The 72,089-nt window shown below is 43.9% G+C and overlaps 1 long non-coding RNA gene and 1 other non-coding gene across 2 annotated transcripts; both read right to left on the bottom strand.

Moving 5' to 3' along the window:
• Positions 1-19,894: 19,894 nt before the first annotated feature.
• LOC126416732 (uncharacterized) lies at positions 19,895-33,962 on the bottom strand. The gene is made up of 2 exons (XR_007575508.1): positions 33,723-33,962; positions 19,895-20,237 (listed from the first exon to the last, which is right to left on the bottom strand). It is a non-coding gene; the product is annotated as an uncharacterized LOC126416732 (long non-coding RNA).
• Trnat-ugu (transfer RNA threonine (anticodon UGU)) lies at positions 22,069-22,143 on the bottom strand. The gene has a single exon. It is a non-coding gene; the product is annotated as a tRNA-Thr (tRNA).
• Positions 33,963-72,089: the final 38,127 nt, after the last annotated feature.

A 72,089-nucleotide genomic window follows, 5' to 3' on the forward strand; every position in this document is an offset into this window, starting at 1 on the left:
TTGAGCAGTATTTTCCCTATTGGTGGGGCCATTCACGGCAAGCGCGTTAGTGAGGTGATTGAGTTCGATAGGATGCCCAAACTTTTGGAGCGAAAGCAACCGTTTTTCTCATGCTGGCCAAATGGTGACAGACTGTCTCAGTCTCTGACGTCTGTGCGGTAGAGACAATAATGTCAGAGTCACGGATGGCGGTGATGGCATGGCACACAGCGACCACTGCACGTTCACAATAACACGAAGCATGCAGCTCCCTCAGTTCTGTGAAGACTGCTCATCTCCCTGCAGCGGCACCCCTCTCCTAATGAGACTCACTGGCTGCCTAGTGACGACAAAAAGAGCCTGAAACTACAGAGGTAGTGAAACGTACCATCGTGAGAAATACAAAGCTTTTGTCCCCAGAACACAGGTCCAGCACTCACAGAATAATAACTACAAAATAGTGACACAGAATTAAACAAGACTGCTTAGTGAAATGTGGTACCAAATTCACACAGGAACCAAACTTTGGAATGATCTTCCTCGAAACATTAGAATAATTAAACTATTTTCAAACTTCAAAATATAGCTAATGATCCATTTTCCATCAGAAAAGCTACCTCCTCCATAAACCTGTTTGCAGCTCACTCTTGTCAGTTTCACCACTTTTTCCTTTGACTTGTCACAGAGTCTTCTATTGAAAGTGTGTTGTTTCTTAATAACTGTTGTCAGTGTCATTTTCGGTCTTCTCCTCTTTCATTACAGCTTTTGCTTCTGGTGATGCTAAACACAGCTTCAGATGTGCTAAACAAATGAATAAGTAGTATCCGTATTAGTAATAACATTCATAATTATCGTTATTAGTATTATTAGCCCACTTATTGTTTTATTGTTATATGTGTTGGCATGTATACTAGTTCTCAGTCTGATTTGTCAGATGTATGTGACTGAACCAGAAGTATGAACAGAAATTGCGAACGTTGTTTGGAATATGTTGTTCCTGCTCCACTGTAAGAGTGTCTGGTCAGGTGAAAGAAACCATAAGTAAATTTAAACTTTTTCATTCCACACGTACACTGAGCTATTTCTTTCACAAAAAATGTCTATTAAGCGTGTATATTGCATGAAGGTGACTGGTCAGCGAAAGTGAAGTTTCAGTGTTGTTCATGACGAAAGGGAGAAGGGATGGGACACTGCGAGGAGCTTTGAATTTAATCCAGGATATTTGTTACCAGGAACCTTGCAACATGACTTCTGCTCACCTCGTCAGCCAGATAAGAGAGCTGAAAATCTCTTGCCCACCAGCATTCAAACAGATTTCCTCCGAGTCGAATGACGTCTGCATCACTATGTGTTAGGAATCTATGCTACACAGCCAAAAAAAGCATCTCCTATATATCTCCATCCTAGACGTACAGATGTTTACGATACGATCGTTTGATACATCAGAAATAAGATTGGTTTGAACACCGCGGTGCGTGTGCCCTGTGAATCTGTGGCAACGCAATTTTGAAACACGCCTACGAGTTTTTATTTTCCACTAATTGTTTTAACAATATACTGAACACAGATATCAGTGGTTAATGTAACTGTCGAACGGAAACGCAGCTCAACAAAATCTACTTAAATGACCGCACGCTGCATTGCGCTGCAGGACTGATTCTTACAAGAGAACCATCAGAACTGTGAATCACGGATTTTGATGAGTCTTGGTTATGTTGTGGAGGGGCATGTTCTGAGTGCCCCTAGTTTCCGAGATAATCGATGTTGCCCCTGTGCTGCAAAAAGATTTGCAAGCTTAGTTATTCTTCCACAGACCATTATACCTACCATAACTGCACCAGGAAAGATATTCCCTCACGCTTTCTTAATGTATACAGGCACCATCGGAGAAATTTGATGGAATTACTATGAAAAAAGCTGACGGCTTAAGTCACAAATTAACAATTTAGCTGTGAGCTGCAGGAAATCAAGGAAGTTCACAAAAATACTGCACGGAGAGAGTTTAAGACCTGTCATTCTTCCGCGCGTGGGACAAGAAAAATTTCTTTAGATTATTGATTCGTCGAGAGGAGAGACTCATCGGACACTTTACTGTCAAGTTTTTGTAGGTGAAAGAAAAGGATGCACCCGCACAGCAAAATCTGTCCCACGCACAGGTAGGTACTTTGTCAACCTTGTGACGTTTATTTATACAGACAGGTTAAAATTTTCACGAAAATATTCAAATGCACCCGATTTGCGAAGGATTAACTGAGAAATCGCTTCGAGTGACAGCTCCTTAAAAATAATACATTTAATTTTGCAGCTATTTTGTGTACCTGCTTTCACAGGAATGTGGGGTTCGCATCGAAGATGATCAAAGAAAGAACGATCTTTTTGAATTCAAACGAACTGTGTTTCCGGTTGTACTTTTAGAAATATCCTTGTGCCTGCAAGGCAGCAGCTCTCGCTATATGTGCGTGGTGCTGTACTAATTTGTGTTTCGGTTGTTTCTGCGATTAATACGAGGCGGCATTCTGTTCTAGCACAGCAAGCGATAGCGGAAAGATTATTCCGTGACAGACGGAATACGCATTTGAAGAAGGTGTGCCGTAATGGTTGCTTTATCAATTAGATTACTACGGCGAAAATGACATTTTTAGAAAATAACCTCTGTGTGACAGCGTATTACTGTATTTATCTTGTATACCATCTGGGTTTCAGCTTTTATGCCATTATCGAGTACAAAACTAAACGTTCTTAGACCATTAACACGTCATATCTGTTGACATAGTCCAAATAAGGTAAACGGGACTAACACTTGATTTTAAGATGTCTATCAAAGTTGAAACACAGTAGTTATGCTACTGTGCTACACCAAAGTTAAACCAAAGTAATTAAATTTAACGATAGAAATTTGAGATGAGTAAGTTGCCAAAGAGAAATTGTTGCAAGTAGAAAAAAATATTAAATTTCTTTTAAATAACAGTGTATCTGCATGTACTAAGGCCAGCATATTTCGTTTCTCATGAGCGGGAATTTCTGCAGTTGGTATTCCTGTCTGGAACTGTGACTGATGACCAGAGGTTTTACACCCTTGCAAATGCGAACACTGGGCAGATTCTCTGGGTCCCATTCAGAACAACAAGAAATCACAGTTGAATCTCAGATAGAGCAGGAAGGTGAACTGGGAACCTTTTCATGAAACTTTTCCTCCCACATTCCTTGGCGGTACTCCATTAACGCAAATTGGTTTATCCTACGGCACTATTTTTACAAAGATTACAAAGGTTAGCAGTGGTGCCAGTTGAGTCTATAAATGAATCGAGTTTCACTAGGCATGGCCTGCGTCTCAATAGGTATGGAGAGGGGAGGCTGGCAAAGCTTATAGGTGAAAATGTAGTGGGTGGTGGTATGATCACTCAGGAAAAAATTCCTGTAGTATTTGGTGTTTCCAGATTGAAGTGAGCTGATAAGTATCCCTGCTCACCTGCTTAAAGGAAGTCCTCCCAACAAAGGAATCACCTTCACAGAAGGAATTAGCATATTTCTAAAAATGTAAGATGTATTAGAGATAAAGTTAATGAACTGCTTATAGATCTTGACTTGACTTTGACATCGAAGCACCACTTTAATAATTTGACAATTCAGAGGCTTCCATTACCAGGATACAGGTTAGGTGGCTGTTTTCGAGGAGTTCCTTGTGGAGTGGGGGTGTGGCCACGTACGTAAAAATAGTATTCCATTTAAATCCGTAGACGTATCACGGTACTGCACTGAACCGGTATTTGAATGTCGTGCAGGGGCTGTTGAATTTAATGAAACTAAACTTCTAATTGTTGTTCTTTATATGTCCCCTAACTCTGACGTCAGAGCATTTCTGCTCAAGCTACAGAGGGTTCTTGGTTCACTTTACAGGAGGTACCAAAAATTAGTTATAAGTGATGACTTCAGTATTAATTTTGTGTATGATTGTGCAAGAAAATGGATGTTGTCACATCTCCTACACTCATATGAAGAAGTCTGCGCTTTTCCAGCCAGGGTGCAGGGGAACAGTAGCACAGACATGGACAATATTTTCATTCGATCTTCGTTATTAGATGGGCATTTGGTTAGTAAAAGGGTGAAAGACCATTCAGACCACGACACACAAATTTTAACACTAAAAGGCTTTTGTACTCAAACAGATGTTAATATAATTACAAACTACGTAAGAAAGCTAATCCTACGGCAATAGAGAGTTTTTTAAACCTTGTTAAGGAACAAGGGTGACAAGATGTTTATAGTGCCGATAACATAGATGACAAAGGTAATGCTTTTCTCAGCACATTTCTGAAGCTCCTTGAGAGTTGCTTTCTATTAGAACGTTACAAACAGGGTACTAGCAGTAAAAGGCAGCCTGGGTGGCTGACTAGTGGGATAAGGAATCATGTAGAAAAAAGCGGGAATCATATCAAAATGTCATAAGTAGTCACAATCAAGCTACAATAGCCCATTACAAACAGTATCGTAAGGTGCTTAAAATGGTTTTAGGAAGGCAAAGAGTATGTTCTATGCAAATAGAACAGTTAATTCACAGGATACAATTAAAACCATATGAGAACCTTCAACATCGCAGCGACGTCAGCAATCGTTGGTTAATATATTAAAAAACTAGAAACCCGCTTCGATTGCAAAAAAAAGCACCTAGTGTTAACCTAGGTTTCGGCGTAGATAACGACACCTTCTTCAGAACAATAAAACCCACAAGTGCCTATGAAGACCTTTCTCAACGATTAAAACAGCACCATAGCTATACATTTATAAACGAAAAAAAGGAAAACACAAACAGTACATATGTACAAAGTCTAAACTGTTACTTAACTTACACCATTACATGCCTGGCTGTGTCGAGGCTATGAAGTAGGTTATCCGCTATTTTCGGGCAACTGCTTTTCAGAAATTCATGATATTCTTTATTAACGCAAAGAAGAACGATTTATATCTCGACGAACTTCTGGGCGAGCTTCTTGATAAGGATGTACGAACTGCTATAGCGTGCAGAAAAACTGTCGTCCTTGAGCAATTAGATAATCATTGGACATATTGACTAAAACAGAACAAGAATTATTCCTATGACTATTCTTTCTCGACCTATATTGTTGTGACGAAGTTCAATTCAGTACAAACAGCGAAAACTATAACTGATTCAAACTAAATATCTTTGAGTGCATAAAATATATATGTAGTATTGGGCTGATTAGACATTTTCTTCCCTCTCACTTTCAGTTGAAGTGGATGCGACCAGATAAGTCTCATTGATTTCGATACCCTTTCTGTTGTACGTCGATTTCTTAGTCTCTGGATTACTCACTATGTCTACTGTAAAATATTTATCATTGGTTCATACCTGCCTTAAAAAATCTGACTCGCTTTGCGTTTTGGCAAACCAGTGCGGCAGTAACATATCGTTACCTATATACCTCCCAATAACAGCCATACATTTGTGGAACAATTCATGTAGTAACCTGTGTCTAATCCAAAACCACGTTGCACCTAACAAAGGATCAGAGTCAAGAAGAACTGTAATTATTATTATTTCATCAGGACTTGCAATATTGTGATATCTACATTTATTACTACAAATGTGTCCACTATTATTATTATTATTATTATTACTATTGTATTAGCTGTATTGTTTAAAGAAACTGACTTTAATTGCACAGTGCAATGTTAACCTCAAATAGATCCTGTAAGTACTTCAGTCTAGGTGAAAAGGAGGTAATTTTTCCAGCTTAAATAAAGCATTAATTACGTCCGAAAAAACTTTTCGCGATTACAGTATGCGAAGAAAAACTAAAATGAAGACCAAATCTGCGTTAACGGTTCAAAAGACTGATTTTCCGCTATTGTTCCATTTGTTTACATTCAAACATGCAACCTAAACGACAGTGGTACAAATACTAGAACGGCTGACAAATCAAGGGACCCCTTCAAACGTTTCAAGCTTACAGATTACTGGCGGTGAAAGAAGTGGTTCAAATGGTTGAAATGGTTCTGAGCACTATGGGACTTAACATCTATGGTCATCAGTCCCCTAGAACTTAGAACTACTTAAACCTAACTAACCTAATGACATCACACGACACCCAGTCATCACGAGGCAGAGAAAATCCCTGACCCCGCCGGGAATCGAACCCGGGAACCCAGGCGCGAGAAGCGAGAACGCTACCGCACGACCGGCGCTGAAAGAAAAAATGAGAGAAAAATCAGGGAAATATTAACAATTAATATCATTTCAGAAGTAGCAAAAAACAGGTGTAAGTGGGTACAATTACAATTACAGTGCCACCACCGTCTATCGTTCTTTTACATTATTTTACAGTGTTCATATATATGGGTGTGTGTATGTCCTTCAATGACCATAAAGACTAGTGAAGTCTGGTAGAGATCGCTAGACTGCGACTTCTAGCGAAAACTTAGCATTTATAAAAGCGTGTAGTAGGTGAGTTTCTAATCCGTGGAAGGTCGTAAAGTTACCAATACAAGCAATTCGCGTGTATCAGCCCAACATCTGATGACTACTGCCTTATTAGCAGGTGGTTATGAATTAATCGGTTACTTCCTAGAATAAAAACTCTCGTTTTCCTAGAAATTCAAGAGAACGATTCTAAAATTAAACTGCCAACAACCGCTGTTTTCAATACTACCTCATCACTTTGCTTAACTCACACAGTGAGATCCCTGTTTTGTTTGAAACACCGGCCGAAAAACAACAGTAAATCACAGTGCAGATCCCAGCCTCAAGATTTCGTGGAAGATCTCTAGGCCATTCACCAGCTGTAATTACTACGCAAGGCAAATGTCACTGAATTCCCAGAGCACTGTTTTTGTTGTTGTGGTCTTCAGTCCTGAGACTGGTTTGATGCAGCTCTCCATGCTACTCCCAGAGCACTATACAATATTAATCGTACTTTGCAAAAGGAGGATTCGGAAGCAGAGACGAAGTTGCGAGTCATGAAAAGAAGGGGAAGAAGGAAAACGAGTAAAGTCTTGCAAATTATCTAAATCATATGTTCTTATTTTGTTAATGAGATTTCAGAGTTTCACATTAGTGTTCACACATTGTTTGTGTCTAATGTCATCTGAACTCCAACATAATCGTCAAATTGAAAACCAATATACCAGTAATAATAATATATTCGAATAGCCAAATGATTAGTTTTATTCAAACCTCTTCTGAAAAAGGAGCCAGAAACTTAAGATTATATAGTTAAAAATAATTTTACTAGATTCTAGAGGAAATACATAAAAATATACAAGGAAATAAAAAATATTCATTAGACCACTTTCTCACAAACACTTACATAATAGCTTAAAAGAAGTTCCCATTGCTATCACCTCTTAGTGACAGGTTAAGAATAGGCTCCTTGTGATTTTGACTTTTTTCTAGAAACAGAAATGAATTTGGTTAAACTCAGTGAAATGCTTGGGTTGCACACTCCTAAAGCAAAATTAAATAAAAAACAATTAAAACATTAAAAAACTCTCCAATACTCATTCATTGAATCTGTACTGTAATCCAGCAAGCATCGAAGTTCTTTCGTCCTAAACTGTTCTGATTAAAACATAAAAATGTTCAATATCTAGCTGATGTACAGCTACGCTTTGCCTCATCATTACATGAACTCTCGGGCAAAACGAGAGCTTTTTTTGCTAGTAGGTGGAAACAGAGGCGTCGAAGCCACACTGCGTTGGGCGATGGATACGTAACTATAATCCGACAGTACCGAAAACAACAAAACACACCTGTTGATCTAAAAAACAAGGAAATTAAATCCCGCAGTAACAGCCTGTCTCGTTAGCAGGATTTTCACAAGCCATCTAGCACATGTACACGTGGGATTTTGGTACACGTGTCCAATCTTAAACCAATGTATCTTTTGTGTGCGTTACAGGAAACGTGAACACGTTCAAAACCACGGAAAAGGAATATACCTCTTATCGCAGTTAAACGATGCTCTTTTCGCTGGTTACACGTAAAGTTTAGGAACTTCTTTCAAATAATTCAGCAATAACAATTGTATTTGAATAAAGGATATATTTATATTACTAGACTGGTAAAAAGTGATTATGCAGTCTCTCCCAAATATCCTTTTATTTTTAATTTTCATGGAACTATATAGGGCACGCAGGTGTTGACGTCCTGCACTCATTGTATGAAAAGTGTGCGAAACTAGAAAGGAGCCAGAAGACTGGTGGAAGTCTGTCTTCATCCCCCTAAACATCAAAGTGTCGATCAGGAACTGGTCCCGCTACCGAATTATTGCTCTCATACCCCATACAAATAAAATTTTGTTCTATATCTTGAACTATCGTTAAGCCGTACATCGAGACCCATATATCCACAGAACAAACAGGTTTTGCTGAAAGAAAAGGAACTCATGAACAGAACTTTAACATACGACACTGAATTGAGAAATCGCGAGAGTTCTGCGTTCTTGTTTCCATCTGCTTCCTTGACCACAGGAAAGTCTGACCGTTTTCTGTGAGAACTGTTGCATTGTGTTCATGCAGAGTTCGGTGTCTGACCACACTTGTTAGCACTGGTCGGAACTCTGTATAATAATCACTCCGCTGCTGTGAAGACAAGTGCTGGCACGTCTGATTTCTTCACTGGATCAAAAGATGTATGACAGGTTTGTGACATATCACCCTACTATACAGCATCTATGTGGAACTTACGATTAGGAACGCTCTTGATGGATGGACTAAATGCGTCTCAACTGGAAAAAGAATGCAAAAGGTTGTGCTGAATAATTCAAACAATGACTGGAATAAAATCACAAAGGCAGTTCCACAGTGGTTACCTGAAAATGTACTTACCCTAAATTTAGAAACAACACACCACTTTCATATCTGTACAACAAATAGAGTCATGCTAAGAACTGATGTAGCACATGAACAAAATGGTTCAAATGGCTCTGAGCACTATGGGACTTAACATCTGTGGTCATCAGTCCCCTAGAACTTAGAACTACTTAAACCTAACTAACCTAAGGACATCACACACATCCATGCGCGAGGCAGGATTCGAACCTGCGACCGTAGCGGTCGCGCGGTTCCGGACTGTAGCGCCCAGAACCGCTCGGCCACTCTGGCCGGCAGCACATGAACAGGAGTCAGTAAGTAGGATAGAATGCTCCAACTTTTTTAGGTATATACTGACGGAAACTTGAGATGGAAGAACCGTATTACTGAACCTCTCAAACATTTAAGTTCAGCTACTTTTGCTCTTCGTATGATTGCTAATCTTAAAAACAAACGTATGAACCTCCTGCCGTGTTTTCCATATTCCCACTCAATAATGTCGTACGTAATGTATCTCATCACTTGGAAAGTATTGATCACACAAAAGCGAACAGTAAGTATAATGTACGATGTTCACTCAGGGATGTCATGTAAGTACCTCCTCGAGAAGCTAGGCCTTTCTAATTGTTCCGTCACAATACATACACTACTGGTCATTAAAATTGCTACACCACGACGTTGACGTGCTACAGACGCGAAATTTAACCGACAGGAAGAAGATGCTGTGATATGCAAATGATTAGCTTTTCAGAGCATTCACACAAGTCTGGCACCAGTGGCGACACCTACAACGCGCTGACATGAGGAAAGTTTCCAACCGATTTCTCATACACAAACACCAGTTGACCGGCGTTGCCTGGTGAAACGTTGTTGTGATACCTCGTGTAAGGAGGAGAAATGCGTACCATCACGTTTCCGAATTTGATAAAGGTCGGATTGTAGCTTATGGCGATTGTGGTTTATCGTATTGCGACATTGCTGCTCTCGTTGGTCGAGATCCAATGACTGTTAGCAGAATATAGAATCGGTGGGTGCACGAGGGTAATACGGGACGCCTCGTATCACTAGAAGTTGAGATTACAGGCATCTTATCCGCATGACTGTAACGGGTCGTACAGCCACGTCTGGATCCTTGAGTCAACATATGGGAACGTTTGCAAGACAACAAGCACCAGCACGAACAGTTCGACGACGTTTGCAGCAGAACGGACTATCAGCTCGGAGACCATGGCTGTGGTTACCCTTGACGCTGCGTCACAGACAGGAGCGCCTGCCATTGTGTACTCAACGACGAACCTGGCTGCACGAATGGCAAAACGTCGTTTTTTCGGATGAATCCAGGTTCTGTTTACAGCATCATTACAGTCGCAACCGTGTTTGGTGACATCGTGGTGAACTCACACTGGAAGCGTGTATTCGTCATCGCCATACTGGCGTATCACCCGGCGTGATGGTATGGGGTGCCATTGGTTACACGTCTCAGTCACCTCTTGTTCGAACTGACGGCTCTCGGAACAGTGGACGTTACATTTCAGATGTGTTACGACCAGTGGCTCTACCCTTCATTCGATCTCTGTGAAACCCTACATTTCAGCAGGATAATGCACGACCGCATGTTCCTGGTCCTGTAGGGCCTTTCTGGATACAGAAAATGTACGACTGCTGCCCTGGACAGCACATTCTCCAGATCTCTCACCAGTTGAAAACGCCTGGTCAATGGTGGCCGAGTAACTGGCTCGTCACAATACGCCAGTCATTACTCTCGATGAACTGTGGTATCGTGTTGAAGCTGCATGGGCAGCTGTACCTGTACTCGCCATCCAAGCTGTGTTTGCTCAACGCACAGGCGTATAAAGGCCGTTATTACGGCCAGAGGTGGTTGTTCCGGGTACTGATTTATCAGGATCTATGCACCCAAATTTCGTGAAAATGTAATCACATGTCAGTTCTAGTATAATATATTTTTGTCCAATGAACACCCGTTTATCATCTGCATTTCTTCTTGGTGTAGCAATGTCAGTGGCCAGTAGTGTACTTTTCGCAATTGAAATTCCTCATAAGTAATCCCTCAAAGTTTGAGAATAACAATGATGTACACACCTACAACACTGGAGGCAAGAAGACCATTTTGACCCATTCTTAAAGCTGTCACTATCTCAGAGAGGAGTTCGATATGCAGCAATTAAAATTTTTTGACCATTTGCCCAATAACATAAAATGTCTGACAGGCAGCGAACTAGTTTTATATCTAAATTAAAATCATTTCTCTGGTATCCATTTAAAAAGAGAAGAGAAAAAGACCAACAACAAGGTTTTATGTACAGTGGGAATAAAATGACAACGTGTTCATTAATGTTAACGCTAATCATGTATACATACCCTTAAACTGACTCGTTCCACATCATTTCGACATAAGAGTCGCTCAAATGTTTTGTGAAACATGTAATTACCTAACTAAATACCTGCTTAAAGAATTATTAACAACCTCCAATTAGCTGATTACAATGTGCTTTTAACCAGCAGCGAAGATGAATTAGCTGAGCTGCTAAACAAAGCAAAGGGCGTTAGTCTACCGTTTGGATTAGACATAAACTGAGCAGGTCCAAACTCATGATATCTGATAGAGGAACACGGGTCCAACTCACAGGATGATTAAAGGAACTGGAAATCATGCATTGTTTCATCTATCTTGTGAGGACCATCTGTGACACCGGAAGTTATGAGGATATAAAAAGACGGATTACACTGGGGCGAGTGGGCAGGAAGAAACTTCCTAAGGTCTGGCAGAACACAGTGATAACGAACACCACTGAAATCTGGTAGGTTGAAAAACTCGTGTTTTCCGTATTCTTTTAAGGCTATGAATCATGGAAAGTTACAAGCAGCATATTGATCAATATAAGCTTTGGTGCTGTCGCAGGATGTTGCGCATAAAGTGGGCCGAAGGAAGAAGAACTGTATCTATTACTGAGCAGCTCAATACCTCTACGGCCTTTCTTCTCGTGTCAACCAATCAATTCTCCAGTTCTTCAGTTCTTTGGCAACATTATGAGAAGATATAGATAAAATCTAGAAAAAATAACCATGGATGGGCAGATGGAGGCACGAGAACAGGTGGGGGGAGGGGAACGAGAAGCAGCGAGCAGAAGAACAGATCAGATTAATAAGATCTCCATCCTGCCTCTTCAGCAAGCTTTTCTGCTAGCTGTCTGGTATGGTGACGCTTCATTCATGGGGTCACGACGCTCAGCAAGGAGCACATCGTCTTGTGACGATCATGACTCTTTTTTTCTATGACACTGGAAGGAGGCTTCAAGTAGGACTTGTGTGATGTAAAATCTGCGTAACTTGATCAAATAGTAACATGATAATAGTACCGAAAACCATAGTCCCTCTTACAGCAGATAACATCTGACAACTGAGTGCCCTGCTGTACAAAAATATTAGCAAACCAATGCGTCAGTTACGGTTCGTCTGTTGACCTTTGCACCTACGCACCCCAAGCTCTTGCAGTCTTAACTCATCTCCTACCAACTACCTCCTGTTTCTTGATGCTACCCAACACTCACCCCACATCACATCTCATACCACTTCGTCTCCAGTCTCATCAGCACTCATATCCCTTGTGTACAAAAAGTTAGCAGGAGCCAACAGCAGTATCATTTTCGCAAGATTAAAAACTGCAGACATCAGCCAAGTCTCACCCAGTTACAGACCATTGTTTTTATGTATGTGTAGGCGTCATATTCAGAGTATGAATGGCGGCGAAATGATTGCAACTGCCTGCCCCCTGATGGAAGATCTAAAATACACATAAACAAGAAACAATAAATTTGATTAAATTTTTCTGGGTTATAGACCGTTACCTGGTCGCAAAATTATGTACCAACTTATTTGGCACAAGAATTGCATCCAGATTTCCACTGCTCGTGGAAGTCTACGAAATTATAAAAGATACACTGCTCGCCATTACAATTGCAACATCAGGAGGGTTGCAGATAATGAAATTCTACTCATTGTGTTTTAACAAATGTAGCAGGAAGTATATATGATTTAATTGGTAGTCGAATATGGTGCGTAATTAACTACTTAGAGTGGCAAAAACGCATCAAACACGTCTAGGATGACAGACTGAGGTATGTTATATCATTTTGCTTCAAGTATACCCAGTGGTGGCGAGACAGTTTCCAGAAATTTTCAGTGGGTTAGAGCTCTGCAACAGTCTAATACCCTCCGTATCGGAATATGTCAAGATGTTACGGGCAACATGAGGTCTTGCAATTTCTTCGTGAAAGGTAATTGTAACAAAGTGGTAAGGATGGTTCATTAAGTGGGTTACTCGTAGAAACATATATTACGACAAACAACTTAGCATAATACAATCGGCACAAGCCTTCCTTCGGTTGGCTCAATGTGAGAAAATAAAGAGAGAGAAATAAAGTACTGAAACTAAGGTTGTTAGGGGCAATGGCAAAGTTTTAAAAAGAGAAGCCCGAGCGTTGTCACCAACTCCCTCCCCCCCCCCCCCCCCCCACACACACACACACACAAAACTGCCCTCAATGAAATTACCCTCCATAAAATCCTCTCAATATTACTCCCCTCAACAATACCACTCTCAACAAGTCTGCCTTCAATAAGACTGTCATGAATGAGATAACTCTCAGAGGGATTACCCTCAATGAGATTTCCCCTCAATAAAACCCCAATCAATGAGACCACCCACAATGTGACCACCCCCAAGGAGACAACCTTCAGTGAAACAACCTTCAGTGAGACAACCTGCAGTGAGACAACCTGCAGTGAGACAACCTGCAGTGAGACAACCTGCAGTGAGACAACCTGCAGTGAGACAACCTGCAGTGAGACAACCTGCAGTGAGACAACCTGCAGTGAGACAACCTGCAGTGATACAACCTGCAGTGAGACAACCTGCAGTGAGACAACCTGCAGTGAGACAACCTGCAGTGAGACAACCTGCAGTGAGACAACCTGCAGTGAGACAACCTGCAGTGAGACAACCTGCAGTGAGACAACCTGCAGTGAGACAACCTGCAGTGAGACAACCTGCAGTGAGACAACCTGCAGTGAGACAACCTTCAGTGAGACAACCTGCAGTGAGACAACCTGCAGTGAGACAACCTGCAGTGAGACAACCTGCAGTGAGACAACCTGCAGTGAGACAACCTGCAGTGAGACAACCTGCAGTGTGACAACCTGCAGTGAGACAACCTGCAGTGAGACAACCTGCAGTGTGACAACCTGCAGTGAGACAACCTGCAGTGAGACAACCTGCAGTGAGACAACCTGCAGTGAGACAACCTGCAGTGAGACAACCTGCAGTGAGACAACCTGCAGTGAGACAACCTGCAGTGAGACAACCTGCAGTGAGACAACCTGCAGTGAGACAACCTGCAGTGAGACAACCTGCAGTGAGACAACCTTCAGTGAGACAACCTTCAGTGAGACAACCTTCAGTGAGACAACCTTCAGTGAGACAACCTTCAGTGAGACAACCTTCAGTGAGACAACCTTCAGTGCGACAACCTACAGTGAGACAACCTACAGTGAGACAACCTTCAGTGAGACAACCTTCAGTGAGACAACCTTCAGTGAGACAACCTTCAGTGAGACAACCTTCAGTGAGACAACCTTCAGTGAGACAACCTTCAGTGAGACTGTTGTGTCGGTAGCTGGGCCGACACCGTGATGTTGATGGCTGAAAAGGAAAGCTAGACTAACGCTGTGGCCGATAGGGCACGCAAGGCTAAAGCATACGGGCGTGAAGTCTGGAACATGAGAACTTATGAATGAATAAGAAGAAAAGTATGTAGATGCTTTTTACTTAACTTTTATTGATTCCTTGGAATACATCTCTCTTGAATACTCGTAAGCTATAGGCACTGATACAAATGGCTCCTTGCTAGTTCGTTGCCATTAACTTAGCTGATGGCTATTCTGTCTCTCGGCTAATGAGAGAGAAAGGCTTCGTACAACTTGGCGATAGCTAGGTTCTCGTACAACTGGGGGGTAGCTAGGTTCTCGTACAACTCGGGTCGAGTCCACTCTCGTATCACGAGACCTGCCTTGGTGGTGGCGCTAGGTCTGCGATCACAGTGGCGACACGCGGGTCCGACATGTACTACATGGACCGCGGCCGATTTAAACTACCACCTAGCAAGTGTGGTGTCTGGCGGTGACACCACATTCCTCCCCCGCAAATCGGCGAACGGTCGTGAGATAAGGCTTCCGCCCGCCGTGGGGAGGACCACATGTTGACGTATGCGATGAGGTGGGGAGCCTAACAACAGGCGAGGCTGTGCCACCCGCACCCGGCCATCCGGTCCGAGGGGAGCTAGGAAACGCCTGCAAAACTAGTCCAGGGTGCACGTCAACATGTGGTGTATGCGCCCGTAAAGAAACATGAGGGGCCGAAGGGTCGACGTCCATGGCGTCGGGGTAGCCGACGCGCGAAGACGTCATGTGGTCCGGAGCGGGCGGGCGTTCCATGGCGGAGGACAGCTGGTCACGGGAAGCGATCGGCGGCGCGTGACCCTGGGAGGCGCTTGGCGGCTGCAACGAAGCGTCGAATGCGGTCGGCGGCGGCGGCGGCTGCTGCTGCTGCTGCTGCTGCTGCGGCGGCGGCGGCGCGTCGCCATGGGGCAAAATGGAAGGCATCGTCGGTAACACCTGGGGATGAGGCGAGCCAGTAGATGGGTCCCCAGGGCGCTGACCGGACGGCACCGTCGCTGAAAGCAGACGGGGAGCGGCAGAACCCGAGCGACGACAGAGGCGCAGCTGATTGAGATGCCGACGCACCTCACCAGAGGCCCCCAAAACCAAATACATCGCGCGGCCGAGGCAGCGAAGAATGCGCCCTGCGAGCCAACGCCGTGAACCTCGATAGTTGCGATAAAATACAACGTCGCCTGGAGCAAAAGCAGGAGTCTGCCGCTGCACAGGAACCTGATGCGGCGGATGCAGCAAAGACAGCAAGGTGCGATGAGGACGACCGTGGAGCAACTCAGCCGGCGAGCGACCATCTCGGGGCTGAGAGCGATACGAAGACAAAAAGAGCAACAATGCGTCCTCCCGAGAATGCGACTCTTTCAATTTCAACATCTGTGACTTGAAAGTCCGGACCAATCGTTCAGCGGCACCGTTGGACTGAGGCGAAAACGGCGCGGATGTCAGATGTTGAATACCATTGGCCTGGCAGAAAGACTGGAATTCTGCGGACATGAATTGTGGGCCATTGTCGGAAACAATAGTCTGCGGAAGACCTTCAATGCAAAAGATAGCAGACAACGCTTGGATGGTGGCGGAGGACGTCGTGGAAGACATCCGGACAACAAAAGGAAAATTACTGAAGGCGTCGACCAGAACCAACCATCGAGCATTCCAGAATGGACCAGCAAAATCAATGTGCAAGCGTTGCCAAGGGGAAGTGGCTTTCGGCCACGCAAAGACTTTCCGCGGCGGTGCGGACTGTTGTTCGGCACACGCCGGGCACGAAGAACACATATTCGTAATCGCAGCATCGATTCCGAACCAAGTACAGTGCTGACGAGCAAGTTGTTTCGTTCGCACTATACCCCAATGTCCTTGGTGAAGAAGCCGTAAAACAGAGGACTGTAACGAACGTGGGACCACGACTCTGGACTGATCATTATCAGAACGCAACAACAAAACACCACGTCGAACAAAAAGTCTCTCCTTGTGAGCAAAAAATCGGCGAACCAACGGATCCTCGATCCGAGACTTTGACAAAGGCCATTGCGTAGCAACAAAACGTAAAACAGTAGCAAGGACAGGGTCAGCAGCTGTGGCTGTAGCGACACGACGAAAATCAATCGGAAACGATTCGACCACTTCATCGGTTTCCGAATCAATGAACATGCAAGCAAGTTCGGAAGAATCGAATGCTTTATCCTCAGCAACAGGCAAACGGGACAACGCATCGGCGTTTCCGTGCTTAGCAGTGGACCGATACAAGATATCGTAGCGGTACTGCGAGAGGAAAATAGACCAGCGAATGAATTTCTGCGCTGTACGTGGAGGTACAGGCTTGGTCGGATGAAAAAGCGATGTCAAAGGTTTGTGGTCTGTGATGATGGTAAAGTGACGACCATACAAGAAATCATGGAACTTAGTAACACCAAACACGAGAGCCAAAGCTTCTTTCTCTATCTGTGAATAATTTCTTTGCGCAGACGAGAGCAATTTGGACGCAAAGGCAATAGGGCGATCATGGGAGCCAACTTTGTGCGCAAGGACAGCACCGATCCCGAAATCCGATGCATCTACCATCAACAAAAGGGGTTTCTGGGGATCGAATGGCGTAAGGCAAGTATTAGAAAGCAACGCCGATTTCAACTGGCGAAAGGCGCGTTCACATTCCGTCGTCCAGACGAACGGAACACCTTTACGGCGTAAGCTATGAAGCGGAGCTGAAATGGAAGAGGCATTGCGCACATATTTATGGTAATAGTTAATTTTACCCAACACACTCTGTAGCTGTTTCAGATTTTTAGGGGACGGCAAGTCTTGTATGGCACGGAGGTGCTCTGGACTCGGATGTATGCCTTGGGCATTAATGACATGTCCCAGGTATGGTAAGTCACGAGCAAAAAACACACATTTGTCCTGCCTCAAGCGAAGACCATTTTGCCGCAAGACCTGAAATAATGTTCGTAAATTCGCAAGATGATCTTCTTCTGTCTGTCCGGAGATCACTATATCGTCCAGATAGTTTGCTGCAGTAGGGACCGACGCACAAATAGTTTGTAAATATTGCTGAAACAAGGCAGGGGCGGATGCACACCCGAAAGGCAGTCTTTTGAAGCGGTATAATCCAAGATGCGTGTTAACCACCAATACGCGCTGGGATTCGTCGTCCACCGGTATTTGCAAGTACGCATCGGCTAGGTCCAACTTTGAAAAATATTTACCCGGGCACAGTTTAGCAAAAAGATCTTCCGGGCGGGGCAAAGGAAAAGTAGCAGTCACTAGCTGTGGATTCACTGTGGCCTTGAAGTCCACGCAAAGTCTCAATTTTCCGGAAGGTTTTGGCAAAATTACTAAGGGTGAGGCCCAGAGAGAAGCTTGCACACGTTCAATTACACCCTGTGATTCGAGATCGTGTAACGTTCTTGCGACCTCATCACGCAATGCGTGGGGAACATTGCGCGCCCTGAAAAATTTCGGTTGCGCGTTTACCTTCAGTTCTAAATGTGCTTCATAGTTTTTAGCGCAACCTAAGCCCGGTGCAAAAATGTCTGCAAATTCGTCACACAGCCGAGAAACACTGTCTGTAGGCACAGTCCGATTCACCGATAGGACCTGATTTACAATAGACATGTTAAACAACTGAAACAAGTCTAGCCCAAACAAGTTCACTGCAGAAGAAGAACGAAGAACGTAAAATGACACAAGTTTTGTTTGTCCCTTGTATGTTGCAAGAAGGCTGCACTGTCCTAACACAGGAATTGTCTGTCCGGAATATGTAGTTAGCTTAGCATTTGCGGAACGCAACGGAGGTTTGCCCAGTTGTTTGTACGTGTCATGATTGAGCAATGAAACTGCAGCTCCGGTATCGAGCTGGAATGGTATCACTTTGCCTTCAAAGTCTAAGTCCACAAAAAGTTTATTGTCCTGCTGACGACAAGAGCGACTGTTTTGTGCAATTGGAACAGACACTGGTACAGAATCACTTGCTAATTGACGTGATTTCCGGCGACGTCGACGCACAGTTTTTGTGGGACGAACACAGTTACTGTTAGAGAAAGTGTCACTGGACGAAATGGAATTAACGACATGAATGTCCATAGGCGAAGGTCCACGAGCCTGAGTGTCCTTGGTTCGATTCCGGCGCGAAGCAAAGGGCCTGGAATGATTGTGATTGTCTGATCTGAGCTTTTTCTGGCAAACACTTTGAACATGTCCTTTCTTATTGCAGAAAAAGCAAATTGCTTGGCGTGACGGGCAATGTTCACGCGAATGTCTAGTAGCACACCGCGGGCATGATTTCACTGCATTTGTGGGCTGGCGCGGCACACCTGGCTTAGCACGCGGCGGTCGCTGTGTCGACGTGCACAAGGCCCGGTTACCGGGCCGCGCAGCGCGTCCAGCGGGCCGGTTAATGTTACACACGGCTGGCGAAGTTTCAAAAGATTCCTGAGCACAGTCAAGTGTGTCCTGTCTATCCAATATGTCTATCACTTGTTGAAGGGAGGGATTAACTAGTTTCAAAATTTGCTCCCGTATGCGAACATCAGAAACGTTCTGTGCTATTGCATCACGCACCATTGTATCTGAATAAGAAAGACCACAGTCACATTCAAAGGCACAGTCCCTAGTAAGTCCTTGCAATGTTGCTACCCACTCCCTATTAGTTTGACCGGCCGTACGTTTCGTACGAAAGAACGTATACCGTTTTGCAACCACATTAACTGTTTCTTTGAAATAGGCATCTAATGCAGACAAAATTTCCTCGTAGGACAGAGTTGCTACGTCGCGTCGGGGAAACAATTTCACTATCACACGGTATGTGGACACACCGACACAAGAAAGCAAAAACGGCTGCCGCTCATTACCTTGAATTCTGTAGGCAGCGAGGTGAAAGGCGAACTGACGAGACCACTCTTGCCAGGTCTCATCGGCTGCCACGTATGGTCGAAAGGGAGGTGCAACAGCGTTCAGTGGCAGCGGTAGCGAAGAAGCGGCGGCGGCCGCATCGGTGTGCAGCGCACGTTGACCCTGGACGAGCTGTCCAAGGGCATCCAGTAACGCCTGCGTCTGCTGATTCTGCAAGCGATAAAATTCGGACAGTACATCTGGAGATTGTGGCGAAGCCATGACACAATGAAATGTAAGCAATCAGAAATAAATGTAAGCAAGCAGAAAAAGGTCACTTTTCCCTCGTCGCCAATATATGTTGTGTCGGTAGCTGGGCCGACACCGTGATGTTGATGGCTGAAAAGGAAAGCTAGACTAACGCTGTGGCCGATAGGGCACGCAAGGCTAAAGCATACGGGCGTGAAGTCTGGAACATGAGAACTTATGAATGAATAAGAAGAAAAGTATGTAGATGCTTTTTACTTAACTTTTATTGATTCCTTGGAATACATCTCTCTTGAATACTCGTAAGCTATAGGCACTGATACAAATGGCTCCTTGCTAGTTCGTTGCCATTAACTTAGCTGATGGCTATTCTGTCTCTCGGCTAATGAGAGAGAAAGGCTTCGTACAACTTGGCGATAGCTAGGTTCTCGTACAACTGGGGGGTAGCTAGGTTCTCGTACAACTCGGGTCGAGTCCACTCTCGTATCACGAGACCTGCCTTGGTGGTGGCGCTAGGTCTGCGATCACAGTGGCGACACGCGGGTCCGACATGTACTACATGGACCGCGGCCGATTTAAACTACCACCTAGCAAGTGTGGTGTCTGGCGGTGACACCACAGAGACAACCTTCAGTGAGACAACCTTCAGTGCGACAACCTACAGTGAGACAACCTACAGTGAGACAACCTACAGTGAGACAACCTTCAGTGACATAACGCTCATTGAGTCTACTTTGCGTGAGCCCACCCTCAACAAGATGTCCCACTAAGACCAGAAGCAATTAGACCACCCTTAATGGGAGCATCCTCAGTGAGACCATACACAATGAGGCTGTCCTCAATCCAGGTGCCCTCAGTGTGACTGACTTCAATTCAGTCTGTCTGCCCTCAATAAGTCCTTTATCAATGAACCCCCATCAACGAGTTTCCTATCAACATGACACCCACCAACGAGTCTCTGTTCAGTGAATCCCCCCCACAATTAGGCTGCCATTAACGAAACTACTAGCATCAAGATATTCAGTAATAAGGCTTTCAGTAATAATAGTTCCAATAATAATATTATATTAGTGAGGCTTTCATCAGTAACACATTCAGTAATAAGACATACAATAATATGGTTTTCAGTAATAAGCTAGAGATTGTCAGAGGAGGTTAAATATTGTGCAAGACAAAACCTGTAACGTGTCTGCACCCCAGAAGAAATGTCCGTCGCGACGGAGGAGCCAAAAATATCGCGACAAGCTTGCCGGTTCCGGTGGGGAGCGGTCGCCGCCTCCCACTAACAGGAAAGCTGACTGGGGCGGCGCCGGACACGGCGGGCCCGGCTGGGATCTCTGCGGTGAGCGATACGGCCGACAGGGCCGCTCGCCGGCCAGCCAACTTCATCCGCCCTCTCTTCACCTCGTCCCGGCGCGGCTGTAAACATAATCCCGGAGATTAAATTACACCTCAGTCCTGGATACAGGGTGTTAGCCGGCAGGCCGGAGCAGCGTAAAAACTGTGCGCCCGACTGACCGTGGCGAACGCCGCGCCCCGTTGGATTACCTGTTATCTGGCCGCCACACCGCTCACCGCACGCCAAACAGCACAGCACAGCCACAGCACCTGCCGCTGCTCGGGCCGCAGTTTCGCGAGTATCGGTCGCTCGACGTGTCAGTGTGCGAACGTGAGTGCGCTGCGTGATAGCAGACCAGGATGGCAAGCTCCTCATTCGTGATGTCACAAACTACTACCACAAGGTTTCAGTCCAATTATATGAAGACCAAAGGCACGGGAATACGGTTTACTTTCTCGACTGGTATTATGGTTTTCCTACATTGTGCAAATCTTTTCATTTATAACCTACGTGGGGCTTTGAGTAATTAATACAGCACAATTTTTTCCCGGGCAATTTCGGTTGAAAAAAATTCAGCATTTATTGTGCGACATAGCGGAATATTCCCGCTTCAGCCGCTATATTTTCGTGAAGTTCCGATAGTCGTCGGCTCCATACATAACCTTCAATGTAGGGTTTGCAACAGAGGTGCGCACCATTGAGTTTATTTTGGTGGAGCACCAAAGCATCATAGATATTCACGACCGCTTGCAGAATGTCTACAGATAGCTGGCAGTGGACCAAAGCGCGGGTGAGTCGATGGCCGAGGCGTCTGTCATCATCATAACAATGTCGCGCAAACCTGTCCAATCTCCGGTGTGCCAGGTGGACAAAGCTGTGACTCCTGAAATGTTGGAACGTGCAGACACACTCACTTGCGGTGATCGATGGATCACAATCAAACACCCCGCTGCTGATCTGGACGACTTTGTTGATGGTGCTGAAGCACTCGTCCACTCAGACGAAATTAGAATTCTATATTAATACCTTCAGTTGCTGATGGGCGATGATATATATCAACGGGGACAGGTGAAAATGTGTGCCCCGACCGGGACTCGAACCCGGGGCCTCCTGCTTACATGGCAGACGCTCTATCCATCTGAGCCACCGAGGGCACAGAAGACAGTGCGACTGCAGGGACTATATCGCGCACGCCTTCCGCGAGACCCACATTCTCACCTTATATGTCCACACACTACATTCGTAGTGTCCCTATCCAACAAACTCATTACTCGTGGAAGACAGTTCTTACCAAGTCCCGCAAGAGTTCGGGTAATATGTGTGCATCTGCACAGAAGAAGGTCATAGCCGGTACTGCCAGAACTATATACTTATATGTATACGGTGTCTGTTCTTTCGTACATGTCCGAAAAAACAGACACCATATCCAAATAAATGTCCACTTAAAGGTGTTACCTGCTGTGTTCCTCGCCACACTACAGAAGACCATGAAGAACAACGAAAGACTATCCGTGCGGAATTTCCTGCTCAGTATGAGGCTAAACGTAACAATTTTTTGTCTAGCATCACCACAGGCGATGGAACATGAGTTCATCACCTTCAACCAGAAACTCTACCTCTCCTCCGAAGAAGACGTTCAAACCCGCAGCTTGAACCGATAAAGTCAGAGCGACAGCCTTCTGGGACACTGTAGGGGTTACTCGTTGTAATATCCTCCGTCACGGTGCAACTATCATCCTCTGAAGTGTATTATACTACAGTTAGGAAACTGAAGAAATTACTTCAGCCGGTTTGTTACTACAAAAAAGCAAACGAAAATTTGTTTCGCCATGAAGTGTACACAGCTGAGGGGAGCTCACAGAACTTAATTACACTTTTCTTTCTCATTCACCTTAAAGGGGGACGTTGATGAAAAACACACACTATTTCATAAATGCACCAAGTCCACAGTTTTGGAGATATGGCAATGAAATTTTGTACCACGCTTTACATGAAAGTAACAAATTGACATATAAAATCCCTTGAGCATACATATTCAACTTTCTTTAATGACATTTGATTTAAAAAAAATAATGTATGTTCCTTTTTCTCAGAAAGTATTCAAGAGATTTCTACAAAAATTCCTCGGTTTCATCTCTTTATATGTTGAAAGCTTCTCTCATGAGGTTTTTGAAATAGGTGAAATAGGAGAATTTTCATAATTTTCTAGTTAATTCTACAAGTACAATTTTAATTTCATGCAAAATTCCAAGCACTGCCCCATATCTCAGCTTGCAAAGAGAATTTCAAAGTTGCTCTTGAGGAAACGTTTATTAAGTTTACAGAAATATGTGTACAAAATTTCATAATTCTAGGTTTCATAGAATCTGAGGAAAAGGTACATAAACTTTAAAAGACAAACTCTTCAGGAAACGCAATTAAAGTTCAACCTAACATTTTTTCCTTATGTCACTTCTTCAGGAGGCACCACATTTGTACTCTGGGTAGTCTTTCCCTTCAAGGCCTCTCTTCTGGTTTCATGTTGTCTGTCTTCTTTCCTTTACCAGGTCTTCAACTGACTTTTCAGCTGCACAGACGCGCTGTAAATCTATTTTTCTCAGGATGTGTAGAGTAAAATTTCCTGTCTTGAAGCCCATTCTATCTAATACCTTCATCCTCCCGACGTTCCCATCATTAAATACAATAACTGCATCATTAGTTGCAATTCTGTCAACTATAGCAGATGCAAATAAGTTTTTAGGGCATCGTTTCCATATGTGTGAATTTAGAGACTCATTTGGATTTTGGGTTTTGAGATGAACACACTTTCTGAGAAGTGCAGGATCGGCCCAAGATGATCAACAAAACCAAAGAGTATGTACCACGTCCTTCTAGATGTATCCCGCACACGTTTGGTTGAAAGTAATACACAGAATCGTTGTTCACTGAGCTGGTATTGAAGTGCTGCTTCAAAACGTGGGCGTGGCAGGGAGGCAGTGTCACACTTTTAATTAATTTTCAGGCACTTCGGTTGCGATTTCAACATTGAAACTTTGGGAACTTATTGTCTATGAGTTGTACTAACAAATAAAAAATAAATAAAAAATTGATATTTTTGGTCAATAACATCGACGTCCCCCCTTAAATCCGCGAAGTCGCCCCTTCCGACTTCAATCCATTTGGCACAATGAAAAACATATTCCACAGGAAGCAATACGTGCGTGGTGGGATGGTGTATGATGGAGCAAGATTTTGGCTCCAACGTCCACCAGTAGAGTCTACGAGTAGACTAGTACCATGAGGGTGTACAGACCCTCCCAGTAAGGTGGCTTAAGGTCGTTGCTTTGAAGGGAGATTATGTTGAAAAATGGGGTTTTGAAGCCAAAAGAGTGGGGAATAATATGGTGTATTGGAAACCTGAATCAAACCACCCTGCTTTCAGAAAAAAGATGTCTTCCTTTACTTACTGAACGCCTCTCGAATTCTGCATATTCTGGTTTTATCTGCTTCTACTGTTTTTCCCATGAAACAATAAGCTTACTGGTAGCAGCCACTGTTTACTCAATTTTGCAACGCTTTAGGAAGTTTTAAATCTTCTTCGTCATGTAATTTATGTGGCATTTACGACTTGGGACTAACCTGTGGCGATACCTAGTAGAGAAAATCATATCATTGTTTCAGTACATTGATGAAATTTTTAGGGGATCTTTACCTGGAAGGATCAACGAAAAAATGAAATGTCGTGTCGTTAGGACCTCCCATCGAGTAGGCTGGTCGCCTGGTGCAAATCTTTTTAGATTACGCCACTTTGGTGACTTGCGTGTCGATGAGGATGAAATGATGATAAAGACGACACCCAGTCCCTCAGCGGAGAAAATCTCTGACTCATTCGGAAGTTGAACCCGGGCTCCTTTGCATGGCAGTCTGTCGCGCTGACCACTCAGCTATCGAGGTGGACGGAAAGATCAATGAAAAGAGAATTGTGAAAGTAACTTAACTAAAATAAATATACATCTAATCGTCACTGTTTCTCCCCACCGCTGCTGCTTTCAGTACCAACCTGTACTGTACGGGACCGTGTCGTCTCTAAGTGACTCTCTGAGAATATAGTGTGACTTGGACAGAATTTCTACTGTAAACTGATACAAATGAATAGGAAAGTAATCCAATAATTTTTAGGGTACATTATTAATTGTATGACACTTCATACAGTCATGTCAGTTAAATGTTTCGGCGTACCGTTGCGAAACAATGCGAAATGGGACGAGCGTGTAATGCCGGTTGTGGGGAAGGCGAACGATTGGCATCGTTTTACTGTGGTAATTCTAGGAAACAGCAGCGCATCTACACTCCCAGGAAAAGAAGTTAGTACACCCATTTGGATGTTCCCAATTCACTTAAGATTTACCGTTGCAACAATTCATATGGAGTACATGAAATTTTTACATTAACAGATCAATAGCACAAGTACCAGGTATCGACCTGTGCTTAAACACCTATATTGGTACTTGGCGTGGCCTACGGGTGGCAGTGCTTGCGCTGACTGGCATACAGTCGATCGTATAGAAAGCGAATACTGTCCTGGAAAATGTTATGACACGCCTGCTCGACCTGTTCACGTAGTTCTGTAAGGGTTGTTGGTTGACGAGTCTCACGAGTCACTTCTCCTTCCATCATATCTCACATGTGCTCGACTGAGACAAGTCCGGAGATCGTGCTTGCCAGGGAAGGTGCTGCACGTCTTGTAGAGTATGTTGAGTTTCACCAACAGCGTACAGGCGAGCATTATCCTGTTGGAACAACACATCGCCTTACTGTTGCAATAACGATAAAAGAACAGGTCTAACATAATTCCGCACGTACCGAACGTTGGTCAGTGTAGTCTCCAGAAACACCAAAAGCGAAATAGAGTGGTAGCTTATCGCAACCAGACCCTAAGGGTAGGGCTGAGACCAGTGTGTCTTCGACAAATGCTCTAAACGAGACACCGCTTACCAGGTCTACGTCATAAAATTAAACGGCCACCACTTGTATAGGCAGAATCTGTTTTGATCGCTGAAGATCACGGTGCGCCATTGCATCTTTCAAGTGATCTTCTGACGGCGCAACAGAGCCGTGGACGTCGATACTGTGGCGTGAGTGGAATGTCTGCTGGAGGTGAGCGTTCTCGCAGTTTCACTGGTAATACGAGGGAATTAAAAATAAATAAAGTTTTGGAAATTTTTTTATTATATACAGATGAAAGCCACACTTAAATAATACTTTCTAGATAGTTGTCATTTAGATTAAGGCACTTATCGTAGCGATGGACGAGCTTGAAAATTCCTTCGTCGTAAAATCCGCCGCCTGCGCCTTCTACCACGTGGTTACCTCTTCTTGAAGCTGTGGGTCGTCACCAAAACGCTGCATAGCCAATCACTTCTTCATTGCTGGGAATAAGTGGAAGTCGCTCGGTGCCAGGTCGGGACTGTACGGCGGATGAGGAAACAACTCCCACTTAAAAGTTTCGAGAACTTCACGAGTGGCATTTGCCGTGTGGGCCCGGGCGTTGTCGTGAATCAGCAAGATCTTTGAGCCCTACTTTCCCCTGCGCTTGTTTTGTATTGCTCTTCTGAGGTTGTGCAGAGTTTGGCAATACCATTGAGAGTTTATTGTAGTGCCTCTTTCCAGGAAATCCACAAAAATCACACCTTTTCTGTCCCAAAAGAGGTAACCACGTGGTTGAAGGCGCAGGCGGCCGAATTTGCGACGAAGGAATTTCCAAGCTCGTCCATCACTATGATAAGTGCCTTGATTTAAATGGCAACTATGTAGAAAAGTATTATTTAAGTGTGGCTTTCATCTGCATATAATAAAAAAATTTCCAATACTTTATTTATTTCTAATTCCAAAACGTGATGTACTTTGTGGATAGCCCTTGTAACTGGATCGCAAGTTTTCGTGTTGACACGTTTGGGCCCACAAGTCCTCTTATCTGTACTACAGTGGCTGTATGATCTGCCACTGTGCCCTTATAGTACGACGGTTCCGGCGGGCGTCGGTTCTGAGTGGACATCCAGAACCTCATCTGCACGTGTGACAATGTTCATGACCACCGATACCAACATCGTTGCACAACTGACGCAGCATGCCCAACGTGTGGGGCAATTCTCTAAAGAGACCATCCCATCACTCAGAAGGTCACAATTTTACGTCTTTCAAACTCGCTCAGTTGGCTGTAGGAAGCACGAGAGCATGGTTGTCGGGTTGCTTCACAAATTTGCAGTACACTGAGTCTTGTTGCTACAATCATTCTCTATTGAAGGGTAGACAAGGATGAAGCTCTGGTAGCTATACCAGGACGCTATCTGCTGGTGGATGACGTTGAAACTTTATCAGTATTTCTACTATCCCCCAGGTGGAATTTGCTGTCATCGTTTCAAAATCGTTTCCGTCTTTCCAGGTATACTTTCTTTCCTGTGGTGTATTAAGGAGACCCTGCAAAGAGTACTTGTGCGACCCGTTCTTGAGTACTGCTCAAGTGTTTGGGATCCCCACCAGATCAGATTAACGGAAGACAACTAAGCAGTTCGCAGGCGTGTTATTAAATTTCTTAATGATAGGTTCTCCGATCGACGCGCGACTATTGCGGAAATCTTCCATGAACTCGAATGGGAACATCTGGAGGGAAGGCAACGTTCTTTTTGCGAAACACCGCTCAGAAAATTTAGGGAACCGCATCTGCGACAGATTTCAAAACGATCCTAATGCCGCCGACGTACATGTCGCGTTAGGGCCCCAAAGACAACATAAGATAAATCAGGATTCGTACAGACGCATGTGACAATAGTTTTTCTCTCGCTGTGTTTACGAATATACCAGGAAATAGGACGACTAGCATTTGTACAAGGTACCCTCCACTACTCACCATACGACGGCTTTCGGATTTTGTATGTCATGTAGAAGTGAAATTTTCCTCCATACTGTATCAGATATCCCGCCAGTCTTTCTTTCCGATGAGGATTCGCGTAGACTTCTTTTCTTACCTGTGATTCTTAGTACATGTTCTAGACGTACTTTATCTGTTTTAAGCATATCAATGACATTTAAGCAAATGATTTCGTTCAATATCGCACGTCATTATTCACTGCAACTTTGGTGTGAATGTACCGATAAAATTGTATACGTGTGTGTGTAATTTATTTTCAGCTTGCTCATACCTAGTTTGTGGTAAATATATCCAATAATCTCATGAGTAATGTTATGAACATCTCTACCGAAACCTGAACTGATCGAAGTTAAATGAAATTTGAATCATACTAGTCACCATAGCACGCTCATAATGGCATTTATTCAGTGTTTTGCTTATTTCTTTTATTTAATTATTGTTGTACAGCTGCTAAAGCTACTCCGTCAGAATATTTCAAAACATCAGCGCACCAGCGAAGCTAGTAACCGCTGATAGCAATAAAGGTTATTTCTTTGTGAACATTTCTGGTTCAAATGGCTCTGAGCACTATGGGACTCAACTGCTGAGGTCATCAGTCCCCTAGAACTTAGAACTAGTTAAACCTAACTAACCTAAGGACATCACAAACATCCATGCCCGAGGCAGGATTCGAACCTGCGACCGTAGCGGTCTTGCGGTTCCAGACTGCAGCGCCTTTAACCGCACGGCCACTTCGGCCGGCGAACATTTCTGGCGGCGCACGGTGTGAGCTAACTTGAGAATCCTGACTCGTATCCAGCTTCTCTATGGTCAAGATGGCTCTCGCGTTCATGGAAGGAATTTCGATGCTAAACCGATTAAATTAAAATTTCATGTCGTATATTAATCCACCAAATTATTCAATCATAGTAACGCACAATACCTAGATTTTTGTTGTTTTTGGCAAAAAACTAATGTAATTGATATCCGTCGTTTAATAAATTGACATGGGTAGTAAATATTTGGTTCGCCATTCATGTGACAACGTTTAATATTTATCCAGATAATTTGCGCGTTTACAGAACTTTCGTAATACTCGGTTTCGGGGCACTGAAAGTTAGACAGCCGAGTGACAGTCCGGTTACACTGTCCACATAATATTTAATACTCTTCTTCAGCACCATATTGTAAATGATTTCAGTTTTTTAGTTTCCAGATCCCCAGTCGTTCATATTTCCCTTCCATACAATGCTCTTCCCCAAATGCGCGTTTATAGAATTTTTTCCATATTTTCAAACAAATGTCTGAGATAACAAGAGGCCTTTTATTGACAAAAACTGTCTTCACCTGTACCAACCTGCTTCTGGTGTCTTCCTTCCATAGGACATATTGCTTGCTAGATAGAATAACTCTTTCACATCTTCGACAACTGTGTCGTTTCCGATTTCGATTTTCTGTGTTGATGACCTTCATGATTACTTCTTAATTTCTAGATTTTTGATGTTTTTAGAAGGCCTAACATTTCCCTTACAATTTCTTCTTTCTCAGCATAAAGATATTTTCGTGCCTCTAACGTCTTGTACTTCTTTATTTACACATTTTGGCGGACACTCGACACTCCGCCGAAGAAACATACAAGACCAGCCGAGCCACCGCGACGACAATGCATATTTGGCACAACAATTCCAGGAGCGCCTCTGTAAGCGGCATCAAGTAAAGGGAAGTCCAATCCGACATTGCATGTTTTCGAACATTAGCTGCTCAGAAAAATGTTTAACAAGATTTAAGCAGCTTTACAAATCTGTCCGAATAATATTACGATTTGGTGATTGCGTTCTTTGTTTTTCTATTGACAGTACTCATGATAGCGCTGTTTATGACATTTCTGTTTTCCACGACAGAAAAGAAGTACCATTTACCTTCTTTTATTTCATTTTTATGTCTGAACAGCTTTATTTATGGTTGAAACAAGAGGCAGCTTTTGCCCATTATAGGATATGGCTCCATGTCAACTGTCAGACTCAACTCTTTACAGCAGACACACTGGTAGTTTAGATGCTCATACCAGAAATGCTATTGATCCATTGGCTGATGGGCATTATTAGATGCACAACACACAGGGTGACTAGATGAAATAAAATCATCACAACTTCTCAACGGCTTGCGTCACGACGTTCAAACTACACGGTTGCCCGCGAGGCATGATAGGAATCAGTATGTGCTGTATTGTTTGGTTTAGCGACGAAGCTCACTTTCATATGGTTTGGTTCGTCAATAAGCAAAATTGGCACATGTTGGGAACTGAGAATCAACATTTCGCAATTGAGAAGTCTCTTCACCTTCAACGGGTGGCTGTGTAAAGTGCAACGTCCAGTTACGGAATTATCGGTGCGATTTTCCTTGATGGCACGGTGACTACCGAACGGTACGTTTAGGCTTTGGAAGACGATTTCGTCCCCATTATCAGAAGTGACCCTGATTTCGAGGTGGCCCTTGAAAGACGACGCTCGACCCCCTCGAAGCAGGAAAGAGTTTGATGTCCTGGAGGACCACTTTGTGGACCGCATGGGCCTCGATTGGCCGCCATATTCTCCGGATATGAACATAAATGACTCCTTTTTGTGAGGTTATATTAAGGACAAGGTGTACAGCAATAACCCCAAATCCACTGATGAGCTGCAAACAGCCGTTCAGGAGGTCATCGACAGCATCGATATTCCGACGCTTCAGCGGGTCATGCAGAATTTCGCTATTCGTCTGCGTCACATCATCACCAATGATGGCAGGTAAATTGAACATGGCATAACGTATATACGAATATCTGCAGTGACGTTTACATGCTGAATACAGTGTCTGCCCGCCGTAGTTTGTAACTAATTTACACTACTGGCCATTAAAATTGCTACACCATGAAGATGACGTGCTACAGATGCGAAATTTAACCGACAGGAAGAAGATGTTGTGATATGCAAATGATTAGCTTATCAGAGCATTCACACAAGGCTGGCGCCGGTGGCGACACCTACAACGTGCTGACATGAGCGAAGTTTCCAACCGATTTCTCATACACAAACAGCAGTTGACCGTCGTTGCCTGGTGAAACTTTGTTGTGATGCCTAGTGTAAGGAGGAGAAATGCGTACTATCAAGTTTCCGACTTTGATAATGGACGGATTGTAGCCTATCGCGATTGCGGTTTACCGTATCGCGACATTGCTGGTTGAAATCCAATGACTGTTAGCAGAATATGGAATCGGTGAGTTCAGGAGGGTAATACGGAACGCCGTGCTGGATCCCAACGGCCTCGTAACACTATCAGTCGAATGACAGGCATCTTATCCGCATGGCTGTAACGGATCGTGCAGCTACGTCTCGATCCCTGAGTCAACTGATGAGGATGTTTGCAAGACAACAACCATCTGCACGAACAGTTCGACAACGTTTGTAGCAGCATGGACTATCAGCTCGGAGACCATGGCTGCGGTTACCCATGACCCCGCATCACACACAGGAGCGCCTGCGGTGGTGTACTCAACGACGAACCTTGGTGCACGAATGGCAAAACTTCATTTTTTCTGATGAATCCAGTTTCTGTTTACAGCAACATGATGGTCGCATCCGTGTTTGGCGACATCGCGGTGAACTCTCGTTGGAAGCGTGTATTCGTCATCGCCATACTGGCGTATCACCCGGCGTGATGGTATGGGGTGCCATTGGTTACACGTCTCGGTCACCTCTTGTTCGCATTGACGGCGCTTTGAACAGTGGACGTTACATTTCAGATGTGTTACGACCCGTGGCTCTACCCTTCATCCGGTTCCTGTGAAGCCCTACATTTCAGCAGGATAATGCACGACCGCACGTTGCAGGTCCTGTACGGGCCTTTTTGGATACAGAAAATGTTCGACTGCTGCCCTGGCCAGCACATTCTCCAGATCTCTCACCAATTGAAAACGTCTGATCAATGGTGGCCGAGCAACTGGCTCGTCACAATTCGACAGTCACTACTCTTGATGGACTGTGCTATCGTATTGAAGCTGAGTCGTCTCCTCTGTTTGACTCAATGCCCAGGCGTATCAAGGCCGTTATTACGGCCAGAGCTGGTTGTTCTGCGTACTGATTTCTCACGATCTATGCACCCAAACTGCGTGAAAATGTAATCACATGTCAGTTCTAGTATAATCTATTTGTCCAATGAATACCCGTTTATCATGTGGATTTCTTCTTGGTGTAGCAATTTTAATGGTCAGTAGTGTACTTTTTTTTTTTCTTCATTTAGTTCAATAGTTTTCACCATGTATGAGTAATGGTGCCGACGTCCATGTTTTCACTTCCAGGGGTGAATACTGTTGCGTATATGTCCACCAATTGCCACAAAATGGCCTTTTAACGGTGGAGTGACCACTGAAATCGGTCGCAGTAAAATGAATGACACAGACACAGAGCTGGTTCAAATTGGTCAAATGGCTCTGAGCACTATGGGACTTAAGTTCTGAGCTCATCAGTCCCCTAGAACGTAGAACTACTTAAACCTAACTAACCAAAGGACATCACACACATCCATGCCCGAGGCAGGATTCGAACCTGTGACCGTAGCGCCTAGAACCGCTCGACCACTCTGGCCGGCAGAGACAGAGCTGACGTCGTTATGATTAGTTCACATACTGTATATTCATCAAATTCTGTCCCACTCAGCATTTGAAGTAGATGACGGATGAACGAAAATTATTTCATTTCTGTAATGAAATCTTGTGAATTTTTTTCTGCATGTTTCCCGTATTTTAACTCATTATGCGTTTTTTCTGACAAAATAGGGAACTAGCCGTACACTTGCCAAGACGAGTGTGAGAAAACGCATGAAAACTGTTCGTAAGCTAGATACTCAGCATGTTTTATGCACACTAGCACGTCCCTGAAGTCTCACATACAGCTACCTCTACATTCATATATGCATACATACTGTGCTAACCAGTGTCAAGAGCAAGGGGAAGTCCTCAGACACGATCAACCGATTCAGCTCATATTTTGCGGGTAAGTTGTGTAGAACCTAAACCGAAAGATTCTAGGATATTCTGAGTCGTCTCCTCCCTCCCTCCATCCGTTTCTGAGAAAACACATATTGCCCATGACGCGTAGTCGACTCAAAATTGACGGAATCGATATATAATTGAAAACTAAACATGGTTATCATAAGCTGTGTTCGATTCCCAAGCGCATTCCGTCTTTTTGCCTATCGAAAAGAGTAGAAGTAGGAGGTTTTATAAGGTAATCAATAAGCAATAATAACAAGTCAGGTAAATAAATTTTTGAAATGAGTTGGATTAGGAAAGAATTAAAATTTTAATTCTGAATGCCTTACACATGCTCTTTCACTAGGTCCCTTACACATCCACACTTATTGATGTGTTGGTACATGTGCCAACACCTTGTAGATAGAGGAGGCCGAAATGGAAGCTATCTAACGCAGACGGGCGTGAATTCTGGAACAGGAAAAGTAGTGAATTCTCATAAGAAAAGTATGCAGCTCCTCGAATACTTATCTTTTATTCTTTGATGAATACAGCATTCTTGATGAGACATTTCATATGATAACTTTCAAACTATGTAAGGCTAATGGCGCCTTGCTAGGTCGTAGCCATGGACTTAGCTGAAGGCTATTCTGTCTCTCGGCAAATGAGAGGAAAGGCTTCGTCCGTATTGTCGCTAGCAATGTCGTCCGTACAACTGGGGCGAGTGCTATATCGTATCTCGAGACCTGCCTTGTGGTGGCGCTCGGTCTGCGATCACACAGTGGCGACACGCGGGTCCGACATGTACTAAATGGACCGCGGCCGATTTAAGCTACCACCTAGCAAGTGTGGTGTCTGGCGGTGACACCACATTCCTCCCCCGCAAATCGGCGAACGGTCGTGTTATAAGGCTTCCGCCCGCCGTGGGGAGGACCCCATGTTGACGTATGCGATGAGGTGGGGAGCCTAACAACAGGCGAGGCTGTGCCACCCGCACCCGGCCATTCGGTCCGAGGGGAGCTAGGAAACGCCTGAAAACCTAGTCCAGGGTGCACGTCAACATGTGGTGTATGCGCCCGTAAAGAGACAGGAGAGGCCGATGGGTCGACCTCCATTGCGTCGGGGTTCCCGACGCGCGATGACGTCATGTGGTCCGGAGCGGGCAAGAGTTCCATGGCGGAGGACAGCGGGTCACGGGAAGCGATCGGCGGCGCGTGACCCAGGGAGGCGCTTGGCGGCTGCAGCGAAGCGTCGAATGCGGGCGGCGCCGGCTGGCGGACAGGCGGCGGCTGCGGCAGCTGCGGCGGCGCGTCGCCATGGCGCAAAATGGAAGGCATCGTCGGTAACACCTGGGGATGAGGCGAGCCAGTAGATGGGTCCCCAGGGCGCTGACCGGACGGCATCGTCGCTGAAAGCAGACGGGGAGCGGCAGAACCCGTGCGACGACAGAGGCGCAGCTGATTGAGATGCCGACGCACCTCACCAGAGGCCCCCAAAACCACATACATCGCGCGGCCGAGGCAGCGAAGAATGCGCCCTGCGAGCCAACGCCGTGAACCTCGATAGTTGCGATAGAATACAACGTCGCCTGGAGCAAAAGCAGGAGTCTGCCGCTGCACAGGAACCTGATGCGGCGGATGCAGCAAAGACATCAAGGTTCGATGAGGACGACCGTGGAGCAACTCAGCCGGCGAGCGACCATCTCGGGGCTGAGAGCGATACGAAGACAAAAAGAGCAACGACGCGTCCTCCCGAGAATGCGACTCTTTCAACTTCAACATCTGTGACTTGAAAGTCCGGACCAATCGTTCAGCGGCACCGTTTGACTGAGGCGAAAACGGCGCGGACGTCAGATGTTGAATACCATTGGCCTGGCAGAATGACAAATTCTGCGGACATGAATTGTGGGCCATTGTCGGAAACAATAGTCTGCGGAAGACCTTCAATGCAAAAAATAGCAGACAACGCTTGGATGGTGGCAGAGGACGTCGTGGAAGACATCCGGACAACAAAAGGAAAATTACTGAAGGCATCTACCAAAACCAACCATCTAGCATTCCAGAATGGACCAGCAAAATCGACGTGCAAGCGTTGCCAAGGGGAAGTGGCTTTTGGCCATGCAAAGACTTTCCGTGGCGGTGCGGATTGTTGTTCGGCAAACGCCATGCAAGAAGAACACATATTCGTAATCGCAGCATCGATTCCGAACCAAGTACAGTGCTGACGAGCAAGTTGTTTCGTTCGCACTATACCCCAATGTCCTTGGTGAAGAAGCCGTAAAACAGCGGACTGTAACGAACGTGGGACCACGACTCTGGACTGATCATTATCAGAACGCAACAACAAAACACCACGTCGAACAAAAAGTCTCTCCTTATCAGCAAAAAATCTGCGAACCAACGGATCCTCGATCCGAGACTTTGACAAAGGCCATTGCGTAGCAACAAAACGCAAAACGGTAGCAAGGACAGGGTCAGCAGCTGTGGCTGTAGCTACACGACGAAAATCAATTGGAAACGATTCGACCACTTCATCGGTTTCCGAATCAATGAACATGCAAGCAAGTTCTGAAGAATCGAATGCTCTATCCTCAGCAACAGGCAAACGGGACAACGCATCGGCGTTTCCGTGCTTAGCAGTGGACCGATACACGATATCGTAGCGGTACTGCGAGAGGAAAATAGACCAGCGAATGAATTTCTGTGCTGTACGCGGAGGTACAGGCTTGTTCGGATGAAAAAGCGACGTCAAAGGTTTGTGGTCTGTGATGATGGTAAAGTGACGACCATACAAGAAATCATGGAACTTAGTAACACCAAACACGAGAGCCAAAGCTTCTTTCTCTATCTGTGAATAATTTCTTTGCGCAGACGAGAGCAATTTTGACGCAAAGGCAATAGGGCGATCATGCGAGCCAACTTTGTGCGCAAGCACAGCACCGATCCCGAAATCCGATGCCTCTACCATCAACAAAAGGGGTTTCCGGGGATCTAATGGCGTAAGGCAAGTATTTGAAAGCAACGCCGATTTCAACTGGCGAAAGGCGCGTTCGCATTCCGTCGTCCAGACGAACGGAACACCCTTACGGCGTAAGCTATGAAGCGGAGCTGAAATAGAAGAGGCATTGCGCACATTCACTCACCTTCGTGATGCTAAATCGTGTAATGTTCTTGCGACCTCAACACGCAATGCGTGAGGAACATTGCGCGCTCTGAAAAATTTCGGTTGCGCGTTTACTTTCAGTTCCAAATGTGCTTCAGAATTCTTAGCACAACCAAGGCCCGGTGCAAAAATGTCTGCAAATTCTTCACACAAACGAGAAACACTGTCTGAAGGCACAGTGTGATTCACTGATAGGACCTGATTTACTATAGACATGTTAAACAATTGAAATAAATCTAAACCAAACAAGTTCACTGCAGTAGAAGAACGAAGAACGTAAAATGACACAAGTTTTGTTTGTCCCTTGTATGTTGCAAGAAGAGTGCACTGTCCTAACACAGGGAGAAGCTGTCCTGGATAACTTTTTAACTGAACATTGGCGGCACGCAACGGAGGTTTGCCCAGTTGTTTGTACGTGTCGTGATTGAGCAGTGAAACTGCAGCTCCGGTATCGAGCTGGAATGGTATGACCTTGCCATTAAAGTCCAAATCTACAAAAAGTTTATTGTCCTGCTGACGACAAGAGCGACTGTCTCGTGCAATGTGAACAGACACTGGTACAGCATCACTTGCGAATTGACGCGATTTCCGGCGACGTCGACGCACACTTTTGTGGGACGAACACAGTCACTGTTAGAGAAAGTGGCACTGGACGAAGTGGAATTAACTACATGAATGTCCATAGGGGGAGGTCCACGAGCCTGAGTGTCCTTGGTTCGATTCCGGCGCGAAGCAAAAGGCCGGGAATGATTGTGATTGTCTGATCTGAGCTTTTTCTGGCAAACACTTTGAACGTGTCCTTTCTTATTACAGAAAAAGCAAATAGCTTGGCGGGACGGGCAATTGTCACGCGAATGTCTAGTTTCACACCGCTGGCATGATTTCAGCACTGCATTTGCTCGCTTTCGCGGGACGCGTGGTTGTGCGGACGTGCGCGAAGGCTGTTTACAGTTCCTTGCAGCGCGCTCGGCGGGCCGGTTAATGCGACACACAGCTGGCGAAGTTTGGTTCAAATGGCTCTGAGCACTATGGTACTTAACATCTATGGTCATCAGTCCCCTAGAACTTAGAACTACTTAAACCTAACTAACCTAAGGACATCACACACATCCATGCCCGAGGCAGGATTCGAACCTGCGACAGTAGCAGTCGCGCGGCTCCGGACTGAGCGCCTAGAACCGCTAGACCACCGCGGCCGGCCTGGCGAAGTTTCAAATGATTCCTGAGCACAGTCAAGCGTGTCTTGTCTATCTAATATGTCTATCACTTGCTGAAGGGAGGGATTAACTAGTTTCAAAATCTGTTCCCGTATGCGAACATCAGAAACGTTCTGTGCAATTGCATCGCGTACCATAGTATCTGAATAAGAAAGGCCACAGTCACATTCAAACGCACAATCCCTAGTAAGGCCTTGCAAAGTTGCGACCCACTCCCTATTAGTTTGACCGGCCGTACGTTTTGTACGAAAGAAAGTATACCTTTTTGCAACTACATTAACTGTTTGAAATAGGCGTCCAATGCCGACAAAATTTCCTCGTAGGACAGAGTTGCTACGTCGCGGCGGGGAAATAATTTCACTATCACACGGTAGGTGGACACACCTACACACGAAAGCAAAAACGGCTGCCGCTCATTACCTTGAATTCTGTAGGCGGCGAGATGAAATCCAAACTGGCGGGACCACTCGGTCCACGATTCGTGCGCCGCATTAAAACTGCGAAACGGCGGTGCAACTGCATGTTGTGGCTGCGGTAGCGGTGAAGCGGCGGCTGCCGCATCGGTTTGAATGGCACGTTGACCCTGGACGAGCTGTCCAAGGGCATCCAATAACGCCTGCGTCTGCTGATTCTGCAAGCGATAAAATTCGGACAGTACATCTGGAGATAGTGGCGAAGCCATGACACAAGTAAATGTAAGCAATTAGAAAGAACAAGACCCTTTCCGTTGTCTCGTCGCCAATGATGTGTTGGTAAATGTGCCAACACCTTGTAGATAGAGGGGGCCGAAATGGAAGCTATCTAACGCAGACGGGCGTGAATTCTGTAACAGGATAAGTAGTGAATTCTCATAAGAAAAGTATGCAGCTCCTCGAATAATTATCTTTTATTCTTTGATGAATACAGCATTCTTGATGAGACATTTCATATGATAACTTTCAAACTATGTAAGGCTAATGGCGCCTTGCTAGGTCGTAGCCATGGACTTAGCTGAAGGCTATTCTGTCTCTCGGCAAATGAGAGAAAGGCTTCGTCAGTATAGTCGCTAGCAATGTCGTAGTACAACTGGGGCGAGAGCTATCCCGTATCTCGAGACCTGCCTTGTGGTGGCGCTCGGTCTGCGATCACACAGTGGCGACACGCGGGTCCGACATGTACTAAATGGACCGCGGCCGATTTAAGCTACCACCTAGCAAGTGTGGTGTCTGGCGGTGACACCACACTTACCTTCGAACAAGTAAATGGATGGTACGTGACATATAAACATTCGAAGCAAAATATATGCTCAGGAGGCCAGGAATATCTAATGAGTGCAGTCTTCATGCTACTACATCGTTCCTACCGAAGATTTGGCGGAAAACGGACTTGTCTTGCATTTAAAAATAATCCTTTTTCGGGAATTTAATTCACATCAGTCATACGATAACACTGCCCTGGAAATCGGTGCTGAATGTTGATCATGAATTATGCAGTTCACGCTGGTTTTCCAGGGGCACATTGCAGTTCTGAAACCACGAACTAAAGCCCGTAGCGCGCCCCACTCTAAACAAGCATATCGTGCTCGTCTGTTTGTGGTCATTCGCAGCAGAGTTGTTTTCATGTAACGCGTAAAGAGTTTTATTTTTTCGTTCATCCTAATCCTTTGAGGAACTTATTCGTCTGCCTTGTTATTGTTCCTCATTGATCAGTCTATTAACCCTCCTTACCAACTACGATACGAAAGACAAGACAGGTAAAAGAACTGCAGAATGCATTTGAGCATAGAACGCAGGTTGTCTGCACCACAGCCGGATGCCTTCGTTGCTAACACATAGTTTCGCCAGTGAAATCCGTAATAAATAATCCATCATAATTTGAGAACAGTGACGTACTTACCTACAATACTAGGGGGAAAAACATTTATCACCCGTTGTTAAAGCTGTCAGTGCCTCAGAGAGGAGATCGATATGTGACAATAAAATGGCTAACAGGTAGCAAAGCAAGTTTTAAATCTATTTTAAAATTATTTCTCCTGAAGAACTCCTATTCCACTGACGAATTTCTGCGCATCCAGTAAAACAAGAAGGTAGCGCGTTCATTAAGGTTAACACTAATCATGTATTCTTAAACTGTAAACTGACTCGTTCCACATCATTTCGACAGAATAATTGTTCCGCTGATCTGTGGAACATGTAATTATCTACCTAACTAACTACTAACTCTTGAAACACCAAACTCTTCGGCCGGCCGGTGTGGCCGAGCGGTTCTAGGCGCTTCAGACTGGAACCGCGCGACCGCTACGGTCGCAGGTTCGAATCCTGCCTCGGGCATGGATGTGTGTGCTGTCCTTAGGTTAGTTCTAAGTTCTAGGGGACTGATGACCCCAGATGTTAAGTCCCATAATGCTCAGAGCCATTTTTGAACCAAACTCTTCGACTACCTTGGTTACGCAAGTACCCATCATACGAGGACGAACAAATCGCCCACGTTCGAAGACACTTAGCTTCGACATAATGCACTCACAACTACACAGAACACTGTTCTGACCACGACTGACCCTTGCAGCGTTTTGAAGACATGGCACAGGTGCCGCTCGTGGCCGAACACCCTAGCGCAGCCTGCAGGCTCGGCCACCACCTGCATTCATGTTCTCGCAGCATTTCAATATTTTTGTCCAACCCATGTAATCCTATTTGCTACTGTGACAACTGCAAACGCAGGCCGGAGTGGCCGAGTGGTTCTAGGCACTTCAGTCTGGAGCTGCGCGACCGCTACGGACGCAGTTTCGAATCCTGCCTAGGGCATAGATGTGTGTGATATCCTTAGGTTAGTTAGGTTTAAGTAGTTCTAAGTTCTAGGTGACTAATGACCTCAAATGTTCAGTCCCATAGTGCTCAGAACCATTTGAACAACTGTAAACAGTAATCTAAGATGGGTCACAGGAATATTTTCTAAGCAGTCTCATATGTAGATTGGCTTCTTTTTCCATGCATCCTGTCAGCGAATGGAAATACACTGAAGCGCTAAAGAAAATGGTATAGACATGCGTATCCACATACGGAGATATGTAAACAGGCAGAATACGGCGCTGCGATCGGCAACGCCTATATAACACGATAAATGTCTGGCGTAGTTGTTAAATCGGTGACTGCTGCTACAATGGCAGGTCACCAAGATTTAGGTGTGTTTGAAGGTGGTGTTACAGTCGGCGCACGAGTGATACGACACAGCGTCTCCTTGGTAGCGATAAAGTGGAGATTTTCCCTTACGACCATTTCACAAGTGTTCCGGTAAAACATCAAACTTGCGACATCGCTACAGCCAAAAAAATATCCTGCAAGAACGTGACCAACGACGGTTCAGCAGAATCGGCCAACGTGCCAGAAGTGCAACGCTTCAGCAAATTGCTGCAGATTTCAGTGCTGGGCCAAGTGTTAGCCTGCGAACCATTCAACGACAGATCCTCGATATGGGCTTTCGGAGCCGAAGGCCCACTCGTGTACCTTTGACGACTGCACGACACAAAGCTTTACGCCTCGCCTGGCCCGTCAACACCGAAATTGGACTGTTGATGACTGGTCGGACGAGTCTCGTTTCAAATTGTACCGAGCGAGTGGACGTGTACAGGTATGGAGACAACCTCATGAATCCGTTGTCCCTGCATATCAGCAAAGGACTGGTTCATGCTGGTGGAGGCTCTAGTCGAGTCTATGCCAAGTCATGTTGCAGAACTTCTGCGTGCTCGCGGGGTCCCTACAGGATATGAGGCAGGTTTACCAGTTTCTTTGGCTTTCACCTGATTTGCCGATCCCTGTGCCTACGCAATCGTCCGTTTCATATGGCTAGAAGTGTTCCAAGCTTGTATTTGTACGACTTGACTGATTCAACCCAAGACTCATTGATATTGTACAGCACAGTTTTACATTTATGTACATTTAAAGCAAGTTGCGAATCTTTGCACCACTTCGAAATCTTATCAAGATCGCCTGGATACGACTGCAACTTTTCTATTTCAGATAGTATTCTGTTATAGGCAACTGCTTCATTTACAAAAAATCTGAGACTCCTATTAATATTGTTTGCCAGTACATAAAATATAACATTGAAAGTAAAGGCCCAACGCAGGTCCCCGGAGAACGGTTGAAGCGTCTTCCACTTCTGTCGATGACTTTGCATCCATAATAACATGCTGCGTCCTCCGTCCCAATAACTCCTCAGTTCAGTCACAAATTGGGTTAATACCTCATACACTCGTACGTTTATTAATAAAAGTTGGTTAGGTATTACGTATTAAGTTACACTGAAGAACCAAAGAAATTGCTACACCTGCATATTATCGTGCAAGTATCCGCGAGCACGCAGAAGTTCTGCAACACGACGTGGCATGGACTCGACTAATGTCTGAAGTAGTGCTGGAGGACACTGACACCATGAACCCTGTAGAGTACGACCAGTTAGAGATCTCTTCTGATCACCACGCTGCAAGGCATCCCAGATATGCTCAATAATGTTCATGTCTTCGGAAGTGTTTAAAATCAGAATCGTGTCCCTAGAGCCACTCTGTAGCAATTCTGGACGTATGGGGTGTCGCATTGTCCTGTTGGAATTGGCCAAGTCCATCGGACTGCACAATCGACATGAATGAGTGCAGGTGATCAGACGGGATGCTTACGTGTGTGTCACCTGTCAGAGCCGTATCTAGATATATCAGGTGTCCCATATCACTGCAACTACACACTCCCCACACCATTACAGAGCCTCCACTACCTTGAACAGCCCCCTGCTGAAATTCAGGGTCCACGGATTCATGAGGTGGTCTCCATCCGCTCGATACAAACTGAAATGAGATTCGACCAACAAGACAAAATGTTTCCAGTCATGAACACTCCAGTGTCGTAGCCGATGGGCTCAGGCGAGGTGTAACGCCTTGTGTCGTGGAGTCATCAAAAGCTCACGAGTGGGCCTTCGGCTCCGAAAGCCCATATCGATAATATTTCGTTGAATGGTTCGCACCCTGACACTTGTTGATGGCCCAGCATCGAAATCTGCAGCAGTTTGCGGGAAGGCTGCACTTCTGTCACATTGAACGTTTTCTCTTCAGCCGTCGTTGGTTCAGTTCTTGCAGGATCTTTTTCCGGCGGCAGCGATGTCGGAGATTTGATTTTTTACAGGATTCCCGATATTCACGGTACACTTGTGAAATGATCGTACAGGAAAATCCCCGATTCATCGCTACCTCGGATATGCTGTGGCCTACCAATCGTGCGCCGACTATAGGACGACGTTCAGACTCACTTAAATCCTGATAATCTGCGATTGTAGCAGCAGTAACCGATCTAACAACTGCGCCAGACAGTTGTTGTCTTATATAGAGGTTGCCGACCGTAGCGCCGAATTCTACCTGCTTACATATCCCCGTATTTGAATACGCATTTCTGCACCAGTTCCTTTGGCGTTTCAGTGTATATGTCGTAAACAATAGATGGAATGACTACACAAACAAATAAGGAAATAAAAGCAGTCGTTCTACTTACATATTTTAAAACTGCAGCAGAAACTCTAAAATTAAAAGTCCCCCAGATTTTTTAACAGTAAAGCAAAAGCTGCTTTTGTCTGAATTCCAAATACGCGGGAGGTACCCTTTCAAGCGTGACTTAACCGGATACTCCCAAGATGTCCCGTAAAAAGCCCAGTAGCCACTTGCCGCAGCAGTGAAACAATAAAATTAGCTCCTCCGCCCGCCGGCGAACAAGGTCGTCCATGCCTCCGGCAGCGCTAATTTAGAGAACGCACCGGAAAATTAAAAATAACAGCTATTTTTCGTCCAACAACTGGACTAGAAAGAAACTAATTTCCACGACATTAATTATAACGGCCGGCTTACTTCAGCTGTGAAAAGGAGGGGGCAAAAAATTACACATTGCTTTTTGCAAACGGGCGGCGCGGTACGGCGTGCAAAGCTCCGGGCCTTTTTTTGCGCATGCGCGGAAGAGACTGCAAATAAAAACGGCTGTGCGTGCGTGCGGGAGCGCGCGTGTGCGTTATTGCGAGCATAAATCACGCAATAAAAAGTTCCGCGCCGAAATGTTAATAGCGAGCGCCGGGCCGCCCGCCCGCGAGACCGCTGGGAAGCAATTTTCAGAAGTCGTGCGAGCTGAGAGGTACAGCAAAGCACAAGGGCGGAGGGAGAGCTTCGGAGGCTCCGAAATCTCCTCCGATTATAATTACAGTAACCGTTTGGTACGCTCGTCGCCGGCTCGTTTCTGAAATAAGTGGCCCGGGCTTTATTTGAATGGAGGTTCCCCAAATGAAAGCCGGACCGCAGCTGCTCGGACAATTATACGGCCGTAACGCCATCTGCTGCGTTGTGTAAGGCTCCCTTGTCCACTAAAGACGGATTACCTGACTCAGCCTTCATCTAGCGTCTCAGTAATAAAGACAGATAACGGGGGAACCACAGGCATACGGTTGTACGTGTCGACGAAGACACCAACTTGAAACCTTCTCCAACCTAATCGGCCTACTGGATTGCGACGTAACTGACCGTGATCGTATATGCCTAATGAAATTTTGCGCTGAGTAACGCTATCGTTACCAAATGAAAACAACACCGGTTAGTTGGAGGAAAGTGTACAACATGTAATGTAATAAAATAAAAGTAATTTGTGACTCTTTTTCTTTGCTATCAGTGTAATGTAATAGAATGAATGTGAGTCGTGACTTACATAAAAAAGAAACACACATTAATGCAATGGCTCAGCATAAAAGAGAAATAACTAGTGTAGCAATATTATTAACAGTGTAATATGTTGTTTAATTTAGCCCGACGTGTATAAGCACTCAGTAAACTAGCTCAGTTCTCAGGGTAGTTACGTAATCGTCGATAATTAATTGTCCTTTTCTTATTCACCCAACACTACAGATATTATTCCAGGCTCGTGAGAAGTCGTGTGCTTATTGCACCAGAGAATATTTGCCAAGTATGTTCGATGTACACTACTGCAATACGTAATTTAACATCGTGGTTTCGTCTCGATTCCCCAATATAAGATAACAAGACTAACATCTACAAATGAAATCCTATAATGGAACTCGAATCCTGTGACCAGACCTTTTCTGCCTGGGATGTTATCTCGTTATACAAAGAAAATCTGTAAGTAAAATTGTCAAATTATTAGTAGCTGCCTCTGGTCTCGTGGGATCTGAAATAAGGTTAATTGTCCTAACCGACGGAACATCTCGTAGATGAGCTAAAAGAAAAATGTTAAAGAATTTTCTAAGATGGCGCCTAACAATAAAAATTCTTTGTTTAGGCCCATTTCTACTTAATCCAGGTATCAGACTACCAAGTGATTGTCCACATACACAAATTCTTTTGACAAAATAACCATTATATTTTTCGGGTTTTAAGTACAACTTACATTATCAGCTAGTACAGCTAGATGAGCTTTACACAAGAGCGTCCTCTTAGGTCCGAATCCAAGCAGATAAGTGAAAGACAAAGAAAGATAGTTCATGCATATAAGCGCAAGAGTCCATGGAATAACATGTCCATTGTAGTTCTATGTCTTCTTCTTTGGCGTACTTGTCGATTATTTATAAAATTTATCGTAATATTTATTTTACATTTTTTGAAAACCCAAGTCCACCCAGGAGAAACAGTACAAACAGACTCTCGTTAAGGAAAAGAACTTAAGCTAAATACTGATGATAATTTTGAAATGGATGGACTATAGTGCAATCGCTCACGAATCACACAGGGATGGGAAAGACTACCACGTGATTTTTACTAAAAAAATTAGTGATAATACGAAGAGAACAATGATTAGCTGAAAAGGGAATAATTAATGGTTGTCACACTTTTCCACAGCGTAACAGTTCACGACAAAATACGTGAATCAGAATGCACTGAGTCTGCAGTTACTTATTCCGAAATACTAAGTTTTGAAAGTAAAGTTAAATAGAGTTACTGGTTAAGTAAATGTAATTTAAATTAGTGTAACGTAATGAAAACTTTAGAAAAAGGTAAGAAATTTACTTTTTATTATTGATAGAATTAAATTTACGATAAGAAAATGAGAAACAGATTTTACTTTTATTATAACAACAATAAATACGTACCAAGCCAGCAGAAGTCGCTCGCTAAGCTAAATGCAGAATAAATCGATTGTGCTATATCTTTAGTTATTAGTTTTGCCAGTGAAAGTTTATGTCGCTTTAAGTCAATGAAGTTAGTACTCAAAACTGCAAACTAGTTATGCCTCTGTTATGCAATACAAGAATGAACAGTTACTGAGGCAAAAAATTTAGACTGAAACTGGTCATTAGCATACAGACGAAACTGGCAGTAAATAGTTAATTAGTTTTCATGTTTTACGACAATGCTGAGCTGCCGTTGTTCCTGCTGCTGTTGATCGGTGAGAACCCCGAGTGACCTCCAGAGAAGCGGGTAATTACGGGACAGGCAATACTTGGAACTGCAGCTTCGTCCACCTGTCCACTCCAGCCGTTCTCTCAATACTCGCAGGTTAACGAATAAGGTGCCCCTACACTGGCGCGAGCATAGCTGAACATCCCGTCTGTGGGAACTCCCAACAAACACTTCCGCAATCTTTCAGGACTCAAACTGCTCTGCCTCCTCTCTGCTCGCAACGCGACACAGACTCTTCATACGCAAAGATAAACAATGGCACAGTTACCGCCGTTTCGTCGTTGCTGTCGATATATTTAAATAATGTTCCCTTGCCTATTACCCAGCAATCTGCAATAGTTTCATTATATTATCAATCAATTATATACAGTCAGAAATAAATATACTATTACATCCATTACGTAATAAAGCTTACAGATTCAGAATCAGAAGTACAGCACAAGTTATCAACGGATATTAAACGGCGAAAAATTGTGAATGGTGCAGAACGTATTTTATCTGCACTTTCAATGTTACAAACTGTATACCCTTTTTACGTATTGACCGATACTAGACCTACAGATTCTTGGAGAAGGAATTTTGATATCAGTTGCGCAGGGTATCCTTGATTAAAGTTCCAATTTTGCCGGCCGGTGTGGCCGAGCGATTCTAGGTGCTTTAGTCTGGAACCGCGCGACCGCTACGGTCGCAGGTTCGAATCCTGCCTCGGGCATGGATGTGTGTGATGTCCTTGCGTTAGTTAGGTTTAAGTAATTCTAAGTTCTAGGGGGCTGATGACCTCAGATGTTAAGTCCCATAGTGCTCAGAGCCATTTTAAAGTTACAATTTCAACAAGCTGTAGAAAGGAAACCACTGCTCAGAATGACTACAAACCTACACAGCATGTTATTGACGCAGGGGGAAACGTCATGGAACAAAGAAAAATTAACGAGAACTTGAACCAATAAGTGGCTCTTTAAGAGGCAGAATACGAACACCATCAGACGCGCAGCACACAGTTATTCCTCGGTTTGCGTCCGAGACGCCCAACATCACTCTCTCCACGGAGGATCGCGCTTTGCTGGTAAAATTCTTTTAACAAGAAGTTAATTGTAAGTGTGATGTGGCAGAGGAAGGTAAGCAGTTGATCCGGCATTTGACAAAGGTGTGGTGATAGCGTTGCAGGAGGGGTCAAGCAGTGGTGTGCAAACACTCATCGCACAAGGAATTGCCCGAAATTTTGTGTATGAAATCCTACGAGACTTTCTGCATCGCTATCCTTGAAAGGCGGCAAGCCACTCTCTCTGTCGGTCACATGAATATTCACATTTCAGGTTATGATTTCGGAGTTCCCCAGTACTACATTTGATAAGTGTGGCTTATGACTTTTTTACGGGGGTCATTCCAAAAGAAATGCACACTCGTTTTGTAAAAATACAGTTTTCATTCTGCATGTGTGAAAGTTTTACAGTGTGTAGATACATCCTTCATGCTTGTTTTCAAACTTTGTTCAACCCGTTCCGGTGAGTTGCGCCGTCACAGCGTGTTTTCAAGATGGTTGCTACACTTGACGATCGTCAGAAGCAACTTACTGTCATAGAATTCCTGTGCTGTGAAAACGAGACAGTGGGAAAAATCCACAAGAGGTTGAAAAAGGTGTATGGAGATGCTGCTGTCGCAGTACAGTTAGTCGGCGGGCAAGCATGTTACGTGATGAAAGCGGGCACGGCAATATTGAGGATTGTCCTCGCAGCGGCAGGCCTCGTACTGCACACACTCCAGACAATGTGCAGAAAGTTAACGAATTGGTGACTGCTGACAGACGCACCACAGTGAACGAATTGTCACGCTACGTTGGGACAGGGGAAGGAAGTGTTTGCAGAATACTGAAAGTGTTGGCGTTAAAGGTTTGTGCCAGGTGGGTTCCCAGGATCTTGAAAGTGGCTCTCAAAGAAACAAGAAAAACGGTATGCAGCGAACTTTTGGAACAGTACGAGAATGGTGGAGATGAATTTCTTGGCTCCATCATTTTTCACCAGAGACGGAGAGGCAATCAATGGAGTGGCATCATACAAATTCACCCAAGAAAAAAAAAATCTAAACCACAACTTCTGCTGGAAAAATTATGGCTACGGTGTTTTTCGATTCCGAAGGACTCTTGCTTGTGGACATCACGCCATGTGGAACCACCATAAATTCTGATGCAAATGTGACGACACTAAAGAAGCTTCAAGCTCGACTGAGTCGTGTTCGACCACATCGGCAAAAGCAGAATGTTTTGCTGTTGCACGACATTGCACGGTCACATGTCAGTCAAAAAACCATAGAAGCGATCACAAAACTCGGATGGACAACTCTGAAACACCCGACTTACAGTTCTTACCTGGCTCCATGTGACTATCATCTCCTTGGGAAACAGAAAGACTCTCTTCGCGGAACAAGGTTTGAAGATGATGACTCCGTCGTGCAGGCTGCCAAACAGTGGCTCCAAGAGGTTGGTCCAGAGTTTTACCGTACGGGTATACAGGCGCTTGTTCCAAGATGGCGTAAGGTAGTTGAGAGGGATGGAAATTATGTGGAGAAATGAAAATATTGTTCCTAAAGGATGTATATATACACTGTAAAACTTTCAAACATGTACAAAAAAAGATGGATTAAAAAAAATAGTGTGCATTTCTTTTGGAGTGACCCTCGCACACGAGGTAATTTTGGGCAGAGTGTCTTATAATTGCATGTGTAGCCTGTAGAGGACTTGTACCCAAAGGGTCAATAGTGGAGGTCACGGAGAACAAGGAGAAAGATGGATTGTGGGCCGTAAGTATTGCGTCCAGCGACCTGGCTGTGTGAGTGATTTGGGGAAGCAGCTTTCTGTGAATTGTACCTGCAGAGTGTAAGGAATCCGTGATCCTACGAACATGGATATTAGTATCCGACACGCAGGTCGATAACAGTCGATGGTCGAGCGCTGCAGGAGGCAGTGAGATTAGTGTCGAGTGGAAGCAGTACTGGGAAGACTCGCAAAAATTTTAAAAAAATGGATGTCGAGCTGAGTACGATGTCAATGGCGGATTTTCCGAGTGAGGAGTAAATTGTAAATTCACCGGAGTGTGACAAATTAGCGCGTCTCCTTATCGTCGTGGGGTTGAGCCTCTTCAGTACCGATTCGCGAGAGATACAAAACCAAGAGTGACAAGTGCCGAGCTACGTGTTTCGCGTCAAACGCGTCGGCCAGCATCAACCATGGATTGCAGTGAATATTGTTGTGAATGTTAACCATCATCATAGCGTGTGACGAAGTACTTAAAATCATCAACCAATAAAAGATACAGGGTGTTTCAAAAATGACCGGTATATTTGAAACGGCAATAAAAACTAAACGAGCAGCGATAGAAATACACCGTTTGTTGCAATATGCTTGGGACAACAGTACATTTTCAGGCGGACAAACTTTCGAAATTACAGTAGTTACAATTTTCAACAGCAGATGGCGCTGCAAGTGATGTGAAAGATATAGAAGACAACGCAGTCTGTGGGTGCGCCATTCTGTACGTCGTCTTTCTGCTGTAAGCGTGTGCTGTTCACAACGTGCAAGTGTGCTGTAGACAACATGGTTTATTTCTTAGAACAGAGCATTTTTCTGGTGTTGGAATTCCACCACCTAGAACACAGTTTTGTTGCAACAAGACGAAGTTTTCAACGGAGGTTTAATGTAACCAAAGGACCGAAAAGCGATACAATAAAGGATCTGTTTGAAAAATTTCAACGGACTGGGAACGTGACGGATGAACGTGCTTGAAAGGTAGGGCGACCGCGTACGGCAACCACAGAGGGCAACGCGCAGCTAGTGCAGCAGGTGATCCAACAGCGGCCTCGGGTTTCCGTTCGCCGTGTTGCAGCTGCTGTCCAAATGACGCCAACGTCCACGTATCGTCTCATGCGCCAGAGTTTACACCTCTATCCATACAAAATTCAAACGCGGCAACCCCTCAGCGCCGCTACCATTGCTGCACGAGAGACATTCGCTAACGATATAGTGCACAGGATTGATGACGGCGATACGCATGTGGGCAGCATTTGGTTTACTGACGAAGCTTATTTTTACCTGGACGGCCTCGTCAATAAACAGAACTGGCGCATATGGGGAACCGAAAAGCCCCATGATGCAGTCCCATCGTCCCTGCATCCTCAAAAAGTACTGGTCTGGGCCGCCATTTCTTCCAAAGGAATCATTGGCCCATTTTTCAGATCCGAAACGATTACTGCATCACGCTATCTGGACATTCTTCGTGAATTTGTGGCGGTACAAACTGCCTTAGACGACACTGCGAACACCTCGCGGTTTATGCAAGATGGTGCCCGGCCACATCGCACGGCCGACGTCTTTGATTTCCTGAATGAATATTTCGATGATCGTGTGATTGCTTTGGACTATCCGAAACATACGGGAGGCGGCGTGGATTGGCCTCCCTATTCGCTAGACATGAACCCCTGTGACTTCTTTCTGTGGGGACACTTGAAAGACCAGGTGTACCGCCAGAATTCAGAAACAATTGAACAGCTGAAGCAGTACATCTCATCTGCATGTGAAGCCATTCCGCCAGACACGTTGTCAAAGGTTTCGGGTAATTTCATTCAGAGACTACGCCATATTATTGCTACGCATGGTGGATATGTGGAAAATATCGTACTATAGAGTTTCCCAGACCGCAGTGCCATCTGCTGTTGACAATTGTAACTACTGTAATTTCGAAAGTTTGTCTGCCTGAAAATGTACTGTTGTCCCAAGCATATTGCAACAAACGGTGTATTTCTATCCCTGCTCGTTTAGTTTTTATTGCCGTTTCAAATATACCGGTCATTTTTGAAACACCCTGTATTACCGTAATTAAACGTGTAAGGAGAAGGTAGCAACTGCCTCAGAATTCGTGTGTTAATATAAAATACACATCAGTTTGAATATCGCAACCTTTGTGGTCTAATGATAGAAAAACATTCAATCAATAACTGTTCCCTCTCAGAACAGCCGCACTCTATCGAAATACCCCCGAAACCACAGAGAAAAACCGATGGCCTTTCATCCATTGCGAACACGGTCATATATTCATAATAATTAACTGTTTGGCGGCTTCGATAAATCACACAAAACCCAATAAAGCACATAAAGGGGGTGTTTCTAGAGGGACCTCGGGCTGTGCCACTCCGCTCTTCCCACTTACGGTTGGAGCACGAGGGCTCCCGTTCCCAAAGCATTTTACGTGGATCAGGTGACAGACCATCCCGAAGGTGGTCAACGGAAGCGGGTGGAGGAAGCCATTTAGGAGATACTGCTGTAATCTGAGCTTCCGTGCAAACAGCGGGCCTGTCATAAAACTATGAGCATTCTCATGTTAAAAGCTGGGGTGATACGACTAGAGCCGCTGGAGCACGTGTTTACTGCAGGCAAGACTAGCTCCTCAGACGACAGGTTCTTTTAGCAAGTGGGAAAAAACATATTTCACAGTCACGACTGTCTGGGAAGCTTAACAGCCTTCTTTCATAAATTGGAAATAGTCGGCCTGGAAAGATTATGAATGAGGGACTGCGGTCCTGTCTAGACGTTTTTCACCGAAACATGGCACTACTTACCGTGAGAATGACGCCTCCCTAGTCTAAAATATTCTTTTTTCAGACATGAGAGATTTTGAGTCGCTGATTGGTTCCTCTCAGGATATGCAAAGCAGAGGCTTGCTCCTCCAGCGTGGGCGCCCCGGTGCTGTGATTGGCTACCAGGCCAGCAGAACAGTCAAGAGTGGAGATTCAATGAGTGGAGGGCAGTTCAATTGGTTTGTACAACATGGAAGAGGTTTCTTTCTGCTAATTCGGCTCCTGTACGAGACTTGGTGGAAAATGGTTGTGAATCTTTGTCTTCTTTGTCTTCTGGTCCTCCCCTGGGTGAAACTTGTTGTATGGAACTTGCGGTGGACTAAGAGCCAGTGGCAGTTTCCAACTGTATCGATAGTGGAACTGCATATCATCTCGGATATATCGCATGTCACGATGGTGCACTTACTCGCCCTTAATCAGACGGCAGACGTTTGTCAATTGCAGCATGCGCCGTCATGCCAGTGAGTCAAATCGGTTGGCCAGATCAGCGAACAGGTGCACCTCACACTGAAACCTGCCGTTATTTCGGGACTCTGATAGGGAAGCTTCCCGCGTTCTGATAATCAGTGCATGTAGTTTGCAAGTGTTCGTGGACGCCTCAGAACATTACAGCCGCCGCCGCTCTCCGTCCCCCGCCCATCCCGTGCCGCAGCATGGGCGCACGGTTGTTAAATGATTTCACAGCTCACTGTTCTCCGTGAACCATAGTTTGTGGTCTCACTGGTCGCAGTGGACTCCATTTGAATAGAATGTGGCCTCACAGTGGATTCACGTAAACGAAACCGGATTGCGTTTTAAAGGGATTAATTCAGGGGAGAACTTGTATAGTTTCCACCTCAATAAATGCTTTGCCAATCAAGTACCCTTTCCTTACTAATCTATGTTTGTATTTCTTTTTTTAATATTTATCAGCATGATTGTAGTTATAAAAGCCATGAGGAGTCATCACGCAGTTAGAGGTGCCATGTCACTGACTGTGTGGTCCCTCCCGCTGGAGGTTCGAGTCCTCCCTAGGGAATGGGTGTGTGTGTTGTTTTTAGCAGAAGTTAGTTTAAATAGTGTGTAAGTCTTGGGACCGATGACCTCAGCAGTTTGGCCCCTTAGGAATTCACACACATTTGAACAAGTCATAAAAGGATGAATAAAAACTTCCCATTGTTTTTGTAAAATACGCCAGTGTCCTCATTCATACTCCTCCGGCCATTCACTGTTTTTAAATTATTGTGGTGATACATGGATACACCAGCAACTGAAAATGCCATCATAGTGAATTAGTTGATTTGATGATTAATTTGAGTTCTGAAAGTGGCCACAGACGAAGGCAACAAAAGTGCCAACACTAAAGTCTTTAAGAGTGTAGCTCACGATTTGTTGTTGAGAAAATAATACTTTTCTTTATGAAAAGATAATAACATTTAGCCCCACTTGGACATACATTTATGATACAGCAAGAGACCTCTTATATCCATACAAAATCACCCATGATCAAGAGTTACTTCCTGCTGACCTCCGAGCGAGACAAATGTTCACTCTGGAAGTTCTTGCTCGTTTGGAAGTGGACAGTGAGTGGCCATGGAACATTCTGTGGACAGACGAAGCCATTTTCCATCTCCAACGACATATCAATACACAGAACAGCACAATATGGCCAACGTAAAATACGCACGCACATCAAATAGTACCATTTCCCTCTGCAAAGGTACGAGGTTTTTTTAATTTTTTTTTAGAGGAGATGTGTCCTACTTTTTTAGAGGAGATGTGTCCTACGCATCCTGTTACCCGTACCGTCACTGGTGAACTGTATGAAAGTCTCTTGCGCACCAACGTCATTCCAACTCTTCACCTGCGTGGATGTGTGGGTAGGATCAGTTTTATGCATTATTTGTTCCTCCCTGCATTGCACAGTCAATGGAATGGTTGCTGGAGAGGTATTTCGAAAATGATAGAATGACAAGCTGCAATTTCACTGCAGCTTGGCTGTCCATGTCACCGTATCTTAATCGATATGACTCTGGCTGTGGGGTTATGTAAAAGATGTTGTCTTCAGTGCTCTACGAACGTAGCTGAACTGGCGGCATCCATTGGGCAACGCATTCTGAACGGGACCCCCAAACCATCTGATCTGTTGCTGAACACGCTGTTCCTCGACTTCATCTTGTGGCAAAAACGGTGGACGACACATTGCGCATGTCTTGCGCCAACCTCATAACTACAACAAACCGATGTCACTTTGCTTGTTATGGGGTTCTTAGCCACAGGACAATTAAAACCCGATTTTCCCTTCCTTCTTGTGGTGAATGGGCTTATCTAACAGTGCCACAACTGTTGACCGCCGAACTTACGCAGTGATGCACATTGAACAGTACAGTCGGTGTAATGTGCAACTAAAACCATCTATCGCGGTTCATCTGTCATTTGCAGCTGACCCCATTCACGTTAAGATGCTTACAGCACCCTCTATTGGTAAAATTTTTGTTTTAATGGCACTTCCCTGCGTCATTAGTACCTTGCTCAAATTTGACGTCATTTTTAGTAGTTGTTTTCTTTCTACAGCACTTTGAAACTGGAACTTTGATTATGGACACCCTGTACAATAAAGTTGGTCAAATATTTGGTTCGCCGGTCGGAGTGGCCGTGCGGTTCTAGGCGCTACAGTCTGGAACGGCGTGATCGCTACGGTCGCAGGTTCGAATCCTGCCTTGGGAATGGATGTGTGTGATGTCCTTAGGTTAGTTAGGTTTAAGTAGTTCTAAGTTCCAGGGGACTGATGACCACAGCAGTTAAGTCCCATACTGCTCAGAGCCATTTGAGGCAAATATTTGGTTCGATCTGGTTTTCTGAAACTTTTCCTTTGATACAAGGAAAATTGTTGTATTGTCGATCCTTTGTTAACCTGTTCGTACAGCGTAATGCAGAGAGTGCTAACATCGAGATGGAAAGGTCAGTTACACCCGGATCGAATGCTTGATGAAGATCAACGATCATTGGTTTGGCACGCCGGAAAAGTTGGGTGCGGGTTCAGGCGGTTTTCTAAGTTCTTTAATGCAAATGCGGAAATGGTACCCAGTCTCCATCTCTGAAAATGGGACACACATACAGTCAAAGTAGGATAAATACAGATTAAAGTTTACACGATTCAGTGACAGATCACGACTTGCAGCTCATAGATCAAATTTTACCAAAGCATGAAAACAATGGACGCTGTACGAGCCGCGCGGAGTGGTCGCGTGGTTTGAGGCGCCATGTCATGGATTGCGCGCCAACTCACGCCGGATGTTCGAGTCCTCCGTCGAGCGTGGGTGTGTGTGTTGATCTTAGCGTAAGTTGGTTTAAGTAGTGTGTAAGTCTAGGGACCGATGAGCTCAGCAGTTTGGTTCCTTAGGAATTCACTCACATATGAACATTTTTGACGCTGTACGACGGAACGAGCAAAAACAACAGAGAAGTGATCCCTTGCCAAATTATTGAAAACGAGAAACCTCTCACTCAGGTCCCACTATGCAAGAGCCCGACGTACTCAGAATTAAATACTTAACAAATAAACATAAAATAATACAAGGGTCATTTCGTTAATGACACTGATATACTGATATCAGGGACTGAATCGCGCAATGACACTGCTGAAAATAATTTCAGTCAGGTTAAATGGTTTACGGGGGAAGGGGGGGGGGGCGGGGGAGAGAGGAAAATTGCGTTTCTGCTTTGCTGACATGCCACATCAAATGTTCGCAATTGAGGTAGAAATTTGACGTGGGGAAACCTCGAAAAAATTCTCCAGTGCTTTTATAAAGTGACACACAAAGGGCTGGATATTTTAATGTGATGTTATCGCTCGAATTCCAGAGCACTTAATTAAATTTAAGTGCGAATTTTGTTTATCAGGCAAGTTAGTACGCAATCAGTTCCACAATTTGCCTAAGGAGTTTATTGGCGTTCCCCAACGAGTGGTAGACAAACTAAGATCACATGATTCATAAATTAAATAATTTAGTCTTGTCTTAGTCGCCCATGCGTTTTGCTATACGGTATCTGTCGTACCAGAAATGACAAAAGAGTGGATGAACACAGATTCCATTCTTATGCCATTTCTTTTACCATAGATCTGAAGATAGCGAAACGCGTCAGGAGTACAAATAAAAGAATGTCGGTGACTAAGACAGGAATAAATTATTTGAGCCAAACATGGTCGCAGACCAATTGAAGGGCCTAGTGTCCAAGAAAATGAAATGTTACTTTTTAGACTTTCTTTTTTGTCGACTTTGTTAATTTTCACAAATATGGCAGCCACCGTTAGACAGTCTCCTTTGTACAAAAGGACGACGCTATGAACGCAACGAAACTTCTATGTTCCGAAGAGGGACAAGCGGACAGGCAGTGGGGAATGACTTTAAGGTAAACGATCCAGATGAATTTCGAAAAACAGTGATTTACTGACAGAAGGTGGCTACGCCGATTAGGGGTCTTAACTCACGATTAAGCAGTTGAAACCAGTAACCAGTCCCTACGAAGAGGAGCAGCTCTGACAGAAATTACAGGAGAACTGTGACTTGAACCGGGCGCTACGCTAGAAATTCAGTAACGGCAATGGTGTGCCAGAGGTGTCTAAAAGACAAAGTACACCAAATTAGAGCTTTCAGGTCGAGATAAGGCACCAAGCGAGACCTCTCGGCTCGACTGGCTTCGCAGGGGAGGCTGAAGCTCTGCCGCACGGCATGCGTCTCATGTTGTTCGTTAAAGCCACCCACCTGTGCCTAGTGTGACCAAAACGTCCTCGGTCGATTGCCACATGCGCAGAGCTGAAACGGCACTATGACGCCTTCCGACAGAAGGCAGTTTTTCGTATTTCGTAATTGAAGATTAATATCCACAGGACACCATCACCACTTCCAACGTACAGTAACAGAAACATTGTGTAGGTCACGTTTTTCGCTTCATAGGATAACCGGTTTCCAGCTTTCTTAAAGTCGTCTTCAGAACCATTAATTACGAATTACCGTGACGCACAGGTCATAGTGGCTACCTGCGTTTCCCGGTAATTCGAAATTAAGGGATCTGAGGATGACCCAAAAATTGTGGGAACCAGTAGTCCTACAAAATTAAAAAGGTGATGTAGACGGTGTCCATTAAGTCTCGCTATCATTTCCACAAAACATTAGTTGTAAACTGTTAGAGAAAGAGCTGTGAAACGTTTATCAGATGTCGAAGTTTTTTCTGTCATGCCAGAATTTCAATGTGTGCCCACTCATCACTTCCAGAATATCAAGATGATATTCAAGTTCCACCCACGTACGGATCACCGGTGCAGTGTCCACACTGTTCCGGTTGCCGCATCTATTCGTGCATGAATGGTTTTGTTCACGCCGTCCTTGATGTCACCGCACGTCTAATGGCGCAACAACTAGGGAGCAAAGGGGCTATGCAATGGGATTGCTGTGACTCACCCACCTCAATGGAAATGTGTCGTTCAATACACCCCTCACGTTGAGACTCCAGTGTAGCGGTGCCATATGCTGGAATGTGATGGACGGCTGCAGCTCTTCGAAATGTGGTAGCTAAGGTTAGATTCTATGTGTTTCCGTTCCAATACAACCAAAGAGAGGAAATCCTCCAGTATGTAGAAAATTTCAGGAAGCAGGGATACACATTAAATATGTACAAATAAAAGGAGATATACTAATGTAACCTCTACAGATCCCAAGTACATCCTCGTGAATATCGAATAAGTCAAAAAACACATTTTCATTTACATGGCAATAAAAACTTGTCACAAAATATGTACATGTACAATGCTAGAGGTACATATGATAACTCTTTGATCACATTACTGCCGTCAAATTGTATAGAAGTCAAATAATAACAGACTTGTTTAAAAATATGTAAATATGGAAAACACTGAGGTAAATGCGATATTCCTTAGGCTACTTTAGCTATGCATCATAACTAGCAGGAACTGTTGGAGCAAGTACTGTTAACCATTTCCCGTTACGGCTTTCTCTGCGAGGAAAAATCGCTTTTCACCTATCGTGCATCATGCCACACAAAACATTAAGCTTCCGACTATCACAGAATTTATTCACGTGCGTTGTCTAGTTTTCTGAGCCCGTAATCTTAATGTTGCGGCAATTCACACAGGTCGTGAAATGTGGAAAGTTGCTTCGTCTGAAAACAGCCATTTTTTCAGGTAATCGTTATCAGTACATGTTGGGGTCAACACGGAACATGCGAATCCATACTGCAGAGGATAGTCGTTTGGCTGCAATGTATGCAAAATAGAGTTACCACTTATGCATCACTTTATGGTCAGTTGATCTTGCTTCCTGCAACACGCGTGATTGGTTCGTTAGTTCGCTGATTTGGGAAGGAGACCAAACAGCGAGGTCCTCGGTCCCATCGGAGTAGGGAAGGATGGGGAAGGAGGTCGGCCGTGTCCTTTAAAACAAACCATCCCGGCATTTGCCAGAAGCGATTTAGGGAAATAACGGGAAAGCCAAATCAGGATGGCCGAACGCGGGTTTGAACCATCGTCCTCCCGAATGCGAATACCGTGTGCTAACCACTCCGCCACTTCGCTCGATCGTCGAACTGACTTCTGGGGGATGCGATGAAATACAGCTTGCACTCTGTCAATATGTGCTTGAGACGCAGCGGGTGCAATCCAGTTTGAGGAAGGTCTTTGACACTGCATGCCTAAAGTCTTTGAACCACATCATTACACTTGCTTTTGCTGGTGGTGCCCTACTCTACAGGTGTCAACAACACATGCGGTACTGCTGTCACAGATTCGGATTCTGCATACTTGGTGTTTTTGTGCCTTCTCCCAATCTGTTGCCATTTTGATGCACTCCAAGTCAGATCCGCAAATAAAGACAAAAACTGACAGCTGCTAAACGTTTTACAAAAGTCCGTGATTATGTGTAATAACTTTCAAGTTATCTGATTTGTTTTGAAATGATAGCGGGACATTACGAACACCCTGTAGTAAACGTTCCTCATGATCCAAGACTCACGCTACAGCATAAGAATACAAAGCGAAGGAGAAAATACAAAATAATTTTTTTTCGTGGGGAGAGTAGTCACCGGATTCGTACATCAGCTGGGTGGTCATTCGAGGGTAGGACCAGTCAGGCTACAGTCTTTTTAAAACTGTCCAGTTTAAGTGATAATAGGAAACAGTATTAAGGTGAGATCACACGATCTGACATCTGGAGGACGTCTGAAGCAACCAATACTAAGGTCCATTCCAGGCAGTCAGTGTCTTCTACAATGGTCCTTGTTCTGGGAGACATGTGGCGAAGGTCTTGTGCCGTACAGTTCATGGACTCTGAGGAGAAGTCAGAACGACAAATATGAAACATGTTGTTTACCTCCCGTGCAGCATGAATTGCCTTCACAATTTACGCAACCGAAAGACTAATCCACTGCTTTGTCTAGTTTTTCCCATGAAATAAGTGATGTTATTGTTAGTCGGATTGGCAGCAGCGTTGAATGGTCCCTACCATGATAACGTTCTTGTAAGTTTCGATTTGATGGCGTAGAATGAAGTTTATAGGCTATTCGGCTCCCAGACAGGTTGTAGTGCTGATTGGCGGAACCTAGGAGGAGTTTGTGGAGATGTAAATTTCACAATTGCAGCAGCGCAGTCCATATTCTGAACCCCTGGTAACTTACTTGCTATCCCACACAACTTGTGTACTGTATTTTATTATAATTGTCTCATTAACTATGACTTTGCAAGATGCCCAGGTGAGGAAATCTTGTTGCGTTTTCTTTTCGTACATTCTTCCATAAAATTTGGTACCCCGCTCACTCCATACCGATAGCATCACTTTTGTGTAATTTCTGTTGAGGTTTCGTCTCTGTGGAAATTTTATGTGGACTGTGTCCATCATAAAATGAAAATAACAATATGAAATATTCATACTTAACGTATATCTGAAGATCCCTTAATTGTGCTAAAATGTTTCCCTGGTTAGACGACCCACAATTAACAAAAATAACCCCGTTGTATTCCTAAGGTGTTCACACTATGATGGCGTTTTGTCCAGTGGCCAATCGTAATCGACAGCTGTTCAAAGTTAAAGAGAGAACCATAAAGTTTCAGTGTTCAACCCTACAGATCTGAATTTTTCCACGTTCACTGCGGCCATCGTTAATAAAATTACGACTGCGTGGCAAATCCACTATAATCTACTGTAACTGAAAACTGAGTGTGAGAAAACAATGATTCCTTCATTCGTACGTCACATGTTGTAAACTGTACACTGAGGTGAATAGGCATAATCTGTCTTTGTAAGACGTCCAACAGGCATACCGAATAATAACCAATATACCATCATCCAGATTACGTTCACAGACATTCGCCTGTCTTAATGAGTTTTTAACTGACAGAACCTAGCACGTTAAACTGGGTGGGTGAAGTTCAACAGAGACGAAAGCAATGTCAGATCTGCCAGACGGAAGTGTAGAAAGTAAACTAATGGTCTCAATATATATAAACGCTTTATTACATATGGTTATTAGCAACACCATCAGGTTGTTGGCTGACGATGGTTTTGCTTACAGGAGTATATTCTATCGCTGTAAGAAAATTTCCAGCTAGTTCAACGATTAAAAGATACATTGAACAAAATAGCTGTAGCAAATAGAAAAAAATTAACAGTTTACAGTTACAATATTAATGGTAGTTATCTGGGACAGTGATCGTTAGACATTTACAGGTTTATTTTAAGATGCGATATGTAATTGCACGAACACATGATATATGTAATAGGGAAAGTTAATTGGAAGACAGAATTGCTGCAAGGCTTCTGTCCACTCCCAAAACGAAATCGTACATCATAAGCGGAGCAAGGCTCATAGTAAGTTGGGCAACAGCGAAAACCTGACCGTCCATAAAAATATCAGGGTTTTTGGACGTGTAGTACCGATATGAGATATACTGAGCACTTCATGGAGCACGCAACAAGTGATTACCGGTCGGCCGGCTGGCCTCATATCCGTGCAAGAGGTTGCGGCCACGAGACACGCCCCCGTTCCGCCTCCTGTAGCCGGAGGCGGCGGCTATCGTGGGAGCGAGAAGCAGGCAGGGATAGTAAATGCAGGAAATCGCGTAGAAGATTCTAGTGCGCCAGTTCTGGGGCCATGCGCTATAAGAAACATCGAACGAATTCATAAACGCGCTGGTTTAATGATCGTAACGGGTCGTTGCACCCCTTATGAAAGTGTAACAGGGCACTCAGCAAGCAAAAACGGGTAACACTGTGGAAAGAAGGCAACATTTTTACAGCGAAACATTTTTCGATAAAATTACAGAACAGGTAATTTTACAGTTACTAGCGTATACTTCAAGTAGGAATAAGGACAGGAAGTCCATCAGGGTGCGTACAGAGGCATATACAATGTCATTTCTCTGTCGCCCACTATGCGGAAGGAACAGGATACAGAATAGATCATACTGTGTACGAAATACCATTGACTACACACTGTACAGCCGCTTGTGGAGTATATACAGGGTGTTTCAAAAATGACCGGTATATTTGAAACGGCAATAAAAACTAAACGAGCAGCGATAGAAATACACCGTTTGTTGCAATATGCTTGGGACAACATTACATTTTCAGGCGGACAAACTTTCAAAATTACAGTAGTTACAATTTTCAACAACAGATGGCGCTGCAAGTGATGTGAAAGATATAGAAGACAACGCAGTCTGTGGGTGCGCCATTCTGTACGTCGTCTTTCTGCTGTAAGCGTGTGCTGTTCACAACGTGCAAGTGTGCTGTAGACAACATGGTTTATTCCTTAGAACAGAGGATTTTTCTGGTGTTGGAATTCCACCGCCTAGAACACAGTGTTGTTGCAACAAGACGAAGTTTTCAACGGAGGTTTAATGTAACCAAAGGACCGAAAAGCGATACAATAAAGGATCTGTTTGAAAAATTTCAACGGACTGGGAACGTGACGGATGAACGTGCTGGAAAGGTAGGGCGACCGCGTACGGCAACCACGGAGGGCAACGTGCAGCTAGTGCAGCAGGTGATCCAACAGCGGCCTCGGGTTTCCGTTCGCCGTGTTGCAGCTGCGGTCCAAATGACGCCAACGTCCACGTATCGTCTCATGCGCCAGAGTTTACACCTCTATCCATACAAAATTCAGACGCGGCAACCCCTCAGCGCCGCTACCATTGCTGCACGAGAGACATTCGCTAACGATATAGTGCACAGGATTGATGACGGCGATATGCATGTGGGCAGCATTTGGTTTACTGACGAAGCTTATTTTTACCTGGACGGCTTCGTCAATAAACAGAACTGGCGCATATGGGGAACCGAAAAGCCCCATGTTGCAGTCCCATCGTCCCTGAATCCTCAAAAAGTACTGGTCTGGGCCGGCATTTCTTCCAAAGGAATCATTGGCCCATTTTTCAGATCCGAAACGATTACTGCATCACGCTATCTGGACATTCTTTGTGAATTTGTGGCGGTACAAACTGCCTTAGACGACACTGCGAACACCTCGTGGTTTATGCAAGATGGTGCCCGGCCACATCGCACGGCCGACGTCTTTAATTTCCTGAATGAATATTTCAATGATCGTGTGATTGCTTTGGGCTATCCGAAACATACAGGAGGCGGCGTGGATTGGCCTCCCTATTCGCCAGACATGAACCCCTGGGACTTCTTTCTGTGGGGACACTTGAAAGACCAGGTGTACCGCCAGAATCCAGAAACAATTGAACAGCTGAAGCAGTACATCTCATCTGCATGTGAAGCCATTCCGCCAGACACGTTGTCAAAGGTTTCGGGTAATTTCATTCAGAGACTACGCCATATTATTGCTACGCATGGTGGATATGTGGAAAATATCGTACTATAGAGTTTCCCAGACCGCAGCGCCATCTGTTGTTGAAAAGTGTAACTACTGTAATTTCGAAAGTTTGTCTGCCTGAAAATGTACTGTTGTCCCAAGCATATTGCAACAAACGGTGTATTTCTATCGCTGCTCGTTTAGTTTTTATTGCCGTTGCAAATTTACCGGTCATTTTTGAAACACCCTGTATATATATGTAAACGTATAAATATATAGGCGTAATGGCTGCATACCAGGAATTGAAGGGGTCGGCAGAAGAAAGTGTTAAACTTGAGTTCAGCAAGAACTACACTGAACAATTCAACAGTTGCGTAAAGTAATGTTTCACCTATTGGTCAATAGTAGTTCCCCATATATCGCTAGGAAACAGTGCCTACTAAATAAACTTTTGTTATTTAACTTCTTGTCTTTCACCATACATGCGGGGTGTGGCTATAGAATAATGGGACTATTACTTTCAAATATACATATTTAGTTACCGTCACCCTCAATACACTCCCCTCCTCTGTCCCTGCAACGCTCCATGTGAATCTTCCGTAGATGCAAACAGTGACTGAAGTGCGATTACAGGCTTTCTCGGCGTATTCCTGTGATTGGCTCTACTCTGATGATTAGCCGAGTAGTGGCGTCGTCTTCTCGGAACGTTTCGATGAATTTCGTACCTTTCATCCTCAAACGAGGTGTCGGGATGCTGTTGTTGCTTTCATTAAGTTGTGGCCTCTCATGTGAGTGCCAGTTCACTGCAGAGGGTACTGTCTTGACATTTCCTCCGGCCTAGGATGGATTTTTGTTTTTCTATTATTGGTTTATTTGAGGTATGCTCTGTGTGTATAATGAACATGATTTATATATCCTTTGGGGCTGAGTGCTGCTTTTCTGATTTTTCTGTTTTATTTTTTTATTTGTTTGTTTGTTATTTTTAATTTCAGAGTGTTTTGTGGGGTTTTTATGGGTTTTAGTATTTTTTTGGGTTTTGTGTGTTTTTAAGTGTCGTCCAGTACTAGTATTTTCGGCCTCTTGCACCTGAACTGTAGGGGTTCATATTGTCCTAGGCCACTGACAAGCTCATTCCCTGAGCGGTGTGCCTGCCTGTAGAATGCTTGGTAAAGTTCACTGAATCTCTCTTGTAGCGTTTGTAGACCCGTTACTTCATGGAGATCTTTGGTGGTGAACCTAGTGTCGACGAGTATAGCTCTTTTAAGGGCTCTGTTCTTTAAAGTTTGGAGCTTTTTGATGTGGGATTTCGCTGCGCAGCCCCACACTCGGCACGCATATGCTAGTATTGGCCTTACTAATCTGCAATAAACCCTGATCCCCAGTCGCCGTCTCGAGCCGCGCTGCTGCTATGGTCGCGGGTTCGAATCCTGCCTTGGCATGGATGTGTGTGGTGTTCTTAGGTTAGTTACTTTTAAGTAGTTCTAAGTCCATGGGACTGATGACCTCAGATGTTGAGTCCCATAGTGCCCAGAGCTATCTGAACCCAGGTCGCCGGGAAGGCCACTACTAGGGTTCAGGTTTGGGTAGAGGACCTGAAGTCTGGCGATGCCTCTTTTGTTAAGTTGGCTGTGTGCATTTGCCATGTAAGTCGTTTATCCAAAGTGACACCTAGGTACTTTCCTGCCTTGGAAGGTCAGTATGTGGGGCGGCAGGTGGAATAATAGAATAAATGTTTTGCATTTATGCTGTTTGCCGTTCTCAACACTGGCTCTCTAACTACAATATTGGCAACCAGAAAGTGATTAGCAAAACGTGAAGCCTGTGATTAGAATTCCTAGTACCCACTTCATCTGAGAAATACATTTATAGCTACAGCTTATAGCTCTGAGGAATTAGGAGATTGTCTGGGATTCATAATCAAAACCATTCTCTCTAAAATGTTCACTATAATCTGAAAGTCTCAGACCAAAAAGAATCAACACAATCCAAGTACCAGAGCAGTTCAGAGTCTAATGTGCTGATGCCACTATAACTGTTCAAATTAAATGTTTAAGTGAATGCTCGCCATTATTTGATGATAATGTTCATCAAACGTCACGCTAATCATGGTAGAATGTCTGTCCTGCGGCGGTACGTGAAAATACGACATACGCAAACTAAAGATAGATCATTAACGTCATCCCAAAATTAATACTTCACTCGAAAACGATTTCATGGTTACGCGTATCCCGAGTAACTTATTACTGCATCCGAGGCTGTTTATATCAACGATACCGACGCGACGCGACTCCCGGCACAGGCGGTACGCTAATCAGCGTCTGGACAGAACGGGGGCCTCCTTCCTCACGCAGCTTTCTTACATATAAAGCCGTGGTGCGGACGACTAAGGGAACGCCTGATCAAATCTGCTCTCCCGACTAGCCGCTGGGCTAGTAATGCACCACTTTAAGTTATTGAATAAATCATTGCTTCCTTTCCTGATGGCCGGTGAAGCTCTCAACTTAAATATGCAATCAGCACACAGGTAAGTAATCATAATAAAAGTCTGACGTGGTTAAGTCAAATATTTTGGGCGAGATAATTAATTTACTTACACTACACGCAGTGGCCGAGCTCTGAACTTGCCCTTTGGAGATACGCTATCGCTATAGTTTTATAGTTATTCAGTTGAAACTTCTCACATCTTTATGATTATAGCGGATCTCCCTTCTACTTAGATTATGTAGGCGAATAAATAAAGTTAGGATGTTTAAATTTATCTTGCTTCCTTAAATTTTAAGACAGAAACCAGAAAATCTTGAATTTCAACTAAAATTTTAATTTGTGAGATCGAGAATACTGTTTCTACTAAATTATTATGCAAAAGTAATCTAAATATAAATTTTTAATTTTCTAGCTCTTTTCTGTTGCGCCAATGATTTTTACAGAAAAACGTCCAAATTTCGAAAATGGTTAAAGTTCTTGAACTGATATTCAACACATATTGATTTAGTATTACTCCTGACATGCTAGAAACGTTTCAGGTTATTTACTTGATTTTTAAAGTATTGCGCAACATTTATGACGTCAGAGCTAGTTACAGAGGACTGGCTGGCACACAAGGGAAAGACTGATGTGAATTTTATAAGGCGTGAGTAGGCTGCTTCCCTACATCACCCTCTACTTAAGTTTTTGAATGTAAATGAAAAAAAATTAATTACAAAAAGGGACGCAAGAGTACAGCTTAACTCCCTATGAAAATTAAAATTGAAATGTAAACATATAGAAATATTCAAAGAAAACTTATTAGCTATTTCAATTATTTAAATTGCTGACATGTTCACTGCCTCTTAAGCAACATTATCACTCAAAATTTAAGCAAAATCAATGAAACACTTTGTCATACATATTGCCTTAGACAAACACATAAAAATATGTAAAATTATGAAAATCTAAAATCCATTAAATTGTCTGTAAATATTTCTACATACACAAATTCAAAGACAATAACAGTTATTCATGATACATAAACAGATAATTATATCTTAGCAGTCTTTTCTAAACCTGAAAGAAAATTTCACAAATCATGACAATTTCATTTTTACACACCTGGTTGTAGCCGCTTTGGCTGGCGTTCTACACTTCCATTCACAAAGATAGAGGGGGAAAGTTGCTATGGTGGGCGTCCTTCACGTCCACTCTAACTTACATGGGGAAAGGGGAGGGTTCACTATGAGTGGTGTCCAAGTCACTCCACGCTTTCACGCAACTACCAGGCTGCCATTATCTGGTTTGTCCTGTGGAACAAACAAAAAGAGTGCCTCAGACTCTGTTTATTTAAAATCTAAGGCTGGGTCACAATGATATGGGGATATATATACATTTTATCTTTCAATATGTTGCTGGAACAAAGTTAACAGAACTTTTTCAATTTTACTCTCGCGGTTACTTAACTGTCATAAAATCGGTAAACAAAAGGCTCAGAACGCCGTTAGTCACGTACTAGAGAAAATTTATGCTCAAGGCATACAATCATGAATCCTATTTAATCTCAATTTATTATTTCTGGGCCAGAACACTGAACCAATACTCGGCACATTCTTGACACATTTGAATTTTATTTACTTAGCTGACTCATCTTCGATTACCTTATTCTTACAGATAGTATGAGTATATTTGATTAGTAGTTGTCTTCTCAGCTTCTTTGTACATGTGAGTAACTTGTAGTAATAGTACAGATTTGAGTGTTCAAAACACACTACGTTTAGTTGACTACTAAATCCACCTATTGGTCTTCTGCTGCTGTGTCAGTTCCACATCTGCTATTATGTGTTTACTTACTTTGCTAGTGTATGAACTTAAGTAATACTCACTCCATTAAAATTTAAAGCACAGGACAGCACATTTATTTCATATCTAAAGTGTATTGCAGCTGATCAGTTTGCTCACGTGGCAATCCATTCCCACTCGATCGGACACTGAAACCACAGGTAGTCTCTCTCGACCTTCCACTAAAGTGCATTAAGTAATTATGGACGAGCGTAATGCTAAATTCCTTAAACCTATAGGACACCATGAGCTGCTCTGTCTCATCTAACATAAGGGTACCTATGGTCGCATTCACGCCTCCAACTCATATCCTCAATACATGTAGGTGTGTCACCGCACAACCAACACCAAAATAATGGCCAGCTCCAACCTTATAAATACTTCAGGGACGTGTCCTTCACGTCTCAACCATAAACACTACTCAATTCTGTTACACTGCCATTCCTTGCTACACAAGGTGAGTTCATTTTTAAAACTTATCTGTCTATTTTTCATAACACTAAGCACTCTCTCTTACTATTTATTAGTTAGCTCTAATGCATACACTAGGTCTCATTGCCACTTCAGATCCTGCTTATAAACGAACTTGCATATCTTTTTTAAATATTATTGTGGGACCATTTCCAACAAAACAACACTTTGTACTTACAATATTACCAGGGTTCTATACATACTTGTTACTCAAATACATTTGTATCTTAATTACGTCATACTTCTCTATTGTTTATGTCACTGTTAAGTTTGTCACATTAGGTATTTTCTTCGCTAATCGGTGGATAGAATGGTTACAGAACACATGGCTTGATAGCCATGACAGAAAATTTTAGTATTGCAAAGAAGGAGTCGAAACTTTGGTAGATAGGAAAGATGAAGAATGGGTGAGACCTGAAAAGGAAAGAAGATCTCACACAGCTGGGACTGCACAGCTGCCGCACCGTGTAGAGGTTACAGAACAACCTTCTCCCTACAGAATTCATTCACTACCTATGAACTTCTTTAGGTCGATCACGTTCCTGAGACCGAATAGCTTTTTACTCTTAGGGTACTCTAGCCTATATGCATTGGCATGTGGTTTTCCTATGATCCTGAAAGGTCCTTGGTATACGAACATGAATTTCTTTGTTTCTGCATTTATTTTCTTTGATTTTTCCTTGGTTTTGACAAGGACTAACTGACCTATTTCAAAACTGGTGGGTACAGCTTTTGCGTCATGACACTTCTTTCTTTCTAATGTTCTTTTCCTTATATTTGCCGTAGCCCTTAACTTCTTTTCGTCTATGGATATTTGCGTTAGAATAGGGAATTCTCCCATATCTGCAATCACATTGTGTGGTTCTTGGCCAAACATCAATTCGCAAGGCGCAAAACCAGTTGCATCATGCCTTAAGTTGTTAATTACATTCTCAAAATACTTCATGTGCTCTGCCCAACTTGAGTGTTTCCGAGCACAAGAAGTCCTGCAAAGCCTATTCAATTCTCTCATAATACGTTCACTCATATTTCCTTGGGGGATATACGCAGATATTTTCAGATATTTCACTCCGGCCTTATCCAGACATTCTTTAAATCTATCACAAGTAAATTGAGGCCCATTGTCTGACAGCAAATTCTTCGGAACGCCAACGTTCACGAAGAAATCTTTTTCCAGCTTTTCTACCAACGTTTTTGCATTTGCCCTTTTAATTGGGTATAGCCTAACATATTAACTAAATCCATCCACAACAACAAAAACATGGGTGCACCCACCTCTCGAAGCAGGAAGAGGGCCAAACAAATCACAAGCCAGCAATTCTAGGGTTTCAGTTGGCTCTACTGAATGCATATCCCCTTGTATTCTGGTGTTAGCAGCACGGACTTTCTGGCACACTACACAAGATGCTAGACGCTTGGCAACACGGTGGTACATGTTGTCAAACACAACCTTCTCTTTTAATTTGACAATGCATGTCTTTGCACCGTAGTGCCCATACCTCAGGTGTACATAGTCGATTAGTAAGTCTACATGTTGTGAGGGAAAGCACAGCTTCCATTCTGAAACTTCTACATTTTTCCTTCTAGACACAATACCTTTATGCAGACAATATTATTGCGAAACCTTAGGATAGTTCGCATTTCCTAAATAGCTCTTCACTAATTTCAGCTGGTCATCTGCGTTCTGCTCACGTCTCAAGTTCTTAATCACCCTCTTTAATGCACTGTCTTCCTTTACTTCGTGCAACGCAAACATTCGTACTTCACTTAGGTCAGTTGCTATAATTCCCGCGTCATCACATAGCTCCGCACTTCTAGATAACCCATCAGCTACCAGATTGTCTTTCCCTTGAATATATCTAATCTCAAGGTCAAACTGCTGGAGATACAATGACTATCTTACCAAACGAGCATTCCTCAACTTACAGGTCTCTAAAAAGGTCAACGCCTTATGGTCACTGTAAACAATTATCTTGTGACCTAATAGATACTGCTCAAATTTCTGTACCCCAAATACAATTTCCAATGCTTCCAGTTCTGAGATGCCATAATTTCTCTCTGCTGTCTGTAAAGATCGACTTGTGAAAGCTATAGTCTTGTGCACTTCTTGTTCGTTCTCTATTTCTACTTGGAATATCTCCACAGCTATACCACAGCCACTAGCATCAACAGACACACAGAATCGTTTTCCAAAATCAGGATGATGTAAAATAGGACTATTAATTAAAGACTGTTTAAGCACCTCGAACGCCTGTTGGCATTCTGCTGTCCAAACCCAAGGGGTATTCTTTTTCAGCAGGAGGTGAAGACAGGGCGCATTAAAAGCCTGATTACTAACAAAACGCCTATAGAAGCCGAAAAGACCGAACATCGATCTCAACTGCTTCTTGTTTCTGGGAGCCTCAAATTTTTCAATGACTGCTAGCTTGCCTGGGTCAGGCAGAATACCTTTTCCACTTATCATATATCCCAAGAAACCTATTTCCTCTTTAACGCACTCGGTCTTTTCAATCTTTAGATTCATGCCACCTCTCTCTATACCCTCTAACACTTCCTCTAATAAAACTATGTGTTATTCCCAGGTAGGAGTTGCTGTTAACAGATCATCTACGTAGACTGTGATTTTATTAATTAAGGCTGGTCCTAAAACATGGCACATCACACGTACGAAGGCACAAACAGAGATATTAAGTCGGAAAGGTACCACACGGTATTGGTAACAAACTCCTTCGTACAAGAAAGCTGTGTACTTCCTTGAACCTTCCGCCAGTGTCAAATTCCAATATCCACACGTGATGTCCATAGAGGTTAAAAATTTTACTCCCCGGAATTTTTGCAATAACTCGTCCATGTTCTGCGGTCTATCACTTCCCCTAACCACTATTTCATTCAACCTACGAGCGTCCAAGACCAATCTGTCACTCCCGTCTCTTTTTGGTACAACAACAAGAGGATTACTGTACTCACTGACCGCTTTTTCAATCACACCCCACTCTAGCATTCTCGGTATCTCCTTTCGAACCGCCTCCTACATGTATTTGGTATGGCATCCTGAAAAACACTTGGCCAGGTTTCACCTTTAATTGACATTCAAAACCTTTGACCACGCCAGGTCGATTTGAAAACACCTTATGATGCCTTTTTAAAACCTGTCTCAGTTCTTCCTTCTGATTAGTTGAAATTTTATCGATTTCCTGCAATTTAGCTTCTATTTTGTCCAAAATAATTGCTTCTTCTTCTTCTGAGTTTAGCTTACTTTTACTAAGATTAACAACTTCGTCCCAATATCTCCTATTTTTCAGAACTCGTATAGGCAGCTCCCAACTTTCATCATTAGTTACTACATGTTTATCAATAAAAGGTACCGTAATTACTCCGGTTATCGGCAAGACCAATTTTAACTGGCTTCTTTCAAAGTCAACAACACTGATATTTCGGCAAGAAATCTATGCCAATTAAAACCTCAATACTGAGATTGTTTACAATTAAGCATGGATGATCAATTACATTAACATTAATATCAAAGGGCAGTAAAGCTTCTTGCTTTACCGTTTTTGACACCTTGCCAGTAGCACCAATTATTCTTAGTCCTGATACCCTCATTACTGTAAGCTTGTCTTTACCAGGTAATGCATCAAAGAAGGACTGAGATATCGCACTCACCTCACTTCCACTGTCTAAGAGACAACGTACATTGATACCCAACATGTTCACTATTATTATAGGGTGGCTTATTCTAGGTTGTACAGGTGATTCCTCAAACTCATCCAGTAGTTCCTTTTGGATTTGTCTTCAAATAAAGTGATCGACATCTGTCTTCATTACATTTAGGTCAAAGTGTGTAGGGGTTTCCTGAACTACATTTCCAGCTGCCTTTTCCAGTCGGTCTATTAATTAGAAATCGAAACACCGCACGACTTCATTATATTTAGTTTGCTGAACATGACCCAAATTACTGTAGTCTGAGCGATTCTTCGCCTCCAGACCGGGCATAACACTAGTTACAGCTAAACCACTCACTTTCACTATTATCCTCGGGTTCCTTCTCCAGTGACAACTGGTCACAGCTACTGGGTTCATCGACCCCCAACAGGCTATCCTCTACATTCTCACTTACCTCCTGTCCTAAATCTATTAGTACAGTATCAAAATCCTGCACAGGCACTTTAGATAGGAGCACATCATCGTCATCGTAAATATAAGCATGAATTTCTTCTGCTTCTTCACCTGACAATTCAGTATTTTGTAGCTCTTCCCTACCGTTACACCACTGCGCCTTCTCTTTCTCTTCCCACTTAGAAAGCGTCTCTAACACGGTATCTATCAAATACTGTGAGTGGTTTAATATTTCTGCAGTATCATTGGATGCTACCGGCCCATCATCCGAATCCTCAGTTTGAGTATTCTGATCTGTCATACTAATTACTGTAATTACTGGCTTAGGAAAGGCAACCGCCTGGTGAGCGCCAGTATCCTCATAGACGGGAACTTGTTTTCCAGCCTCTGCCTACTACTGTTACCTTTATTTGCATTATAGTCAACTGGCACAGCATTGCTTTCAACACTGTTGTTTACTTGCACATTTTTGTTAGGAACAAAATTACTATCATTTGGATGCCATTGTTGGTTCTGGTAATTATTTCTCCAATTCCTAATTTTATTAGGATGGCGAACACCTACTGTTCTGATGTTTACATTGCCATTCTGCTCGTTCTTAAAATTACTACTAGTGTTATTAGCATTTCTGATATTACATGCTTGCTCCTCATTGGCAGTCACACCCTCTACACGTTCCAAATATTCAATGAAACGATCCAGATTGTCTCTAGGGGCAGATATAATTCTTGTTTGCCAATACCATGGCAGTTTGGCTTCAAGACCTAGTATTATCACTTCTGGTTTTAGCTTTTTGGCCAAATGTGACAAACGTGCGATCCATGACCTGGCAAACTCTTTAATAGATTCCTTGCCTGCATTGGAGCGTTTTCCACTCCAAAATTATCTCAACACTTCGTTTTGCTTATTACTAGACCAATACTCATTAATGAAAGCTGTTTTAAATTCCGCTAATGTTTTTCACTTCAACATAACATCAGCTGACCAACGCATGATGTTACCTGCTAAATGGCTTCTAATAAATTATATTTTCTCTCGTTCAGACCATGTTGGTGGAATCACATCTTCAAAATCGTTCCAGAAATCTAGCGGGT

This window comes from Schistocerca serialis, chromosome 8, assembly GCF_023864345.2.
Source record: "Schistocerca serialis cubense isolate TAMUIC-IGC-003099 chromosome 8, iqSchSeri2.2, whole genome shotgun sequence".
NCBI classification, from domain to species: Eukaryota; Metazoa; Arthropoda; class Insecta; order Orthoptera; family Acrididae; genus Schistocerca; species Schistocerca serialis.